At 32.5% G+C, this 72,089-nt stretch overlaps 1 protein-coding gene across 1 annotated transcript; it reads left to right on the top strand.

Moving 5' to 3' along the window:
• Positions 1-46,083: 46,083 nt before the first annotated feature.
• LOC120182996 (protein SRC2-like) lies at positions 46,084-47,102 on the top strand. The gene has a single exon (XM_039187804.1). The coding sequence runs from the start codon at positions 46,254-46,256 to the stop codon at positions 47,019-47,021; it is 768 nt and encodes a 255-aa protein (XP_039043735.1). The 5' UTR covers positions 46,084-46,253; the 3' UTR covers positions 47,022-47,102.
• The last annotated feature ends 24,987 nt before the right edge of the window (positions 47,103-72,089 follow it).

Here is a 72,089-nt window from a genome sequence, read left to right as displayed (position 1 = left end):
ATTTTTCAAAATTTTTGCCCCTTGCCCCCTTCATAAGCAACATAGGTTGTATTTCCATATTGGTAATTCTAACAAATGCATAACGATGTATATATATATATATATATATGATATGTTTGTTTTGCACGGTGTTTGACATGCATGGTTATAACCCCATTTTCAATTTACAATGATTGTAATTTTAAAATATGACCTGTGTGTCGTGCCTTTCCATATTTCAGTTGTATTTATCTTATAATCTTATTCCCTCATATGTAGAATGAGTTTTTTAAATTGTAATCCTATGAAGATATAAAACGAGTAGAAGAACGAACTAAGCTAAGGACGAGAAGATACTTAGAGAGCAGTCTTATATTTTAGGGCTTTAGTTCTCCCATTGGCTTAGGATGGGCCACTTTAGTTATATTGTTTTTGGGCTACAACCATTGCATCTTATTTATTGCTTATATTTTTCATATATGTGATACAACAAATGATATGTTAGCATATGCTAAAATAAGAATGAATGTTGATGAGATCAATAAGGGCCTAAAATTAAAACAAACAATGATGAGATATTTAAACAAACCCCTCTCTATAATCTAAGTTAACTTAACCGTCCAATATTTACCCTCGTTAAGGCTTCGGTCGATATTGTGTGGGCTTTTCCAAAGCATTAGCACATAAATCTATCTTGGTTAAACAAGAAGAATAAGCAAGTGATATTCACCAGTTAAATATTGGTAATAACTTAGATAGGTTATTCTGATAGGATTAGGAACCTAGAGGTTAATGATTTGGATGAATCATAAGATGATACGAAAAAGAGTTGTTCACCAAATGGATGAGTTACATGAGATGTAATTAGAAAAGTGTTACTTACCTAAATAATCACTATCCTAAAAGAAAAGCCAAAGCTGATTTAGAAAAATGATGAATTATGGATCCTCACTCATTAGAAAAATTTTCGTTGATTTTTTTCCAAATTAAAGACGAGAGGGTTTTTAATTTTGAATAAAATTGTGAGAGTAATTTGTAAATAAAGACCCATTTGTAAATTTTAATTTCGGTAAATTACTCACTTTAATATTTCCATTGTTGTAGATACAATGACAAAGATAATAACTTATTAGTGCAATCACTCCTTGAGAAGGAGAAACTGAATGGCATAAACTTTCTTGACTGGTTCCACAAGTTGAGAATTGTTATCATATAAGAAAGGAAAGAATATGTCATTGAAGAACTTGTTCCTAATGAACCAGTAGCTAATGCGTCTAGAGCTGACAAAGACAAATATAAGAAACATATGGATGATATATTAGACTTGGGATGTATAATGCTTGCCACCATGACTCCTGAACTTCAGAAGCAATATAAGGATATGGTTGCATATGAGATGATCCAAAACCTCAAGGAGTTATACGAGGGGAAAGCACGTTAAGAGAGGTATGAAACCTCTAAAGCTGTATTTCAATGCAACATGGAAGAGGGATATTCTATAGGAGCTCATGTCATCAAGATTATGGGCTTCATCCAAACGTTGGAAAAGTTGGAATTTTCTGTAAAAAATGAATTGGCTACTGATGTTATCTTGTAATCGTCGCCAGATAGCTTCAGTCAAATTGTCCTTAATTTTAACATGAATGAAATCAAAAAGACTTTTCCACAGTTACTATACATATTACGAACTATTGAAAGTAACATGAAAAAGTTTGGACCTAATCCTATTTTGATGGTCTGCAAGGACAAATGAAAGAGAAAGAAAAAGATAGTGGCAAAGTCTAAGGGAAATGGAAAGCCCAAGCCCAAAGGAAAGGATGCATTGAAACCCAAAGGGGGAGTTAGAAAGAAGGAAAATGTTTCTATTGCGACAAGACTAGACACTGGAAGAGGAACTGCCCACTGTACCTTGAAGAGGTCAAAAAGACAAAAGCAAATGGAACGTTTGTTTCAGGTATTTATGTTATTGATGTTAATTTGTCAACATCTGCCTCTTGGTTATTAGACACCGATTGTGGTTCTCATATTTGTACCTCTATACAGAGATTGCAAAAGAGAAGAAATCTGGCTAAAGTAGACGTGGACCTACGAGTTAGAAATAGAGCAAGAGTTGATGTATTAGCTATAAGAACCTATGTTTTATATTTTCCTAGTGAACTTGATTTACATTTAGAGGATTATTATTTTGTGCCTAGTTTAACTAAAAACATTATTTCTATTTCTTGTTTGGACAAGACTGGGTTTGAGATTATATAATATTAAGAATAATTGTTGTTCTTTTCATCTCGATAATTTTTTTTTATAGTTTGGCACAATTAGTTAATGGTCTTCATATTTTATATCAACAAAACACCATGTATAACATAAATACTAAAATATCAAAAACAAATGACTCAAATCAAACTTATCTTTGACACTCTCGTTTAGGCCATATAACTGAGAAACACATATCAAAGCTCCATAAAGATGGATTCTTAGATTCATTTGTTTTCAAACAACTGGATGTATGTGAATCTTGCTTTTTAGGAAAAATGACTAAGGCTCCTTTTAATAGTAAAGGTGAGTGAGCAAGTGATTTATTGGGATTAATGCATAGTGATGTATGTGGGCCAATGAATACACAAGCCAGAGATGGATTCCAATATTTCATTTCTTTCACTGATGACTTCATTCGGTATGGGTATATTTACTTTGAGCCATAAATTAGAAGCCATTGAAAAGTTTAAGGAATTCAAAAATAAAGTACATAATCAACTAGGCAAGAGTATTAAGGCACTTCGATCAGATTGAGGTGGAGAATACTTAAGCATAGAGTTTGATGAACTCTTAAAAGAATGTGAGATTGTCTTACATCTTACACCACCAGGCACGCCATGGTGGAATGAAGTTTCTGAGAGGAGGAATCGAACGATGCTAGATATAATTTAATCAATGATGAGTCATAGTTACCTTCCAACTTCTTAATGAGTACATACACTTGAAACATCTACTTTAACACTAAATCATGTTCCATCTAAATATGTTCAAAACACACCATATGATATGTGGATTAGGAAACATCCTAATATGTTTTTTATGAAGATTTTGATTGCGAAGGATATGTCAAGCATCAGATGTCTACAAAGCTCGAAGACAAATCTCATAAGTGTATTTTTGTTGGATATCCTAAAGAAACTAAGGGATATTATTTCTTTAACCCTAAAGAGAACAAAATGTTTGTTGCTCGAACGAGAGTTTTTCTTGAAAGAGAATTTCTTTCAAAGAAAGGGAAGGGTAGAAATATTGAACTTGGAGAAGTTCAAGAACAACATTTCACTAAACCTGAGGTTGAACATATTCTACAAATTATTGAGGAACAATCAATAGATTTAGAAACACAACCACTGCGCAGATCCGTAAAAGAACACCATGCACCTGAGAGATATGGATTTCTCGTTACCACACATGGATACATTCTTCTTATGATCAATATGAGCCTAGAACTTATGAAGAGGTAGTGTCGAGCCCAGACTCTAGAAAATGGCTTAAAGCCATGAGATCTGAGATGGATTCCATGTTAGTAAACCAAGTATGAACTTTGGTTGAACCACCTGAAGGGGTCAAAACTATAGGGTGTAAATGGATTTTCAAGAAGAAAACTGATACTAATGGTAACATACAAGGGGCGTTTAGTTACTAAAGTTTTCAACAAGTTCATGGTATAGACTATGATGAAACCTTTTCCCCTGTTACTATATTTAAATCTATCCAGATTGTGCTTGCAATAGTTGCATTCCATGATTATGAAATCTGGCAAATGGACGTCAAAACTATTTTCCTTAATGAAAACTCAAAGAGGATGTGTATATGACACAACCAGAAGGTTTTGTCGATCCAGGAAATACTGTAAAGGTTTGCAAGCTACATAGCTCTATTTATGGACTAAAGTAAGTTTCTCAAAGTTAGAATCTTCATTTTAATGATGAAATAAAAGAGTTTGGTTTTATCAGAAATGAAAATGAGCCTTGTGTTTATAAAAAGGCTAGTGGGAGCATTGTTCTTTCCTAATCTTGCATGTACATGACATACTCATCATAGGAAATGTATACCTACTTTACATTCTGTTAAGGCTTGGTTGGGTAGTTGCTTTTCTATGAAAGATTTGGGTGAGGCAGCGTATATCCTAGGAGTTAAGATCTATAAAGATAGATATATATGACTTCTAAGTCTGAGTCAAAGTACATATATAGACAATGTACTAAAAGTGTTCAGTATGGAAGAATCTAAGAAATGATTCTTTCCTATGAGAGATGGTATTTCTCTTTCGAAGGAACTGTCTCATTCAACACCATAAGAAAGAGAACGAATGAGTAATATTCCATATGCTTCGGCTATTGGTTCTATCATGTATACCATGATATATACTCGACCATATGTATCTTATGCTTAGAGAATGCGAGTCGGTATCAGGCAAATCTTGGTGAAAAAACACTAGGTTGCAGTTAAAAATATCCTTAAGTACTTAAGAAGAAATATACTTTTCTTGTCTATGGAGGCGAAGAAGAGCTTAGTGTAAAAGGTTCTATGATGCCAGCTTCCAAACTGAAAAGGATGATTCACGATCGCAATCGGGTTTTGTGTTTTATCTTAACAGAGGTACTATGAGCTAGAAAAGTTCAAAGCAAGACACAATAATTGATTCTACAACAGAGGCTGAGTATATTACAACCATTGGAGCAACAAAAGAGGTGGTTTGGATCAATAACTTCATATCCATACTAGGAGTTGTTCCTAGCATGTCAGATGTTGTGGAACTTTGATGTGATAACGATGGAGACATTGCACAAGCAAAGGAACCCATATCTCATCAACGGTCCAAACATATTCTTAGGCGCTTCCATCTCAGTCGAGAGATCATAGATCGAGGAGATGTGGAAATTTGTAAAGTACACACGATGACAACATTGTTGATCCCTTAATAAAGCCTCTGACACAGCAGAAGCATAATCGACACACTGAGTCACTCGATATTAGATATGTGAGTGATTGGTCTTAGTTCTAATGGGAGATTGTTAGAGTATGCCCAAATACCAATCATATGATGATTGTAATGATACATTTTATTTACCGATTTTATTAAATAAAAGGATTTCCACTATTATTTTAAGTTATATATATGTGTTTAACATAAACTGAAAGACAATAAAGTTCATATAATAATGTAATTATTATTATTAAAAAGATCCTTAGTCAAGTATTATTATGAGCATGGACAATAATAATACACTTAAGACTAACATGTTATTGATTGATGACAATGAGTTTTCCTTGACATAAAGATGTCATAATTGATACATGATTATATTGTTAGAGAACAATGTATTGGATTAACCCACTATGAACATATGTCTTCGATTATTATGTGACATTCACAACATTTCTCATGGTGACGACTATATGTATGATCATCACACTTGAAATCATTACTATTTCAACATATATCGTTGTATATTTTGATACAATTAAACATGTTTCGTAACTAGTTGAACTATAAAGACTGTTATTGAATATATCTCGATATATGTAGTGGAGTGTGTATGATTAAGATAGGATTTTTCCTTCCTACATAATAGGAAATATATCAAAGGACACTTGATTGAGTGAGACTATAAATCCATGGCCATGCTCGAATAAGTTGATATGAGATATCACAAATTATTCGTTAATTATAGTTTACTCTAGATATCAAGAAACAATATATGGGCTTTACAAGTGTGACAATTCCAAGACTTGTACCTATTCTAGATATAAAGGACAAGAGGATGTAATACATAAAAGAGTTAATCATGAAGATTATATGTCGAATCACAATTTCTTGTAACTTAGGTGACAATGATATATTGCTAGATGTCACTCATTGTTTGTAATTAGAATTGTTCTAATAATTACTACTAACGTTACAAGAACCTACAGGGTCACATCCTAGGGTTGAAATGAGCAAAGATGTACAATATGTTATACGTTACTAAAATATATATCTAAAGTTAATTTATGTATATTTGATATACATATGATTTTAATTATCCCAAATATAGTAAGTAAACATTAAAATAATGTAATTCTGATTATAACTCTTCTATTGGATATTTAATTTGGAATAATTAAATAAAAGTTTAAATAAACAATAAAAAGTGTTATTCAGATTACAAGTCTTTAATGGATATTTAATTTGAATTAATTAAATAAGAGTTTAATTAATTCAAAATAAAAAACCCTAATATGTTAGGATAACTCGAATATTTAAAGATAAATGAGGTCTAGCAGCCGCACTTAATCTTCATCCGTTTCATCAAAATCATTTTTGGGAAAAGTTACATTTTGCTCTCAATCGGGTGAACTGAGTATAGGCCGAGATGTTTTTCGTGGAGGCTAGGATTTGAACCGTTTGTGATCATCAATAGTCGCTGTTGTCTTTGCTGATTAACAAAGAACCCAATGTAATTAATTGCATCCCTTCCTCCCGGTTTCATATTTAACGTACTTGGATCGCAGGTGAGACCTCGTGTTTTGTTTTCGTTGTGCCGTAGGGTGTGCCGACGATCCCAACATTATTGTTGTATCGAACATTATTAAATTGATGTGTTTTGTTAAGGAATTTATGAACAATCTCTGTAAAATAAAATTTTCTTCTATCTGATGCTTGAGAACATTGGTCGACAATCTCTCAAGATACATCAATAAAAATTTATCTTTCAACTATACAACCTTGGTGAGCAGAACTTAACCTTATCTTCTATTTCGCCAGAAAAATATTTTTGAATAATATATTTTTATGTGTTTTTTTAAATTGATTGATCGACCTTTTATATAGGAAGGCAATTTAATAAGAGTTAATGAAATTTGAAAATTGATTTATTGATGACAACTATTTCTCTAAAATCAATAACATATGTCTTAATGACAACTGATTTCATATCAAGAACATTAGTGAATATTAATTTCAGAATCGTTACTATATGCAAAAATATATTCCGTTGAGAAAAAAATTACATGAACTACAATTTCAGTAGGGTTACAGAAACTCAATCGATTTGGACATTTTATGTCGTCCACATCATGTGAGTGCACTCGTAACTTCGATTGGGATCGATTCATAGAAATTTGTATTCCGGAAAAAGTTTTCCTTGCACATTTAATAATCACCAAGTTGGTTATTGTTATGTGCCAAAAAAAAGTTGGTTCTTTCTTATAATCGTCTTTCAAACTCCCATAAGTTTTCATGTGAGACGAAGGTGTCTTAAGTACTAAATTTTCCTCAACAACATTTGTAAGTAACTAAATTTAAGCATCAATTTATTATTCACCACTCAATCATTTTGAGCAAATATAAATTAATAATTTATTACTATTCAAATATTTAATTTATCAATAAAATAATATTCCTCAAAATATCTATTATTTTTCAACAATCCCATACTTGAATGAAAATTAATATTTCCAAAATTATTGACTCGATATAGCGACAAATTGTAGTTCGATATTTGTAAAGGATAGATAGGCATCATTATTTGAATCTTGGCTAATGAAAGTATGTGTATCTTACTTATTATCAAGTAAATGTTACATTCTTGAATTATTGTCATGCTCCAAAATCTAGGTTAATTAAAAAAAATTATTGGCTTTACTTTAAATTTGAGACTAGATTGAATAAATGTCAATTTTAGAGATTGTTTTTTAAAATCTTATAAATTTTAGGGACAATCTCAAAAATTCTAAAAACTTTGGAGACCTTTTATATGATTAACATGTAAATGAATTTGATATCCAATTCCATCGAATATCTATCCCATTCCCCTATTTTCCCTTTTATAATTTATTTATTTGCTTAATTTTTTGGTTGCCCTCCCATATCTCAAAGTTTCTGACTAACTAATCCAGACTGATCCGTATCTCACACCTGACTTTAGTATATGAGTATTCTAATGGAGTTTCTTTTGGATATACAAGGACTCGAACTCGAGATCTTGCTTAAGTAATATCAAATTGTTTACATCTTGAACCAATCTATTGGTATTTATTTGCTTATTTGATATATCAATTACTTTTATCTATTATATATAATAAAAAAATTAAGAAAAACCTAAATGTTCCTACTTGTATTTTCCCTGCCGCATTGGAGCCATGTTCAAGGCATTCCTTCAATTGCTTCATCAAGCCGTTCATGCCTAGCAATAAACATCTCCTACCAAAATCATTTTATTTCGTCAAATCAAAATTTTTTATTGTTCTCCTTCAAACCATAGCTCTTTGTAATTTAATCCATACACCCAGTACTATATTAGTCTTTTCATCAAATTGAAGACACGTTTTGGCAGTTGATTAAGCCAATCAAACAGTTCATCTATAACATGGTCTCAACCCTATTTTTGTTAAAAAAAATTGAATTATGCTTTCTCTTGATGTTATTCACAATCAATCAACACACTTATATACATAAATATTTTAAGCTAACCAACTAACGTCCTGTAACTAACTCTTGACTACACTAACTGAAATTGTTTTCTAGTTTTCACACTCTGTTAATGATTTTTTAACTCCCAACTTGGAAGAAAAGGATTCGTGCTACTGTGAATTTAAAGCTTTTGTCATTATATTCGCTAACTGCTCTGCTGAAGCAACATATCTCGTTTGTATAAGGCCCTTCCGAATCCTTTCTCGAACGAAGTGACAATCTATCTCTATGTGCCTAGTTCTCTCATGATACACAAGATTCAAAGTTATTTGCAAGACAACCTTGTTATCAAAAAACAGTTTCACTGCTGTTAACCCTTAATTCCAAGATCTTGTAACAGACCTGCCAACCAAACAACCTCTACAGTAACTACAGTCATGCTTCTATATTCAGCCTTAGCCGACGATCTCGCAACAATGCATTGCTTCTTTAACTACCATGCAATTAAAGAATCTCCCATTTCAACACAGAAACCTGTGACAGATCTCTGTCATAGGATAAGTGCCCAATCCGAATCATAATAGGCAGCCACCAATTGTAAATCCTTCGAAGCTTTCAACAAAATTCCCAAATCAGGTTTTTCTTCACATACCAAGTGATGCTTCCATATGAGACTTCTTAGGCTCTTGCATAAACTGGCTTAGATGTTCACAGCAAAGGTAATATCTGGTAGAGTATGAGTCAAATAGATTAATATGCCAATGAGCCTTTGAAAAACAGACCTATCTTCCAGCAAAGGATCTTTAACTTGCTACTTCATTACTTGATCTAGTTATGGTTAATTTCAGATTTTGATCAAGAGGAGTAGCTGATATCCTTGCTCCCCCTAAACCCGTATCTTGAATCAATTTCAAGGCATATTTTTTTGGTTCAGTAAAATCCTTTCTTTTGACTTTTGTACCTCAATTCCAAGAAAATATTTCAACTTTCCAAGGTCTTTCATTATGAAATTCTGATTCAAAGTCTTCTTCAATTCTTCTATCATCCCAAGATCATCTCCAATGATCAAAAGATCATCAACATAGACAAGTAAAATTACCACCTTACCATTCCGCCTTTTAACGAACAATGAATAATCGTACTTGCTTTGTTCATACCCTGCAGATAATAAGGCATGTGTCAACTTGACGTTCCATTGCCTTGAAGCTTGCTGGAGACCATACAAGGATTTGCACAGTCGACAAAACACTCTCTCCCATTAACTACAAAATCCTTTAGGAAGCTCCATGAACACCTCTTCATGCAAATCACCTTGCAAGAAAGCATTAAATACATCCATGTGATATATGGGCCAGTTAAAAACAGCGGCAAGTATAAGAACCAACCTAACAATCACCATTTTTACCACAAGAGAGAAAGTGTCGTTATAATCAATCTCATACTGTTAATTATACCCCTTAGCAACCAGACAAGCTTTATATCATTCAATAACCCCTGATGCTTCATATTTGACCTTATAAACCCACTTACAACCAATGGGAGTCTTTCCTGGAGGTAACGGAACAGGTGAACAAGTTTTATTAAGTTATAACATTTTAATTTCATCTTTCATTGCTTGAACCCAACAGGGATTAACAATAGCTTCAGAATAAGTATGAGGTTCAATAATAGGTGTGGTAGAAGAAGAAGATATTAAAGCTGGTAATGGAGAGGATTGGCAAGAGCAAACGTAATCATTGAGCCATTCAGGAGATTTAATAGAACGAGAATACCATCTCAAAGGAACGGACTCATGAACATGCAGAATTTGACTAGGAACACTGGAGACATTTGGTGGAAGTGATGAAAATGGTGAAGAAGAAGAATATGGTGATACTGTATTTGAGGACGGAAAAAAACTCGATGAACCAACTGTATTTGGTGAAACTGGAGTTAGTGGAGTAGACAAAGATAAAGGAGGGGTGCACTTGTTGAAGCTGGACTAAAAACCAAAAAATCAGAATCTAGAAAATAAGGTGTTGAAGGAAACAACCTAGTAAACTGAGAAAAAGATAAATGAAAAGGAAACACATGTTCTACAAACTTTACATCCCTACTCTTAAAGAAAGACTTACTAAGTATAAACAGGACATAACCTTTGTGGGTTTGATTGTAACCAAAAAACACTAATGGGTTAGTTTTAGTAGAAAATTTTTCTTTGTACCTAGGCTTTGTAGCATAACACAAACACCCAAAAACCCGAAGATGAGAAAAATCATGTTGTTTTTTGTAGACAACCTCAAATGGCAATTGCCCAGACAAAATATAGACACCCGTTTTTGTCTGGGTCTTTTTATTATTTATTATTATTAGTATACTATTATATTATTATTATTATTATTATTATTATTATATTAACAATTAACTTATTTTTTGTAGGCCTAATTACATTACAACTTGAAGCCCAACACTACAAGCCCCAAACCCAGTTCAGGCCCAGTACAAGCCCAACGTCCGACCAAACCCGGCCCAAGATCCAGACCCATTCTCAACCCAGACAATTAGGGTTTCAAAACCCTAAAGCTCTACAGCCATCGTAACTCTTTAACTCCCACTGGCACGTGCACCCCACCATACGGCTCCCCGCTCGCGTGTGTTGCCGTCAAACATCCCATCACCGACCACTGTCAGCAATCTGGCCAAACAGTGACAAACCTACATCAATCAACCGCTAAAATCCAAAACCCATTAAAATAATACCTAAATCGCAAAAATCCGGGATTTCACCAATCCTAAAATCAAAAAACCTTCTCCCTATTATAGATATCATCATCTCACCAAAAGAAAAGGAGAGATATACCATATAAAGGAGAAGCAACCAGAGAAAAAGGGAGGATTCAGAAAAAAAAGCATTCGAACAAAAAAAAATAACTTATCTTTAAAGGAAAGCCGATCGTCGGTAGCCTCGTCGGAGCTAGAAAACCCACCAAAGGTAAAGCTTTTACCTTTCTTTGGTCTTGAGAGTTTGGTTTCGGGTAGGATAAGCTTTTGGTTTGGGTTCTAGGGTCGGGTTTCAAAGGAAAAGAGAAAAAGGAGGGAGGGTAGTCATCTGTTCGGCTTCCAATGTCCTTTTCACCGATTTACGACGGCCGTGGCTCTCAAAAATCTCCTCACGGTGGAGGAATGAAGAGAGAAATGAAAGAGTTTTTATTTCTCTCTCTCTCTTTCGGGCTTTAACAGAAAAATAAAGGGATGGCAGTTTGATGGCTTAAGTGATAGCCATTTATACCCTCCCCGAACGACGCCATTTCAAAGGGGAGGGCAGCGTGTTTTGAGAAAAGGGTCTAATATCAGTTTAGGTCCCTATGTATTTGAAATGTTTTATCCGTAACCATTAATGAAATTTCAAAATCTTTGGATTCGAGCCTCATGTTTATTCCTTGTTACATTTTTGTCGTAACCTGTATGTTAATATTTATGATGATATTTTAAATCAAGCCCAAAATTTAAGATATTTTCGTTTAAACCCTTATTTGCTCTGTAATATATATTCAGTTTAATGTCTATTTTAGTCCATTGATTTGTGATTCATTTCGCTTAGATCATAATCTGTATATTATTGAAGTTATTAATATTTATGATTTGGTTCCTGAGTTTGTTGGGCTTTTGTTTTAGTATTTAAATAATATTTTATGATAAATATTTATTTTATGTTATGGATGTGATGTTTTAATTTGATTTCCTTTTGATCATTCTTTGGGTATTACAAATGAAATCCTAATGGTTTATGACATGTTTATGCTTGGGTATCTTATCTTTTCATGATTTAATCCTTTTATCATTTAATTTCATTTTAGTTCTATTATTTTGATTAAAATGTTTGATTAATACATCGTGTTTATTTATTTTCATATACATAATATTAAATGTTTACTATTACATTTTACGATATAGGTGTATATGTTTAATGGGCTTTCCTTAATCCTTTCATGTTTATAAATATTAATAGTTTTTATTTATTTATTTCATTTATGCTAATTTAGTTTATGAATTAATCGTGTGTCGAAATTGCGCATATCTCCTATACTTCATTAAAATTTTATCAATTCATTCGAATATTTTCAAGAACAACGATTTGTAGAATGGATGTGGAAATCATTGCTTCATCGAAGTAGTGTGATCCGATACGACATTCGAATAAAATATGAACTTGAAATAAGTCAAATTTATTTTACTAATTAATTCGTTTTAATTTTTAATTCAAATTATGCAATGTGTTTTTTATATATAGTAATTTATTTTATGCAAAATGCAAATATTCAATTTATTTTTTATTTAAGTTTTTTTGATAAATCGAGGAAATATTCTTTTCAGGGAAAAAATAGAAGAGATATCATTCCTGTTGGAGGATGAACCAATCTCTATATTTCTTTTCGAATTAAAGGATATTCCCTAACAAATAATTTTAAGCAAATTTATTAACCTTAATAAATGGATCATATTCAAACTTTGTATTCGATTTATATTTTCCACCATTTACGACAATGTGTAAGCGACTAAGTACTAATTTTGGGCGTTATGGGGGTACTAATCCTTCCCCACACGTAATCGACTCCCAGACCCATTAAATCAGATTTTTGGGAAAAACATGCCAATTTTAGTCTTTAAAAATGATTTTTCTTAAAATTGTTCTAAAAGACATTTTTTAGGTATTCGACCTACCTAACCCAAATGTCGATGGCGCCTCCCATCCAAATTAATACAAAATCACCAAATTTTCAAATAATAAAGTCATAATTACTTTTAAAATAATATTTAATTGTTTTTTTCAAAAATATTGTTATGACTGCTTAGCGACTCCACTGGGGACTTTACAGAGTTAGGCTGTAAGTCGCTTGCACATTGTCGTTGTGGTGGAAATTATGGTTTTGAGTCTATAGTTAACCTATGATCTATTTATTGAAGTTTTTCTAATTTCTTTATTTCTTTAAATTATCGTACTAATGTTTCAATTTATGTTTTCATCTTTGTCATGGTTTTTATCAAGATCTTTTTGTTTTCCTTTTGAGTCAAAGGTTTGTACGTTCCTCCTCACACACAGCATGAGCATTTGCTTGATATAAGCTCTAGACCCGAGCTCTGTTCTAAGTAAGTGGGGGTGAACGCTTGCTCTCGTAAGAATTTATTCTTCGTATGGGTTTTAGCAAATAACCCCTGGGATACATATGTCTTATACTTTCGTAGGGATTTATTCCTCGTATGGGTATAAGGAAGTGAATCTCCTCGAATTGAAATGGTTATGTTCGAAACCTGTAATGGGCGAGGATCGAGGGATTGGCAGCCCAAGGGAACACTGATATCAAGGACAATTCGAGTACCCTTTCCTCATAGAGCGAAAACCATGCATATAGTGAAACTGTAGAACGGTCACCCTAGGTATAGTCATACCGAACCTTTGTCCGTCAGTAGGTACCCAAAATAAGTGTACACAAAGGAGGAGCGTTTCTAAACCTTTACCTTTTTCTTTAAGTTCGTAGAATATATTTTCTCTTTTCGAATAAAAGTATGCAAACTAGATACTATGAGGTTAGGATCAATTTCTTGAAAACAAATCATTTGGGTAGGATTGTTATCTAATGAAAGCATGCTCGGGTAGATATCATGATTGGGTAGGTGTTATATTTATCTTTAAATAGCATCTTTTAATTTTATTTATTATCTTACTTGTATGAACTTATTTATTTTCTTTTGTTTGTGTCATTTTTCATTATTCTTTGTATTGCATTGCATCGTCATGACATAATGCAAAAGTGTTGATCCGCAAGGGGATATTCAAGAGAAAATTTTCACAAGAAGAGATAAAAGTTTTCAATCAAGCATTCACGCATACAGACATGCACTGAGGGCTTAAAGAAGTCCAAAGAGTAGAATAATGAGACTTTCTCGAAGATCGTACAACATTTGAGATTGAAATGATGATCCACTGATCCGAGGAGTAATCCAGCAGTAGAGCCTTATCTACGATCATTCCATCACTAACCACCAATGAGTGACACACTGACTTCAACATCGCAGGGGCATTAACCAAGTTAGGTTATAGAGCATTTGAGAGGCATAATCTTCAAGGATGAAGCTCTGAGATGAAACATTGACCTACTTCAGACTTAACATCTAAGCAAAAGCATGTATGTAAAATGAACTATCTTGTAATATGAAGGCTTTTATCTATGATGAAAATTGTTCTATGATATTCATCGTTGGGATCAACATTTTTTGTAACTGCATTTGCATATTTACATTATGCACTGCATTTATTTAAACATTTTCACATGCATCATTCATGAAAACATGAGGGTTAATTCATGGAGAATTCCATGGAAGTGGTCCTAATCTCGTGTTATCATATTGAGAATAGAAGCAAGATTTGAACAATTAAAGGAAGAAGCTGAAATCAGTACGATGGGAGCCTATTCAATTGGTCGTAGGGCTGAGCCTTACAAGATGATCCAATAAAAGAGTCAAATTGATCCAATTCAAGGGCATGAATGTTTGATGAATGATGGGGTATTCTGATCAGGATAGGGTTATGGTATCCATCAGGAATTTTTATTGTACTCTCATAAAAAGTATGCCACATTGTTTGAACTTGTTTTTCGTCTTCTTCCTATGTTTGAATGTTTGTAAGTCATTTTGACATTCAAACATTTTAAATAAAATACTTCCTTCTGAGGTAACTAGCAATGAGCAAATTTTAATCTTGAAATTCTTTGAATATCAACTCAATTAAAAGCTCTTTAAAAATTGAGGTTGTAAAGCTTTGACAAATGATAAGATTGGACCCTGCAAAACAAGAACCCCTAATCTTACTCTAGAATATACATAAGGATACATACCCTTCTCTTGTAGGGACCAAGCTAGTTTTCTACTCACATGTAGAGTCAATCAAGGGATTGACATTCAGGTGTAATACCCCAAAAATTTAGATAATGACCAAAATGTAAATTTTGGAAGTTTGATGGCCAAAGTATAAAATTTGGGAAAAAGTTTAGGGAATTAAGTGATAATTTTCTAAAAAGAATTTTATTCCATAAATAGATGGCTTACTCTTGAGAGTGGAGTTTTATAGAAATCATATTGTTGGATTTGGAATTTAGTAAAGAAAGAGTTAAAGCCGGTAAGAAATCGATAAATTCCAATCGAATTGGAATTTTACAAAAATTTGAAGGATGTCATAAAATGGTTGGAAATATTATTTTAATATTTTATATCAGAGAAATTTGGTCTGGAAATGTGCAATTTTTCAGATTTAACCGAAACTGTGAAATTTAGTGACTAAAACGCAAGTTTTGAAAATTCATGGGCAAAACGGTAGAGTGCAAGACTAATTGTTCATCTTTGACTATTATAAGATGATAAAACTGACATTTCTCTGTTTTGGAAGGAGATAAGAATAAGTATTTAGGTTCTTTGGTAATTATAAAGTTTCATTAAGGTTAGATTGGTATTTAACCAATTTAATGAATTTAATATTCATTAAATAATTAACTAAAGGATAAAAGAATGATATCAATCAAACATATCATGCGAAAGTGTTCTTCTCCAGCACAAGAACGTGAGAAAGCTTGAAGGTAAGAAAATATTTCATTTTCAATTTTGAGCTAATTCCTTTGGAATTGGAGTTATGTTGTGAGATAGGAAAGTGATATAAGAGAAAAACGCTATCATTTGGTACCAATATTGCATGATTATCTTGCTTGATTTCAAAATCCCTAAATCTGGAAATTTGGGTTTATACTATGGTTGTTAAATTGATGATGATTATTGATGATTTTGAGGTTGTATGAATTGATGAAGAACATAAGGATGAGGTTAAAGAAAAACAGTTTAGATTTTGGGAATTACAGTAGGTTCAAAAATTCACCAGAAAATTATATAAATATAATTTGGAGGTGAACTTTACATATTGTGTTCATATATGGATCTAGTTTTGTTTAAAACAAACGGGGATCAATTTCAAGTTGTATACAAATATATATGAATTTTTAACTGAGGAAAGGTCAGAAAAGTCGGACATCAGAATTCTGTACAAAACAGATTCTGTTGGTGAACTTTGAAAATTCACCATAAATTGTACAGAATGAATTAGAAGGCGTTCTTTATATGGATAGATTCGTATTCGAGTCTAGTTTTTAACGGAAGAAACGGAATTGAATTCCAGCATCTATATCAATACAGAATAATTATTCTTTAAGGGTAGGACGAGTTGTCTGAATTCTGGAAAATTGATGGGTTATTGTATAAGTTTTGTATAATTGATGTACTATGCTGGAATTGTTGTTTGAGAATTGAAAAGAGTGTTAAATGTGAAATTGATTATTTTGGGAAGATTGAAATGATTGGTGATTTAAGTACAACAATTGCATAGTTGGGGTACTTAAATGTATTTATGCTTTTGTAAAAGCATTTGAATGGAAATAATTTCAATGTTGGAATTATTGGTATTAAGAATTTAAGAGGTAAAATGGTGAATACCATTTTGAGTAAATGGGAAAAGTTGGTTCCAATGTTATAAGGAATTATTAAGAGTTAAATATTTTGATAGATGATGAATTTCAAATATAGTATGGAGATATGATGGAATGTATTTATGTTAGTAAAAATACTAACATATGGATTATTATGAATTGATGATTTATACAGATCATGGTTGATTTGCAATTGAAGCAAGTCAAGTATAAAAAGGGTATATTGTGGACAATAGTGAGGCACAAATATTTTGAAAGACATAAAGTGTCAAGGTGAGTGCAATACATGCATGAAATTACACATGGATGTTTTATACATCATAAGGAAGACTTGCGATAAGTCGACCTTGTTTATATCAGCATGATATTATGTCATGTTTTTAGAAATTGACATGACATTTAAATGTCACAGTATGAAATCAAAATGCATTGATTATGAAAAATGTGATATTTTACCATGAATGTTTTCGGGTATGAACTGCCCAATGTTAAATATTGATAATATACTTTGCCATGGATGAATTGAATAAAATAGACTATATGCCCAAGTAAGTCATTGAGGGACAGGGTATAGTTGGCATGCCATAGAGTATAGCAGCTGCAGGTTTATATTAGCACTATAGTGTGTAAGGACACTAAGTGCAGGTTTATGTTCGGCTTAGCACTATAGCGTAAGCTTAGTGTAGGTGGTGGGCACGACCTTATGTGTATTGTCTGGATTAGCACTATGGCGTAAGCTTAGTGCAGGTTTAGCACTACGGTGGAGGTATTTTACTCGTATACCCAGGGTCCTCAGGGTGTTATATTGGGCTATTGTCTACGGTTTATTGACTATGGATTATGTTTTATTGGTTAATAATAGTAACCATGCAAATAAGCTTATGAGCTTACGGAATAATGGCAAGTATATTGAAAAAAAATAAGCTTACGAGCTTATGGAATTTTAAATGGTAAGTATTTTGGTAAAAATAAGCTTATGAGCTTATGGGATAAAAGGTAAGAAATTTATATTATATTGATCATGGTAAAATATTGAGGATGCTATTAGCATGGTTTTATGGCATTGGATTTGAAATCTAAATTCATGCATGAATTGTATTGCACTATATATTATTTTAATTGCCTCACTAAGTTTATACTTAGCGTGTGATGATTTTCACGCGTAGGTAAAAAGCAAAGAATAAGAATAAAGAGTTCAGAACGACATCAAGCATCGAGAGGTATATTTCAATATCAGTAAGACATTCTATTATGAAATTTGATTTTAGATAGTGGCATGTAATTTGGAAATGTTTAATTTAATTATTGAGTAAATTTTTGGGAATTTTTATAGTGATGAAAGGTTAATTTTTTATGAGTTTTATATATAAATTTTCGGAAGTTACTCTAGCATGAACAATAACCCCATTTTAAACCAAAATTTCCAGTATGAAAAAGGGGTACCGATTCCCCTGCTACAGGGAATCGATTCCCCCACTGTTCACTGTTCACTATTCGGGTACTATTCACTATTTATAATTAAAAATATTTTGAATTAAATTGGTTACAACAAAACGTAATTTTTATGATATGATAATTTTATATTATCATTTACTATTTTAAGAAAATAAATTTTAAATTGCTTTCGAATCGTAAAATAGTTTTAGAAAATACGGGTGACATCCGTAATCTGTATAGGTATAAATATACGGGTTAGGTGTGTTACATTTATTGGTATCAGAGCTACAGGTTTAGCCGATACTAGGACTAAACCGAGGTTGTTTTTGAGTTAAAAAGTGTATACATGCCACTAGGATGTCAAAAGTTACTGATATTTGTATATATACTGTGATGATGTTTATTGGGAGTAAAGTTACTTTTAATAATGTATGATGATTCTGACTATGTTCAGATGTTGAAATTAAAGACAAGGGTAATAAAGTCGAAATGGTTGAAAAGAATGTCGAGATTGAAATCGACAAAAAGGGAACATATATGACTTATTTAAAAACACCTTAGAAGGGTGGATGTTATAAAGGATTTTTCTCCATTTTTGTGGAAAGAATCGATTAAAAAGTTTGAATGACTTACAAGAAAAGTCGAATCGGATGAGGATCCAGAGTAGATTTCTGAATCTAGTGATGATTCTGAGGTTCTCCAGGTAAGCTTAAATAAGTGAGAAATATTTAAGCTAGGCAATAAATTGTTAAAAGCATTGTTGATTTGAGCAAGAGGAAATACATAAGCGGTAATATGATTTCCGCTAAATGTTTAAAGAAAGTTGAATTATTAGTAAATCAAATGGTTATGAGTTGGTTTGAAAATGGATATCAAGTCCATAAAATTGGATAGAGTTACCTTGTGAAGGTAAATATGTGAAAATGGATTGTCTAACTTTCCATGCTACAATGAATTATTGTTTAGATTGAGATGGATTCTCAAGAACTTTAAAAGTGTCAAGTTCGTAATGATAAGAAAAGGAGTAAATTTGTTTACTAGTGTGATTTTAGCATTAATTGCTATGAAATTATTGCTACAAATTTATCAAGTTTTCTTATTGAATGATGTGATCAATGAAATTTTCATTTGAGATGGAAAATGTTGTAAATGTTCAAGAATAATTCCTATGAATCTGGATAAGTTATACAGATTTCCTTAATATGAAATAAGGAATTCTAAAGTAGAAATATTCGATTCTACTTGATATCGAGTGATATTATAATGGAAGACTCATAGGTCACGGTCACGGTCACGGTCACGGTCATGATACAAGGGTTAGAAGGATAAATAGTAAATGTCTGATAAAGATTCAGAAGCTTATGTTATTGATGAATCTGATGGGATTATCATTAACGAGTTTTAGACCATTTTGATCATAAGTTGGTGGTCTCTGTAATAAGGTTGGGTTAATGGTCGCAAGAAGTGAAAAAAAAAATGCAGAGAAATTAAAAATTTTAATGATTGATGAAAAAGTGAAATCATCACTAATGTGATATCAACAATGGTTACGATTAAGATGATGTAAAAAGGATGCATAGCTTTTCTAGCTAAGGTGATAGATACTCAAGTATCTGAAGTAAGATTATATGTTATTTCCATAACTTGGGAATTTCCATAAGTCTTTTTAGATTTATTATTATGGGTTACCTCCATATTGAGAGGTAGAATTCAATATTGATGGTTATCAAGACATTAATCTTGTATCTATGGGTTCATATCGAATGATTTCGATTGAGCTAAGAGAATGAAGAACTAATGCAAGAATTGATAGATGGAGGATGCATTAGACTGAATATTTTATACCTTGGGGTAAACAGGTATTGGTTATAAAAAATGGATATATGCAATTATGCATAGATTATTGAAAAGATTATTGATAGTTAAACAAAGTAACTATCAGAAACAAATATCCTATTTTGAGGATTGATGACTTGTTTTATCAGCTTAAAAGGAGCAATAATGTTTCTAAAATTGATATTCGAATGGGATATCACCGGTTAAATTTTAAAGAGGAAGATGTTCTAAAGATAGTTTTCAAGAAACGGTATAGACACTACGAGTTCGTAGTAAAGCCGTTTGGTTTGAAAAAGGCTCAGGTAGCATTCATAGACTTGATAAATCAAGTATTTCAATTTTACTTGGATTAATTTGAGGTGGTTGTATTGATGACATTCGAGTATACTCGAATACAAAGATAGAGCATGATGTTCATATTGTATTGTGCTCGAGATAATTAAGAGTGAAAAGTTTTATGCCAAAATGTCAAAGTGTGAGTTTTGGCTATCAGAAGTTGCTCTTCTTGGTTATTATCGAAGGTTTGTGAAAAACTTTTCGATGGTTGCTTCTCCTTTTATCAAGCTCTTGAGAAAGGATGTTTCATTTGCTTGGACTGAGAAATGTCAAGAGTGTTTTACAGTTTTAAAGAATATTTTAACAAAAGCACCAGTGTTGGTACAACTGGAATTGAACAAAAAGTATGTGGTGTATAGTGATACATCTCATAATGGGGAATTGAAGAAAGATATTCTTTCTGAAGCAAATTATAGTCCATTGACTATGCATTCAGGTGGGAAAAAATGTATCAGGATGTAAAAAGTCATTTTGGTGGCCAAGTATGAAATGAAACAATATTGAGTTAGTTGATATATGTTTAACATGTCAACAAGTAAAAGTTGAGCATAAAGTTCTTTCGTAATTGTTGCAACTGATTTCTATTCCAAAGTGGAAATAGTAAAGAGTCACTATGGATTTTTTTATTGGACAACCTTTGACATCAAATAAAAAGGATTCCATTTGGGTGATAGTGACCGGTTAATTAATTCGGCATATTTTATTCCGATATGAATGGACTATGCATTGGATAAATATACAGAGTTGTATATCAAGGAGATAGATCGATTACAAGGAATACAAGTATCCATGATATCCAACAGAGATCCAAAGTTCACTTTAAGACTTTGGAAATATTTGCATAAAGTGTTGGGTATTTGATTTAATTTCAGTATGATCTTTAATCCACAGACGGATGGTAAATAAAAAAAAATCTATTCAGATATTAAAAGATATGCTGAGAGCATGTGTGATTGATTCTAAGGAATCATGGGAAAAGAAAAGTAATTGTTTTTAGTAGAATTTTTCTACAATGACATTATTAAATTAAGCATCAAGATAACTCCGTGTGAAGTTTTATATGGGAGAAAATGTCGAACACCATTGAATGGGTTCAAATTAAAAGATTGAAGTTTTGTTGGCCTAGATTTATTGAAAGAGATTTATGATAAAGTACAGATAATTCAAGAAAATCTCAGGATGATATGTAATTGGCAAAAGTCTTATGCAGACTTGAAGTGATAAGAGATTGAATTTTATGAAGGTGATAAAGTAGTTCTCAAGGTATCATTTTGGAAAAAATATTGTGCGCTCAAAAAGGCAAAGAAGAACTAAGCTTAAGATTCATTGGATCTTATGAGATAAAAAAAATTAGACTGATGGATTATCAGTTAGCATTTATTATGGAGGTAATGAAGAACCAGAGTTTGACAAAGTACACAATGTTTTTCATGTGTCGATACTTAGAAAGTATTGATTGGATCTTTCACATGTTATTTCATCAAAGGAAATTAAGAGCCGACCAGATTTGATTATAAAAAAAAATCAGTTTGGATATTAGCTCGAGAAATCAAAGAACTGCGTAACAAGATGATTTCTCTAGTTAAAGTGATTCAGAAAAATCATAATGTAGAGGACGTTACTTGGGATATAGAGGATGATATGAAAATGTGTAGATATTTTTAAATCAGATTGAAGAATTTGATTAAACAAGTTCAAAATATAATAATGTGCATGATCTTTACAAAATTCTCAAAGTAAAGAAAAAAAAATTTGGAATTCAAGAAGTTGACAGAAGAGGTTTTTGTATGAGACGAGATTATGTCTTACCAGTTCGTACAACCCTAAATTAGGGTTATGAATCTACAATAGAAAGTGCAATCCTCATAAAAGAGAAGTTATAGTTTTCATAGGAAGTTTTAAAATTTGAGGACGAATTTTCTTAAGGAGAGGAGAATTGTAATACCCCAAAAATTTAGATAATGACCAAAATGTAAATTTTGGAAGTTTGATGGCCAAAGTATAAAATTTGGGAAAAAGTTTAGGGAATTAAGTGATAATTTCCTAAAAAGAATTTTATTCCATAAATAGATGGTTTACTCTTGAGAGTGGAGTTTTATAGAAATCATATTGTTGGATTTGGAATTTAGTAAAGAAAGAGTTAAAGCCGGTAAGAAATCGGTAAATTCCGATCGAATTGGAATTTTACAAAAATTTGAAGGATGTTATAAAATGGTTGGAAATATTATTTTAATATTTTATATCAAAGAAATTTGGTCTGGAAATGTGCAAAGTTTCAGATTTAACCGAAACTGTGAAATTTAGTGACTAAAACACAAGTTTTGAAAATTCATGGGCAAAACGGTAGAGTGAAAGACTAATTGTTCATCTTTGACTATTATAAGATGATAAAACTGATATTTCTCTATTTTGGAAGGAGATAAGAATAAGTATTTAGGTTCTTTGATAATTATAAAGTTTCATTAAGGTTAGATTGGTATTTAACCAATTTAATGAATTTAATATTCATTAAATAATTAACTAAAGGATAAAAGCATGATATCAATCAAACATATCATGCGAAAGTGTTCTTCTCCAGCACAAGAACGTGAGAAAGCTTGAAGGTAAGAAAATATTTCATTTTCAATTTTGAGCTAATTCCTTTGGAATTGGAGTTATGTTGTGAGATAGGAAAGTGATATAAGAGAAAAACGCTATCATTTGGTACCAATATTGCATGATTATCTTGCTTGATTTCAAAATCCCCAAATCTGGAAATTTGGGTTTATACTATGGTTGTTAAATTGATGATGATTATTGATGATTTTGAGGTTGTATGAATTGATGAAGAACATAAGGATGAGGTTAAAGAAAAACAGTTTAGATTTTGGGAATTACAGTAGGTTCAAAAATTCACCAGAAAATATATAAATATAATTTGGAGGTGAATTTTACATATTGTGTTCATATATGGATCTAGTTTTGTTTAAAACAAACGGAGATCAATTTCAAGTTGTATACAAATATATATGAATTTTTAACTGAGGAAAGGTCAGAAAAGTCGGACAGCAGAATTCTGTACAAAACAGATTCTGTTGGTGAACTTTGAAAATTCACCATAAATTGTACAAAATGAATTAGAAGGCGTTCTTTATATGGATAGATTCATATTCAAGTCTAGTTTTTAACGGATGAAACGGAATTGAATTCCAGTGTCTATATCAATACAGAATAATGATTCTTTAAGGGTAGTACTAGTTGTCTGAATTCTGGAAAATTGATGGGTTATTGTATAAGTGTTGTATAATTGATGTACTATGCTGGAATTGTTGTTTGAGAATTGAAAAGAGTGTTAAATGTGAAATTGATTATTTTGGGAAGATTGAAATGATTGGTGATTTAAGTACAACAATTGCATAGTTGGGGTACTTAAATGTAATTATGCTTTTGTAAAAGCATTTGAATGGAAATAATTTCAATGTTGGAATTATTGGTATTAAGAATTTAAGAGGTAAAATGGTGAAGACCATTTTGAGTAAATGGGAAAAGTTGGTTCCAATGTTATAAGGAATTATTAAGAGTTAAATATATTTTGATAGATGATGAATTTCAAATATAGTATGGAGATATGATGGAATGTATTTATGTTAGTAAAATACTAACATATGGATTATTATGAATTGATGATTTATACAGATCATGGTTGATTTGCAATTGAAGCAAGTCAAGTATAAAAAGGGTATATTGTGGACAATAGTGAGGCACAAATATTTTGAAAGACATAAAGTGTCAAAGTGAGTGCAATACATGCATGAAATTACACATGGATGTTTTATACATCATAAAGAAGACTTGCGATAAGTCGACCTTGTTTATATCAGCATGATATTATGTCATGTTTTTAGAAATTGACATGACATTTAAATGTCACAGTATGAAATCAAAATGCATTGATTATGAAAAATGTGATATTTTACCATGAATGTTTTCGGGTATGAACTGCCCAATGTTAAATATTGATAATATACTTTGCCATGGATGAATTGAATAAAATAGACTATATGCCCAAGTAAGTCATTGAGGGACAGGGTATAGTTGGCATGCCATAGAGTATAGCAGCTGCAGGTTTATATTAGCACTATAGTGTGTAAGGACTCTAAGTGCAGGTTTATGTCCGGCTTAGCACTATAGCGTAAGCTTAGTGTAGGTGGTGGGCACGACCTTATGTGTATTGTCCGGATTAGCACTATGGCGTAAGCTTAGTGCAGGTTTAGCACTACGGTGCAGGTATTTTACTCGTATACCCAGGGTCCTCAGGGTGTTATATTGGGCTATTGTCTACGGTTTATTGACTATGGATTATGTTTTATTGGTTAATAATAGTAACCATGCAAATAAGCTTATGAGCTTACGGAATAATGGCAAGTATATTGAAAAAAAAAGCTTACGAGCTTATGGAATTTTAAATGGTAAGTATTTTGGTAAAAATAAGCTTATGAGCTTATGGGATAAAAGGTAAAAAATTTATATTATATTGATCATGGTAAAATATTGAGGATGCTATTAGCATGGTTTTATGGCATTGGATTTGAAATCTAAATTCATCCATGAATTGTATTGCACTATATATTGTTTTAATTGCCTCACTAAGTTTATACTTAGCGTGTGATGATTTTCACGCGTAGGTAAAAAGCAAAGAATAAGAATAAAGAGTTCAGAACGACATCAAGCATCGAGAGGTATATTTCAATATCAGTAAGACATCCTATTGTGAAATTTGGATTTAGATAGTGGCATGTAATTTAGAAATGTTTAATTTAATTATTGAGTAAATTTTTGGGAATTTTTATAGTGATAAAAGGTTAATTTTTATGAGTTTTATATGTAAATTTTCGGAAGTTACTGTAGCATGAACAGTAACCCCGTTTAAACCAAAATTTCCAGTATAAAAAAGGGATACCGATTCCTCTGCTATAGGGAATCGATTCCCCACTGTTCACTGTTCACTATTCGGGTACTATTTACTATTCATAATTAAAAATATTTTGAATTAAATTGGTTACAACGAAATGTAATTTTTATGATATGATAATTTTATATTATCATTTACTATTTTAAGAAAATAAATTTTAAATTGCTTTCGAATCGTAAAATGGTTTTAGAAAATACGGTGACATCCGTAATCTGTATAGGTATAAATATACGGGTTACGGGTGTTACACAGGTATGTATTAGGAACGAATAAAATGGGGCATCTGACATATGAGATTGCAAAGCTAATTGGTTTCTACTTCTGTTAATGTTGTTCAATGATGAACATGATCTTCATAGAAGGAATAGTCAAGTAAGTGAATCTAGTTTAGATTAGTTGCTTGTGAATTGAGCTCTAACGATAAGATTTCTTGACCTTCAACAACACCTGGACTATAACAGGTTCTCCTTGGCGAGCTTAAGAAATGTAATCCATATACCCATAATATATATATATGAATACAATAAAACTAAGTTATTCCACTAAAGCAATTGGTTATAGAGGAAACTCGAAAGCTCTGGCTTTATGAATAGAATACATTCAAACCATGTCATTGATCGGGGTACTTGGTAATTCGGTGTTTACTCCAATGTGGTTGCCAAATCGAAGACTTTGTGACGACATGAATCCTTCAACTAGCCAAAAAAAGGCAATTATAAAATATATATGTACAATAAAGCTGAATTCAGCTAGCCAAATCATGATAAATTAAATCAAATTTACTAAATAAGGAGTTTCGGTGAATATGGACTAAGGGAGTTGAGGAACACCTGTTATAGTCAATTTCACATGAGCACTCAGGAATCTCATTTTTAGATTGATATTTCCGCACTACCTTGGCTAAAGGAGTCTACAAAGCTTGAACAAATGAAAGATTTCAGAGAACTGAAATAGAGGTGTTCTAAAAAGTTTAGCAATTGACTATGCTAGCTGCGTCATTTTGTCCGTCTCCGATTAAAATGTCAAACCACGAAAGAGGGGCATGACATTTTCACAATGACCGAGAAAAGAAAAAGGATGAATCAATGGAATAAACCTCAAATGTAGGTAGAAAACCTCAAAACCAACATGTCGTTCTTGATATTTGTCAAAGATTTAAAGCTATGAAATATTAAAAGACCAGTTGATTCTTTTGATATCCAATGAACTCTTGTTTTATGATTTGTATCAATTGTGAAACTTAGAATGAAGCAATTTTTTTCAAAATTCCTTTTGATAATTTTCAAAATTTTGAAAATAAAAAAAAGAAAAACATTTTCAAACAAGATAATCTCTATAGAAGCATATCTTGGAATTCAGCAAATATCTCTCCGAAGCTCATGATTGAAGCTGGGGCAAGGGAAACCGAATTTTTGGGGGTAAAAATTGATGGGCAAGGAAAACGTTATCACAGATCGAAGTTTACAAGCGTACACCCTGGTGGAAAATGAAGACAATTAAATCAGTGATATAATGAAGACCACTCACACAACCATTCCCCTTACAGATCGAGAAACATACATAAACATATACATACATGTTACATGAGTTTGCATCATACATTCATCATCACGCGTAATAAAGACTTCAATTTTCACTCTCATGAGGATACTTTTAAAATTTTCACTTGAAATATTTTCTCTATTAAAGACATTTTTCCTCTCTCATTAGGACAAATTCAAATATTCATCAAATCAAACATGTAAAATAAACTTCATCTTGGAATCCATCATAACATCCAAGATAGTCATCATTTATTGATCTTTCAGGAAATAGAAGTTCAGAAATGATCAGATGTCTATAACCTGAAGAAACAATGCCATTTATAGATTCAACATCCTGAAGTGAACGATCAGATCTTCTGAAGGCATTTGCTCAACATGCATGAACAAATTTTGCCTCACTTGAGACAATTTCTCTTAAAATAAATTTCGTCTCGCTTAAGACATTTTTCCTTTAAGATGCAAATTTTGAATTTAAACAAAGTTGATCTCACTTGAGATTGTTTTTCTCAAAACAAACTTTGTCTCACTTGAGATAGTCTTCCTTAAGACACAAACATTTGATATTGTTTTACTCAAAACAAATTTCGTCTCACTTGAGACAGTTTTCCTCGGAACATAAATTTCAAAGTTGTTTTACTGAAAACAAAATTAATATCAATTGAGATTGTTTCTTTCAAAACAGATTCGTCTCGCTTGAGACATGTTTCCTCAAAATACAAAATTTGGAAATTGTTTCACCTAAAACAAAATTGATGAACTTTGAGATTGTTTCTCTTGAAACAAGTTTTGTCTCTCTTGAGACGGTTTCTCTTGAAACATAAAAACATTGATATTGTTTCCCTTGAAACATATTCTGTCTCTCTTGAGATAGTTTCTATTGTTTCTTAAAAAAACTTTGAGATTGTTTCTCTAGAAACAAGTTTTGCCTCTCTTGAGACAATTTCTCTTGAAACATAAAAATCTTTGAGATTATTTCCCTTGAAACAAATTTTATCTCTCTTGAGACAGTTTCTCTTAAGACATAAAACCCTTCGAGATTGTTTCCCTTGAAACAAAGTTTTGTATCTCTTGAGACAATTTCTCTTTAAACAAAAAAAATCTTTTAGATTGTTTCCCTTGAAACAAATTTTATCTCTCTTCAGATAGTTTCTCTTGAAACAAATCATCCCTAAAGATGGCCAACCATCCTCATCACGTAGGAACCGTGTCATCCACCCGACCAGATCTCCTCATCACGTAGGAGCCGCGTCAACCTTAGATAACCAGTCGTCCTCATCATGTAGGAACAGTGTTATCACCATTTATCCCTAAAGATGGCCAACCGTCCTCATCACATAGGAATCGTGTCATCCACTAACAGATCTTCTCATCACGTATGAGCCGTATCAACCTTAGATAACCAATCGTCCTCATCACGTAGGAATCGTGTTATCACCATTTATCCCTAAAGATGGCCAGTCGTCCTCATCACGTAGGAACTGTTTCATCCACCGACCTGATCTCCTCATTATGTAGGAGTCACGTCACCCTTAGATAGTCTGACTTCTTCATCACGTAGGAACGATCTCCACATTTACCTAAAAACGACCATAACTCTTCATCGTGGATGAGCAGCGTCGTCCTCAACTATCAAATTCCAAAACCAAAGGGTGAACCGAACAAAAACTTGTTGTCTTGTTATCTTTGCCTTATTTTTGTTAACACAAGAATGGGCAAAGAGGGGCAGCTATAGACACTCATTTTTGTCTGGGTCTTTTTATTATTTTTTATTATTATTACTAGTATTATTATTATTATTATATTAATAATTAACTTATTTTTTGTATGCCAAATTACATTAAATCCTGAAGCCCAACAGTATAAGCCATAAACCCGGTTCAGGCCTAGTACCAGGCTCAAGGTCCGACCCAAACCCACCCCAAGATCCAAACTCGTTCTTAACCCAGATAATTAGGGTTTCAAAACCCTAAGGCTATACAAGCATCACAACTCTTCAACTCCCACCGACACGTGCACCCCACCGTACGACTCCCCATTCGCCTGTGCTACCACCGAATATCCCATCACTGACCATCATCAGTAATCTGGCCAAACAATAATGAACCTACATCAATCAACTACCAAAATCTAAAACCCATTAAAATAATACCTAAATCCCAAAAATTTAGGATTTTACCAATTCTAAAATCAGAAAACCATCTCCCTATTATAGATATCATCATCTCACCAAAAGAAAAGAAGAGATATACCATAAAAAGCAAGAAGAAACCAGAGAAACAGTGAGATACCGAAAAAAAGCATTCGAATGAAAAAAACAAAACAAGAAAAAAAACTCATCTTTGGTCTTGAGGGTTTGGTTTCGGGTAGGATAAGCATCGGGTTTGGGTTTTAGGGATCGAGTTTCAAAGAAAAAGAGAGAAAGGAGGGAGGCCAATCGTCATCGATTCAGCTTCCCGTGTCCCCGCCATCAATTTACGGCAACTGTGGCTCTCAAAATCTCCTCACGGTGGAGGAGTGAAGAGAGAAATAAGAGTTTTTATTTCTCTCTCTCTCTCTTTCTCGGGTTTATCAGAAAAATGAAGGGAGGGTTGTTTGATGGATTAAGTGATAGCCATTTATACCCTCCCCGAACGACGCCATTTTAAAGGGGAGGGGCTGCGTGTTTTGAGGAAAGGATCTAATATCAATTTAGGTCCCTTTAAATAATATCTTATGATAAATATTTATTTTGTGTTATGGCTATGATGTTTTAATTTGATTTCCTTTTGACCATTGTTTGGGTATTACAAATGAAATCCTAATGGTTTATGACATGTTTATGCTTGGGTATCTTATCTTTTCATAATTTAATCCTTTTATCATTTAATTTCATTTTAGTTCTATTATTTTGATTAAAATGTTTGATTAATACATCGTGTTTATTTATTTTCATATACATAATATTAAATGTTTACTATTACATTTTACGAAATAGGTGTATATGTTTAATGGGTTTTCCTTAATCCTTGCCTGTTTATAAATATTAATAGTTTTTTTATTTATTTCATTTATGCTAATTTAGTTTATGAATTAATCGTGTGTCGAAATTGTGCATATCTCCTATACTTGATTAAAATTTTATCAATTCATTCGAATATTTTCAAGAATAACAATTTGTAGAATGGGCATGGAAAGTATTGCTTGATCGAAGTAGTACGATACGATACGACATTCGAACAAAATGTGAACTTGAAATAAGTCGAACATATTTTACTAATTAAGTTATTTTTATTTTTAATTCAAATTATTCAATGCGTTTTTTATATATATAGTAATTTATTTTATGGAAAATGCAAATATTCAATTTATTTTTTATTTACGTTTTTTGATAAATCGAGGAGGGAATATTTTTTTTAGGCAAGAAATAGAAGAGATAGCATTCCCGTTGGAGGATGAACCAATCTCTATACTTCTTTTCGAATTAAAGGATATTCCCTAACAAATAATTCGAAGCAAATTTATTAACCTTAATAAATGGATCATATTCTAACTTTATATTCGATTTATATTTTCCACCATTTACGAAGATGTGTAAGCGACTAAGTACAAATTTTGGGCTTTGTGAGGGTGCTAATCCTTCCCCACACATAATCGACTCCCGAACCCATTAAATCATATTTTTTTGTAAACACATACAAATTTTTGTCTTAAAAAATGATTTTTCCTTAAAATTGTTTTAAAAGATGTTTTAGGTATTCGACCTACCTAACCCAAAGGTCAATGGCGCCTCCCATCCAAATTAATACAAAATCACCAAATTTTCAAATAATAAAGCCATAATTGTTTTTAAAATAATATTTAATGATGTTTTTTAAATGGTTATGACAAAACATAAAAAGGTAATCGATTAATTATATAACAAGCAGTTAATACACACTCTCCTGAAAATTTAACAAGAACCTTAGACTGGAACTGAAGTGTCCTAGCAACCTCTAACAAATGCCTATACTTACGTTCTACAACTCCATTTTATTGTAGATTATTTTAATAGAGGCAAAAAATGATTCTGAATTAAAGCAAACAATTTCTTCAAACAAAGAATGACATCAGATTTAAGTTTCAACAAGTGCACCCAAGTCATCCTAGAATGAATCATCCACAATAGTGAGGAAAAAACGATGGCACTATGCGTTGACACACGATACGGTCCCCATAAGTCAAGATGAAGCAAGTAAAAATGAGTATTAAATCGAGAAGAACTCACAAGAAATGTCAATCTAGATTGTCTAGCAAGAGGACACACAAGACACGAAATGTCAACCTAAGTATTAACAGAACCTTCACGCATAAAAGGTAAACGATTCAGATTAGCAATAGGCACATGCCCCAACTGTGCATGCCAAAGATGGATTTTATTATTATGAACAGTAAGACATTGAGATGATCCAACAGACAACAGAATTTAAAAAAGAACAAATAAAATTGGAAGCACGAGAAAATGAACTGACTGCACGTGATGAAGGCTCAAACAGGTACAACCCTTTAAACTCCTTACCAATCCCTCTCATCTTGCTAGTGGAGAGATCCTGCAGAATGCATAAATCAGGGTAAAAAAGCACGACACAATGTAAGTCACGGTTTAACTTGGAAACCGATAGAGGGTTATGTGTAAAATTTGGAAAAAGAGAACATTGGGTAAAGAAATGCCAGGCTGCAATTGAAAGGAACCAGTATGTGTAACAGCCTAACAGGTGCATACTTACCATCTGGTAATCGAAAAAAATGAGGGGAAGAAGCACAAGCAACGGGATTAACCCCATTAGCATTCGATAAAAATGATCAGTCACCCCGATATCCAAAATCCAGTTAACAGAACTATTTGAAGAAGTAGATAAGGATTCTATACCTTCGAGATGAGCAGCAGAATCAGCAGCTTGTGGCTTGGCCAAGAAACTCAAAAGCTGATTATATTGCTCCATGGTAAACATGAGAGCAGAACCAATAACTACAGTACTAGTGGTCAGAGATACAACAGACTTGTCTTCCCCAACAGTGGTGAGATCCGCTTGTGATGCCTTCTTCAAGTTGAATTTAAAATATGATGGAAACCATGTGAGACGGTAACAATTTTCTTTCTTATGACCTTTTACCTTATACTGATCAGAAGTCCCATTAAATCGACGACAAAGAGCAGAAGCCATCGTATCCATAACAGAAGAATCAGGTATAGGAGTGATACTATAGACATGAACTCGATGTGACTTTTCCTAAAAAAAACATGGAGTATGCTTTATTGACTTAAGGTAAATGATGAAACAACAAAATCTAACTATGAATCGCAGCATAGGTTTAATTTAACCCCATAAGAAATTGAAACAATCGTTGCTGATCTTGATGACTAACACCACGCTGTGAATTCTCACAACCACACAAAGACAATGGAACCAAGGTAGTATATTCATCCCACAACATCTTGATCTTAGTAAAATACTCAGAGATAGATGAATCACCTTGGTTGAGTAGAGCAATCTCTCGATGAAGGAAAAAGATCTGCAAACCATTTATCGTATGAAACCTCTCCTTAAGATCGAGCCAAACAATCGCATCATTAGACGCAAAAACTATCCCAGCCGATAGCTCCGTGCTAACGATGTTCAAAATCCACAAAAGAACCTTAACATTACAGCGCTCCACTAAGGATGAAGGGAAGAATCACAACTTTCCTTTCTGCAATCACCATCAATGAATCCCAATTTGTGTTTCGCCAATAACACGATTCTCATCGCCCGACTCTAAATATTGTAATTGTCAGAACCAGTTAACTGATGAGCAATCAACAATGTTCCTGACATGTCCTATGGATGAAGAAACAATGTATGATCGAAGGTCATCAGTCCAATGAGCAGAGATTCCATGACGAGGAAAACAAAAACTAAGAGGGAAAAGAAGAAAACGAAAAAAATTAGGACACATAAGAAAGAACAATCTCAATCAAGGGCGAGAAAGCAAGAAGGGTAACAAATGGGCTTTGAAAAAATTACCCAAAAACGAATAAAAAAAGACCTAGTCTCCTGATACCATGTAAAAAGAAATTGAAATTGTTTTCTACTTTTCATAATTTTTGATGGAGAAAAGGATATTGATCAACGAATTTAACAATACATATTTAGAGGGTGGTGTCTTACTATGCTATAATTGTTTTAATTCCGTTTAATTATTTTTCTATTGAATATGAATTAATTAAATTTTGATTGATGTCGCGGTGATAAATATGAATCTTTATCTCTTTATTTGTGTTATTGCTATTTGTATTCTGAACAACATAACTTATTGGTTAGTTATCAAACTTGTTTTTGAATTATTTGTGAGATCTCTGAACAATATGTTTCTTAATTACATGTAAGATGTACGAATCACATGTTTCTAATTTACCTATAAGATGTTTGAACAACGTGTATCATTAATTATGATTGTCTAAACAAAATACTTCATGAACTGTGACTGTCCAAACAATATGTTTCGTGAACTATGACTGTCTGAACAATATATTTCCTGAACTATGACTGTCCGAACAATATATTTTCTGAATCACAACTGTTTGAACAATATATTTCATAAATTGTGATTGTCCATAGTTGTGCATGTAACAGCCTCAATGCCGGGTTAGTGACTAAATTGTAAAACTTTAGAATTTGGTAATTAAAGTAGAATAATTGAATAGTATTGTAATTTGGTATAGGGTTAAATTGCAATGAAGATGGAATTGAAGGATAGAATAGTCATTTGCATGGAAAAGAATTAAAGAAGAGATATTTATATATTAACTCCACTTGGAAGAGAAGAAAGAAAAACAAGGTTCCAGAGTTCTCTTCTTCTTTTCTTTCTCCACACCTGAAGAAGGCAAAACAAATGTGAGATTTTTTAAAAGCTAATGGTTTGCTGAAATTTAAGTCTGGTTTTTTTCCTTAGATGTTAATTAAGCTTATGGAAAGCTTAATTTGTTTTAAAGTAACAAGATGAAGAAGTTATAAGAGATTAAAGAAAATGAGTTTTTAAATGAATTTATGGAAAAGAGTTAATAAGTTGAATTTGAAGATAAATTTAACTTGTCATCATGCTAATTAAGGAATATGAAGTGTTAGAATTGTATTTAGAACATACTGAAATTTGAGTATGATTCTTGAATCACATATGAGGGATAGAATTTTGAGGTTAAAGATGTTTTTCATGGATATAAGTTGGTTTAAGTAATGATGGTTGGGTTTAATGACATGATAGGGGTTTAAATAGAAGAATTGATGATTTTTGGGCTTAAAATACAAATTCTGGGTTATGTGCATCGATGCACATTCAATGTGTATCGATGTACTATCAAATAATTGAACATCGAATGCAATTAGTGCATCGATGCATGAGGAGTGCATCGATGCCTGAGGAGTGCATCGATGCACCTACTTAAAATACAAACTTCGAATGGGATTTATGCATCGATACATAGATAGTGCATCGATGCACCCATCAAGGGATGCATCGATACATGGTGTAGTGCATCGATGCATTCATTAAAAGATAAAAATAGCTTTCTTTTTATCCAAAGGAGTGATAGTTTAGAATATATCAATTAGTATACTGATATGTATCAATGTATTACTATGTAGATTTAGAACGTATCTCATTCCGGAATAATCGAGAGATTAGAATTGAGTCAAAGCAAGGCTAAGGTGAGTGCCCATACTAGATAGAATTGTATGGAGACAAGACTTGCGATAAGTCTATCTCTTATAGTTGAATTCCTGATTTCATATTCATGTACATGCATCCACATATATATATTGGATACAGTGATTTCATGTATAGTTCATTTATGCTTTACTATGATATTATATGAAAGAATGAAATTGTCAGAGGATCAATCAAGGTATGTGAAATAATGAAAGTTATCACATGTGTGTATATGAAGTGAAATACATGTTTAAATGAAAAGTGATGAGAAGATATGAAAATGATAAATGTATTCATATTTAAGCCCATGTGAGTTAAAATGAGAGCTGTAGGTATAATTGGCATACCAAGAGTCGAGGGTTCTACGTGGTCTTTCGGGACATATATGTAATTCTGTGGAACATATGTGTGGTACTTTGGTACACTTATTTGGTCCATTGCATTATGTATATGGTTCTTAAGGAGTGGTCCTTCGGGACATATACAGTGGTCCTTCGGGATATAGTGGTTCTTCGAACAATCAGTGGTCATTCGAGACATAGTAGTCTTTCGGGACAAATATTCAGTGCCCTTGAGGGAATTATACGAGCTGTGGTGACAGCATAGTGCACAATCTCTATGTACTCACATACCTTTGTTCTCAATAATGTACATGGGCAATCCAAAGATAAATTAAAGCGAAATCAGCATAAAAATATATGTCGTATATGTGCATACTATCATCATATATGTTATAGTATAATAAATATATGCAATTTAAGATGTCATGATCAATGGTAAGGATGCATGTTCATAAATTCATTGTTATACATGCGTATACATATATTTATGTTATGCCTCACTAAGTCTATGACTTAGCGTGTAAGTGATTTACACGTAGGTACCAAGAATCGAGCAGAATCAAAATAGGAGTGGCAATAACAATAGCACTGCCAGAAGATCAGATCAGAAGTAACTGATAAAGTATGTATTTTGTCGTGTATAGTATGTTGGCATGTAAGTAAAGTGTCAGTTATGAATACTCTGATCAATTTTGGTTGTTTTAGTCATGTCATGTAAGTAAACCGCTTTTATGTTAACGAAAGTTTTAAATTTCCTTGATTTTTCGTCAAGAGTCAAAGGTTGAAAAGTCAATGTGACACCTCATACTCGTATCTAGGTCGGGTACGGGTTGAGGGTGTTACATTTAATGGTATCAGAGCCATGATTTAGTCAATTCTCGGCATAAACCAAAGTCTAGAGTGTCATATAAAGTATACATGCTAACAAAATAGTGAAAACTTCTGATCTGATACAATAATAAGTATGTTGTTTTGCTGATAGAATGATATGGGTATGTTTTTATAGTTGTCCGGACATGGTAGCTCTAGAAGTGAAGCGGGAGACGATAGGCCCGATGAAAGTAGTAATTCACCTGCCCTGGCCAGACAGAGTGAAGATCAGGCACCCTCTGGAGTTCCTGTAAGTGATCAAGATGTGTTCTTAAGTTATCAAGATGTGTTCTTCAGAACACTGGACGCGGTATTGACGCTTTTTCAACATTCTGTTACTTTAACTCCGAGAATGAATGTTGCAAAGGAGTTGAAGGGTTTAGGAGCACCATAGTTTAGAGGTGAAGTCGAAGAAGGTCCTGTTGCTACGGACCTTTGGCTTAATGATGTAAAATCATGCTTGAGGGACTTCATTGTTCGATCCAGAGAAGCTGGATGGAATAGTCTCATTGCTCCGAGGGCAAGCAAGGATTTAGTGGACCAACGTTACCTTGAGAATGCCCGGTGATCAAGTAACTTGGTCTTTGTTTTAAGAAGAATTCAAGCATAAATACATCGGAGATCAGTTCATTCGAAAATGAAGCAAGAGTTCATGAACCTAAAGCAATGGAACCGTACAGTGTATGAGTACGAATGTGAATTCAACAAGTTGAGCTGCTTCGCTGCGGAATTAATTCCTACAGAGAAGGATTTTGCGATTGGTTTGTTGAGGGATTGCGTCCTCGCTTGAAAGATATGTTTATTGTGTTAAATTTATCTTCGTTTCAAGAAGTGGTAAACCGTGCTAAAGCTCTGAAAATAGCTCAAAATGAGAGATTCGGGGATTCTTGGTTCATATTTTGAAAAGATTGGGTGCATCATCGAGTGTTGCACCGTCAAAAAGGGGCAAAGATGTGAGTTCTCGATCCCAAGCGAGATGAGAGTCGATTGCATCTTCTGCGAGGGGATCAAATCAGATGAGGGACAGTCAGTAGGATCTGGAGTTGGGAGATCTAACCTGAGCCAAGTCAGACAATGTCCACATTGTGGAAATAATCACTCGGGGATATGCAGGATAATTTATTGAGCCTGTTTTAAATGTGGGGACACAAGACATTTTGTTCGGGATTGTCCCATGTTCCCTGGTGAATCTGCTCAGCCACAGAGGTTTGCCTCGGCTACCCAGAGAGGAAGAGGTAGAGGCAGAGGAAGAAGTCAATCAGAGTCGTCAACTCCGCAAGAAATATGTTCTACAGCTCGTGTGTATAATCTCAGGATTAACGAGGATAGAGATGACCCAGAGATAATAGCAGGTATCTTCCAATTGTTTGACAAGAATGTGTTTGTATTGATTGATTCGAGGTCTACATATTCTTATATTTACAGCAAGTTAGTGAAAGAATTGAATATTTCGTTAAAATCTACTAGCAGTGAGGTAATAGTGACTAATCCATTAGGACACAGTGCTCGAGTCAATATGGTGTGTCGAAGGTGTCCCATACGGATTCAGGGAATTGAATTCCCTACTAATCTTATGGAATTACCTTTTGATGAATTTGAGGTGATAATGGGAATAGACTGGTTTATCATTACTATGCCAATGTTGACTGTAGACTGAAAAGAGTAACGTTGAGAAGTTTAGAAGGTATAGAAGTTATTGTATTTAGTGAATGATGGAACCCATTAGCTAATGTAATATCAGTGATGTCGGCAAAGAAGTTATTGCTACAATGATGTCAAGGATTTATTGCAAGTGTGCTGGATGTGAGAGAAAAAGAGAGGGGAATTGAAGAAATTCTTATAGTCAGGGAGTTTTCTGACATTTTTCCTGCAGAGTTATTGGGTTTGCCTCTAGATAGAGAAGTCGAATTTCAGATTGAAGTCATACTGGGAACTGTACCTATTGCCATGTCACCATACAGAATGGTCCCAAAAAAATTACAATAATTAAAGATTCAATTATAAGAATTATTGGACAAAGGGTTTATCAGATCGAGTGTTTCATCATGGGGAGCTCCAATTTTGTTCGTCAAAAAGAAGGATGGAACCATGCGTCTTTGCATTGATTATAGGCAACTAAATAAAGTGACCATCAAGAACAAGTATCCACTTCCCCGAATTGACAATTTATTTGATCAGTTAAAGGGAGCTTCAGTGTTTTCAAAAATTATTTACATTCTGGTTATCATCAATTGAAGATTCAATATAAAGATATTCAAAAGACGACATTCAGAATTAGATATGGTCACTATGAGTTTATCGTAATGCCGTTTGGAGTTACGAATACACCAGCTGCTTTCATGGATTTGATGAACCGAATATTCCAACCCTATTTGGATTGATTCGTTATGGTATTCATTGACGATATTTTAGTGTATTCGAAGTCGGAAGAAGACATAGTTCGCATTTAAAGATTGTTCTATAGACTTTGAGAGAAAAGAAGCTTTATGCCAAACTTTCTAAATGTGAATTTTGGTTGAAGGAAGTGACGTTCCTAGGACATGTGATTTCTGCGGAAGGAATTTGAGCGGATCCTCAAAAGATCAAAGCCATTTTAGAATGGGAAGTTCCAAAGAATGTATCAGAAGTCCAGAGTTTTCTAGGGTTAGCTGGTTATTACCGAAGGTTCGTTAAAAACTTTTTGATAATAGCATTACCCTAACCAAGTTATTGAGGAAAGAGGTAAAATTTGCTTGGACTCCAGAGTGCCATGAGAGTTTTGAAAAGCTAAAGAGGATTTTAACAGAAGCTCCAGTATTGATTCAACCCAAATCTGGAAAAAATTATGTAGTGTACAGTGATGCGTCTCATAACGGGTTGGGATGCGTGTTAATGCAAAAGGCAAAGTGGTGGCCTATGCTTCGAGGCAACTAAAACCGCAAGAGAAGATTTATCCAACGCATGATCTGGAGATGGTTGCGGTAGTTTTCGCTCTTAAGATTTGGTGTCACTACTTGTATGGTGAACGATGCTATTTATATACAGACCATAAGAGTTTGAAATACTTCATGACTCAGAAGGAGTTAAACTTAAGACAGAAAAGATGGGTGGAATTCCTTAAGGATTATGATGTAGTGATTGATTTCCATCTGGGGAAAGCGAACGTGGTAGCGGATGCCTTAAGTCGAAAGACATTTGCAGCCTTACGAGCTTTGGATACCAGACTATCGTTAAGAGGAGATGGTGCCATCTGTGCAGAATTGACTCTCAAGCCATCATGGCTAGATCAAATTAAAGAATTGCAAGATGGAGATGAAAAGTGTTTAAAGAAGTTACAGCAGATAAGAAATGAAGAGGCCACGAATTATGTAATGAAATCTGATGGGAAATTATATTATCAAGGGAGGTTGGTGATTTCAGATGATGATGAGTTAAAGAAAGACTTTTTAACGGAAGCTCATTGTAGTCCATTGACTATGCATCCAGGATGAAATAAAATGTATATGGATCTCAAGAGTCGATATTGGTGGCCTGGAATAAAGAGGGACATTACGAAATTTGTATCCAAATGTTTGACGTGCTTGCAAGTCAAAGCTGAACATCAGGTTTTGTCAGGATTATTGCAACCAATGTCTATTCCTCAGTGGAAATGGGAGAATGTGACAATGGATTTTCTAACGGGGTTACCTTTGACTCCGAATAAAAGAGATTCTATCTAGGTGATTGTAGATAGATTGATAAGTCAGCTCATTTTATTCCAGTACGAGTTGATTTTACCATGGACAAGTATGCAGAGTTGTACATCAGGGAGATTATACGTCTACATGGAGTACATGTTTCTATTTTTTCGGATCGAGATCCTATATTTACTTCACGATTTTGGAAATCATTACATAATGCGTTAGGGACCTGGTTGAATTTCACTACAGCGTTTCATCCTCAAACCGATGGGCAATCGGAGAGAACAATCCAAATTTTAGAAGATATGTTGAGAGCTTGTGTTATCGAGTTTAAAGGATCATGGGAAAGGTACTTGCCTCTTGCTGAATTCGCGTACAACAATAGTTATCAATCAAGCATCAAAATGGCTCCTTATAAAGATCTTTATGGAAGAAAATGTCGTACGCCTTTAAATTGGTTCGAGCTTAAAGACAAAGAAATTCTGGTCCGGAGTTGATCCAGGAAGTGGAAGAAAAAGTTCAAGTAATTAAAAGTAATCTCAAAGCAGCAGCTGATAGACAGAAATCATACGCAGTTTTAAAGAGAAAAGAGATAGAATATCAAGTTGGAGATAAAGTGTTTCTCAAAGTATCTCCATGGAAGAAAGTTTTAAGGTTTGGACGTAAGGGAAAACTTAGTCCTAGATTCATAGGACCGTATAAGATCATAAAGAGAGTTGGATCAGTGGCATATCAGCTGGCGTTGCCACCTGAAATGGAGAAAATTCACAATGTCTTTCATGTCTCAATGCTTAGGAAGTATTGATCTGATCCCTCCCACATCGTGACACCAGAAGAGGTTGAGGTTCAACCGGATTTGACTTATGAGGAGGAACCGGTTAAAATCTTAGCTTACGAGGTTAAGAAACTAAGAAACAAGACCATTCCATTAGTTAAAGTATTATGGCGAAATCATAAGATAAAGGAAGCAACATGGGAACGTGAAGAGGACATGAGGATTCAGTACCCCCATCTCTTTGCATAATGAAAATTCGAGGACGAATTTTCTTAAAGGGGGATATTTGTAACAGCCTCAATGTCGGGTTAGTGACTAAATTGTAAAACTTCAGAATTTGGTAATTAAAGCAGAATAATTGAATAATATTGTAATTTGGTATATGGTTAAATTGCAAGGAAGATGGAATTCAAGGATAGAATAGTCATTTGTATGGAAAAAAATTAAAGAAGAGATATTTATATATTAACTTCATGTGGAAGAGAATAAAGAAAAACAAGGTTCCAGATTTCTCTTCTTCTCTTCTTTCTCCATACGTGAAGAAGGAAAAATAAAGGTGAGATTTTTTTAAAAGCTAATGGTTTGTTGAAATTTAAGTCTGGTTTTGATCCTTAGATGCTAATTAAGCTTATGGAAAGCTTAATTTGTTTTAAAGTAACAAGATGAAGAAGTTATAAGAGATTAAAGAAAATGGGTTTTTAAATTAATTTATGGAAAAGAGTTGATAAGTTGAATTTAAAGATAAATTTGACTTGTCATCATGCTAATTAAGGAATATGAAGTGTTAGAATTGTATTTAGAACATATTGAAATTTGAGTATGATTCTTGAATCACATATGAGGGATAGAATTTTGAGGTTAAAGATGATTTTTATGGATATAAATTGGTTTAAGTAATGATGGTTGGGTTTAATGACATGATAGGGGTTTAATTGAAGAATTGAGTGAAGAATTGATGATTTTTGGGCTTAAAATACAAATTCTGGGTTGTGTGCATCGATGCACATTCAATGTGTATCGATGCACTATCAAATAATTGAACATCGAATGCAATTAGTGCATCGATGCATGAGGAGTGCATCGACGCACCTTCTTAAAATACAAACTTGGAATGGGATTTATGCACAGATGCATAGATAGTGCATCGATGCACCTGTCAAGGGATGCATCGATACATGGTGTAGTGCATCGATGCATACCTTCATTAAAAGATAAAAATAACTTTCTTTTTATCCTAAGGAGTGATAGTTTAGAATATATCAATTAGTATACTGATATGTATCAATGTATTACTGTGTAGATTTAGAACGTAATCTCGTTCCGGAACAACCGAGAGATTAGAATTGAGTCAAAGCAAGGCTAAGGTGAGTGCACATACTGGATATAATTGTATGGAGATAAGACTTGCGATAAGTCTATCTCTTATAGTTGAATTCCTGATTTCATATTCATGTATGCATCCACATATATATATTGGATACAGTGATTTCATGTATAGTTCATTTATGCTTTACTATGATATTATATGAAAGAATGAAATTGTCAAATGATCAATCCAGGTATGTGAAATAATGAAAGTGATCACATGTGTGTATATGAAGTGAAATACATGTTTATATGAAAAGTGATGAGAAGATATGAAAATGAGAAATGCATTCATATTTAAGCCCATGTGAGTTAATATGAGAGCTGTAGGTATAATTGGCATACCAAGAGTCGAGGGTTCTACGTGGTCCTTCGGGACATATATATAATTCTGTGGAACATATATGTGGTACTTTGGTACACTTATTTGGTCCATTGTATTATGTATATGGTTCTTAAGGAGTGGTCCTTCGGGACATATACAGTGGTCCTTCGGGACATAGTGGTTCTTCGGAACAATCAGTGGTCCTTCGGGACATAGTGGTCCTTCGGGACACAGTGGTCCTTTGGGACATAATGGTCCATTCGAGACAAATATTCAGTGCCCCTTGAGGGAATTATACAAGTTGTGGTGACAGCATAGTGCACAACCTCTATGTAGTCACATACCTTTGTTCTCAATAATGTACATGGGCAATCCAAAGATAAATTAAAGCGAAATCAACATAAAAATATATGGCGTATATGTGCATACTATCATCATATATGTTATAGTTAATAAATATATGCAAGTTAAGATGTCATGATCAATGGTAAGGATGCATGTTCATAAATTCATTGTTATACATGCATATACATATATTTATGTTATGCCTCACTAAGTCTATGACTTAGCGTGTAAGTGATTTATACGTAGGTACCAAGAATCGAGCAGAACCGAAATAGGAGTGACAATAACAGCAGCACTGCCAGAAGATCAGATCAGAAGTAACTGATAAAGTATGTATTTTGTCTTGTATAGTATGTTGGCATATAAGTAAAGTGTCAATTATGAATGCTCTGATCAATTTTGGTTGTTTTAGCCATGTCATGTAAGTAAACCGCTTTTATGTTAACGAAAGTTTTAAATTTCTTGATTTTTCGACAAGAGTCAAAGGTTGAAAAGTCAATGTGACACCTCAGACTCGTATCTGGGTCGGGTACGGGTTGAGGGTGTTATAGTGCATGCTCCTGAAACTATTTTGATTTATGTATCACATGTCTTACGTTGCCTTATAATTTGTATAAGCATGCCACGTTTGTTTCTTGGGTTGGAATGTGAATGAAGTTTAATGGTTCATTGTTCATATTTTAGCAATTTATTTTTACTAGTGGTGTATCCATGACACGATTCCCACAATTTTCTTTTTAATTTCACCGATCACCTCTCCTATTTATGCAATTTATCGCATTCTTTTTGGCGTTCGATTCATTAAGATTCTGAGAAACTCGTCCTATGAAGTTTAGCAGATGGTTAGGTAGTTAGGAGCTTACTAGCTTGCGTTTTTATTTTAGTTTGTTTGTGTTTCTGAAATTGTTGTGTATGATTGTACGACCTAATGTTTCTGCTTGTATTTTCCATGCCATCTTGGAAACATGTTCAAGGTATTCGTTCAATTGCTTCTTCAAGTCGTTCATGCCTAGTAAGAAACCTCTCACACCGAAATCATTTTATTTCGTTAGATCCAAACTTTGTATTATTCTCCTTCAAGTCCTCGCTCTTTGTAATTTCATTAATCCCTACACCCAATATTATATTTGTTTTTTCATCAAATTGAAGTCATGTTTTGGCTATTGATTTAGCCAATTGAACAGTGTGTTCATCACATGGTCTGAGCTCTATTTTTGATCGAGAAAAGATCTTGATCTATGAATTTAACACTACATATTCATAGGTGTGTATCTTACCGTGCTATAACTATTTTTATTTTGTTTAATAATTTTCTTTTGAATCTATAATTAATTAAATATTGATCAATGTTGTGATAATGTATCTGAATCTCCATGTCTTTGTTTGTGTGACTGTGATTTGTATTTTGAGCTGCATAAATTATTGATAAGTTATCAAACATGTTTTTGAATTATCTGTGAGATGTCCGAACAATATGTTTCTAAATTACTTGTGAGATGTATAAATCATATGTTTCTAAATTACCTTTAAGATGTTTGAACTATGACTGTTTGAACAAAATGTTTCTTGAACTGTGACTGTCTGAACAAACATGCTTCTAGAACTGTGATTGTCTGAATAATATGTTTTCCTGAACTGTGACTGTCGGTACAATATATTTTCGAAAATACGACTGTCTGGACAATATATTTTTTGAACTATTATTGTATGAACAATATGTTTAAAGAACTGTGACTGTCAATATTTGAGCATGCTCCTGAAACTACTTTGATTTTTGTATGACATGTCTTACACTATCTTGTAATTTGTATAAGCATGTCACATTTGTCTAGTTTCAAGGGTTGTGATGTTAAGGAGGAAGTTAGTGGTCAACCGCTCTTGTTTTAGTAATTTATTACTCTTCGTGGTGTATACGTGACATGGTTCCCACAAACTATTTTTTCTAAATTTTAGTAGTCACCACTCTTGTTTATATGATTTGTCACTTCCTGTCTAGCGTTTGGTTGATCATAGGTGATGGGGAACTCGTCCTGTGAAACTTAACAGATGGTTGGATAGTTATTAGGAGCTTACTAGCTAGTGTCTGCATTCTAGTGTGTCTGTATTTCTGAAATTGTTGTGTATCATTGTATGACATTCTAAATACTTTATTTATCAACACATTTTGACTACACTGAGCTCTATAGCTCACCCACTTTATTTATCCATTTTAAATATTTTAGAACATTAGGATCAAATCCATACCTTATAGATCAGAGTCTCAGTTTTAAATTATATTTTATTATATTATAAAGGACAATAACTGAATAAACTATTTGAAAATATAATTTTATGTCTGCTCAAAATTTTGAATTAAATTACGGATTACTTTAGTGATCAATGTGGCTTTCAAGATTCGATTGTAACGCTTAGACCGAATCTAGGGGTTACAATTGTGTATCATTTGTGTAAGTAATGACATAACTCACAAATACCTTTATGATAAGGCTTTAGTTCTCATGATTATGCTCGTGTAGTCGTGAATATCTCATGGTTCTACAAAAACTTAAAGAACTGGCTCATCAGACTTATTGAAGTGGTCTTGTTTCACTCTTACATAGATAACTTATGTTGTTTAACTCACTGAAGTGCACAATGGTTATTTAAAATATCATTTAACCTTTTATATTGCTTTAATCATTGTTTTTCATCATAGGAATGTATTTGGGATAAAACTTTCACATTAACTCCACAAGGTTGTTCTATTGAACCTAGATCTTGAGATCTTCAAATCAATTAAGTTGGGTTATCCTTTACATAACTTCATAAATATTCATGGGTTTTAGTCTCATTCCTCTCAATATTTTATTAAATTGACATCGATTCAACCTTTTGATTAGTAAATTCGTAATATTATCATTTGATTTTACAAAATCAATAAAATAACTTCAGTTGAAATCAATTGTCTAATAATATTATGTTGACAACGCGTGTGCCTCGACTTAACATTATATATCATATTTTGTGTCTATAAATTGTTGCTTGGTTATTAGAATATATACATATTGCGGGCACAAACTTTGAAGATTCTAATATATTCCAATTAATTTTGCATTCATTCAGCCTCTTCTCCAGTGTTGTCTAGGGCAATAAGTTCATATTCGTTTGTGGATTAGGTTATAGCTGTTTGCAAAAAAATTATAACATAAGATAAAATATTATGAACATTCTTGATTATTCAACCAATTAATAGATATAAAAAAAATCTTGCTAACATAATATAAATCATTTATAACTTCATATATGTTTAACTAAAAATAATTGCATAGTTATATACTTATAAAATAAAATTGTCCAAAATATTTTAATATTAATATTATATTTGAACTAATATTGGTAAAAAATAAAATAAATTTTTTAGATAAATAATTTAATTAATATAAATACTTTTTTAAAGTAATTATTACTTAGTTAGAATAGATTGAAGTAATTTTTAGTTAAAAGATTATAATATGAATTATTGTTATTGGAAGTTAAAAAATTATGTTTAAAACTTGTTTGTATTGTTGGGATTTTTCGTCCAAATTTACTATTCCAATCACAACAAAATCCAAAGCAGTTAGTTTTTCGCATTTGCCTCGACCTTGCAAGTATATAAACGCTCTTCTTCATTGCCTTTATGACCCTTTCCTTTCAATCCTTCTCTTCCGTCCGCATTATTCTCACCACCGGCATACCTTTCCCGTCGAAATGCTCCTTTAACGAAAGGATTTCCTTTTGTTTTCCGTTCTTGGTCGAATTTCAAAACAAACAGGAAACAAGAACGGAAAAGGAGGAGGGAAAAAGACAGAGAGAGAGGTAAGGCCTAGGGTGAGATGGATAACCATTACATTTTGGAGATAACTTTAATATCCGCCCAAGGGCTCAAGAAAACATCTAAATTCCGTCGCATGAAGACGTACGCCCTCGCCTGGATCGATTCCGCCGACAAGATTTCCACATGCATCGACCGTGTCGGCGGTGAAAACCCAACTTGGAACGAAAAGTTCCTCTTCAGAGTTTCACGCGAGTTTCTTTACAGCGAAACGTCCGGCATTTCGATCGAAATCTTCGCCGATGGTATCTTCCGTGATACCCTGGTGGGAACCGTCCGGTTGCTCGTCGATAACCTTCTTTGTAACGGGTCGCCGTATATCCCGGTGAGGGTTCCTTCTCTGAACGCGGTTCAGGTCCGTCGACCCTCCGGTCGGTTCCAGGGGGTTCTAAACGTTGGCGCTTCGGTTCGTTTGGGTTCGGATGTCCCGGCAATGTACGTCTTCTCGGCCATCAACTACCGTGATCTGATCAAAGAGGACCCCAAATCAAAGATCATGAAGAGATCATATTCTACGCTGGGTATACCCCATAAGAATCCATACCTTCACTATAATGGTCAACCGTACAGCCGTGATCCGATAAAGGAGCGGCATAGGATGATTAGGGAAGTGGAAAAAACAAAACATGCAAGGTCATCATCAGATGGTGCCATAGCCGGATGGGGTTCCGGCCCTGGGTTTTCGTCTAAAAATGCTACTCGTTCCGGTCCTCACGACAAGTTTAGTTACCAGAAACCGGTGAGTGTCCGGTCAAGTCTGGCTCCATAAGATTGAGTGAAAATCTACGAATTAGTAATAGATTTGTGGGTTGTGATTTTCGGGTTGCATGTTGCTTTAAACATTTAAATTCAACTGATATCCTGGCCTATGTACATTTGTAATTTGGTTCAGGCTAAAAGTAATATATATATATACCGAAATTTATGTATTCATTTTGTTTTAAGTATCTAAATTATTTTTTGTCAAATTAAACCCTTAAACTATTAAATTTAAAAATAAATTACTATTTAAACTATCAATTTTATTTAAATTTAATATCTAAGCTTTTAATTTTTTTCAAAATTATTCATGACATTTAATTTTAGTTTCATTTTAATTACTTGTCGTTAAAAACTTAACTACAAAGTTGACGTGGTGATAGTTTTTTTTAGTATTTTTAAAATTTTCACGGCAACAATCAAATAATCTTTTTATTATTTTTAACCCTATGAAATATAAAACCAACAAATTTGTGTATAGCCTGGGAATTGAACCCGTACCCTCCAGGAAACTAGTACACTACAACGCATATTTAATTAACCCTATTACCACCACAAAACAAGAATTTTTTAATTAAAACCAAGACTCAAATTTAGGACTTCTCCCTAAGAAAATTTGTGTCCAATTATTAAGCTAGTATATGAAATTGGTCATATATCATCAACTTTATATTTAATTTATATAATTGTTCAATTAAAGAACAAACAATTATCTAAAAATATAAAAAAATATTATAAACCAAATTAATTAATTAAAAGTTAAATTATTTTAACTTTATTTTGAAATAAAAATAATTAAATATATGTTTTTAAAAATCAATACTAAATTATTTTAAAAATTAAATTTAAAATATTTATTTATTTATGATAATATAATATAAATATGAAATTAAATGAATATTAAGAATTATTTTTATCATAAATAATTTAAAATTTATATATTTATTTAGTTAAGATTAAATTAATAGAGAAATTATGAAGTTAAAAAATAGTGTTTATTTTAATGATTTAATATTTTATATAGTGTATACTAAAAAAGGGTTTATATTTTTAAATAATTAATTCTTTAATTAAATAATTATATAAATTAAATATAAAATTTATCTTAAATAACTAATTTTATAGACTAGCTTAATGGTTCGTATACTAATTTTTCTTGGAGAGAAGCTCTAAATTTGAGTCCTAATTTTAATTAAAATATCTTATTTTGTGATGGTAATGGAGTATACATTAAATTTATTTTATGGTGAATATGTAACAATTATCTTGGTTATCCCAGTGGCCAAGGTTTTCCCTTTTCTGTAGAGGATTGGGATGAATTCCCATACTAAACACAATTCAATAAAAATAATAAGAAATATTATTTTATTGTTGACGTTGAAGTTTAAAAAATATCATGTCATGTGTTGTTGTTAAGTTTTTAATGGTGGGGGTACTAAAATGAAACAAAAATTAAGCTTTAGATATGAATTTAAAAAATTTGAAAGTTTAGGTACTAAGATGAATCAAAATTAATAATTTAAGTATTAAATGCATATTATACCCTAAATTTAACCATTTTAAATTCTATCATTTTTTAGTTAGAAAAATGCTTTTCGACGAATAACATATTTACATATTATATAAAATCAGATATTTATTTTGACTAAAAAATAGTTTAGGGACTTAAAGCAATATATATATATATATATATATATATATAGTTTAAAGATTTATTTTGATAAAAGGTAATTTAAATACTTAAAGTAGTTACATATAATAGTTTAAAAATTTGATAAAAAATAATTTCGATACTTAAAATAAAGAAATCACATAGCTTGAGTATATTTTTAGTTAAGCCTTTGATATATGACTACAAATTTGGTTAATTTATTACTTCTGTTGTTCTATTATACTGTATAAAATGTTTCTCAAGCCTAGTCATGCTCCGACAAAAGCCGTAAGCATTCCAATGCTATTCCTCTTATTTCTAATGCCACCTTCGCTGGGCTGGGCTGGGCTGAGGCTGCTCGCCGGTGGAAGCTGGAATTATCAAAAACCGGTCATAAAATTCAATCAACCTTTTAACAATAAATTTGTGAGTTACATAAATATATTTTAGTATTTATTGTTTTTATATTCATGATTCAGTTAATTTCTCATAGATGTTTACGGTGCGTAACTTGATTGATGTCATTTAAATAATTAAATAATTTAACTGACAATTGAAAGGTCAATGACCAAATTGATTTTTTTTCCCCATATTTAAGTGATTATGGGTATAGTTTATCTGATCTTAAATTATGAAAAATAAATAAAACATAATTGTAAATTTAAGAATATATTTGTTTATTTTTTTAAAATAACATTATTCGATTAACTAGCTTCTTTTTATTGATTTGGATTAAGTTATTGTAATAATAAAAGAAAGACAATAAAATCTTATCAAATTAATGTGTAAAGAAAAAAAATATGAAAATCAGTATGGGAGAACGATGAAAACTTATAAATTGATTAGGGTCTATGAAATAATTCTGTCTGAAATATTATTGTATAAATTTACTTCATCACATCCTTTATTAATAAAAATACTCCTTTATTTTATTTTTTATATCATTATTTTTTTAAAGATGATTTTCTTTCATGAAAATATAAAGTGAATATATACTTAAAAAATTAACTTTTTAATAGATTGACTATATTTAAAAATAATAAAATAATTAATTTTTACTGATTGATAGTATATATAATAAAGAGAGTCGGGAAGAAGGAACTCTTCTAATGGCAATCTGGGCCATTGGCAACGGCTTCAGAAATATGTAAATGGGCTTTGACGACAACTTCTAATGACTAACGAGGCCGAAGACGGTGACCGTTTCACATGATAACATAAATCAAAATTATTTATAATTATGTATTTAATCACCTAATTATTTTTATAATTTATAATTTAATTATTTTTTATAATTATATCTAATTTTATATTTTGATTTTATTTTTTATAATTATGTAATATTGACTTGTCACATAAAATAATATTCTGTTATCATTGAAAAAATAAAAATTAGTGTATCAATAATTCTATTAATAATTAAAATATAATAAAAAATAATTAGGTGATCAAATAAAAATTTAATTGGAATAATTGGATGAGTAAGTAGGTAGTTTAACCTTATTAATACTGTGGAGTTGAAGCTATATTGAGCGGCCTAGGCGGGGATTAGCCCTAATTCTGGCATCTGGTCTGACACATTGTATAGGAAAGGGGTTGTCCTCAGTCAACAGTTTTTGAAGCACTAACAACAAGGGTAGAAATAAAGCAGTAATGAAATTGTGGCGGGCGGCAAGTAAATGAATTAAGACACCATAAACCATGTAGGTATAGCCAAACCAGCACGCAACTTCATGTAGGCTTTCCGATTTGAGTCTGTGTTAATTTATATAGCTGTCAAGGGTGTTGTTTTGTGTGATCCATGGTGGGACTGAGGGGGAACTATCGCAAAAGCAAAGCCACTGTTTTCCTTTACAAATCTCCAGATTTTACGCCCATCCCTACTGTTTCGTATCTGTGCTGCTTCAGATGTTATATGAGATGGTAATGATGTTGCACCAGGATAAACCAACTCTAGAATTCTATAATTCCATCAACACAGTCATTATATCAACATTATGTCCTAACCATTTTTTCGTATTTGACAATTCGAGTCGAAACAAATTTAAAGTAATCAAATTTATGAGTTTATTTTGTCATTCAAACTTTATTTTTAAAAAACTCAAGTCAAGTTTATGAAATTCGGATTAAAATGTAATTGTCTATAATATCATGGTACTAATTGGTTCTAGTTTAAATAATTCTAATAAACGTATACTATATATATATATATATTGTGTAAATTAGATTTATAATATTTAATAAATCAAATATCATATAAAATTATGTAATATATTTATAATATTATTTTTTAATGAATAGATTTTAAGAAAAAATATTGATGTGACTATAAAGAAGTCAATAAACTTTTGAAAATAAAGATTTTGCAAAGAGTTGCAATTAGGGCACTAATATTTTATAATTGTAGAAGATCATGTGGTTTAAACTTGATCAAAATGAATTAAAAACAAAAGATAGATTGAAGAAATATGCAAACAAGTAAGTTTAGAGACTAAATGAAAAAAAAAGAGAAATTTATTTTCAAAGAGAGGGATTGAACCAATATATGTACTAAAGTGGTTAAATAGTATTTAGTTTAAATTTGATTAAAAGTATAATTAAAACAAGAATGAAATTTAAAATAAGCAATTAGATGTTAAATCATAAAATAATCAAATTACTTGAGTAAAGACAAAAATGATGTCATTTTATTTTATTTTTGTTATTCTAACTTTGAACAAAAAAATATAAGTTGACTTAAATAACTCAAAATAAAAAATTGTTTCTTATCTTCCTTGTTGAATGTGGAGTGACAAAGTCCTCGCACGCACGCGCACCACCGCCACTATCGTTAGTGATGTGATCCTGTCTAGCTCCAATTTTCTCCATGACTTGATCACACCATGGATGTTATTCAAATCTGGTTCTAAGAGAGTTCTACCTTACTTTATTTTATATTTACTTATTTATACACTATATATTATTATGAGCATACATTTGTAGATTAGACTATACTTGATTTATCATAACATGTACATTCATTCATTATATGATTTGCATCATTGATTCATATTCAAGCATATAATCTATAGTTATAATAATAATATTCATCCATTAACATAAGATGTATGAGTTATTATTATAACCTATAGTCCACATCATTATATTATAAGTTATTTAATTTAAATATTTAGCTTATATTATGCTTTATTTTGTAGGTGCATATTCGGCCACATGATGGGAGTTGACTTAAAGCTAGCATCCAAGAGCTATGGAAACTTGACTAGGACAACTCCAGGACAACTCAAGAACATTTTAGACAAAGTTTCCAGCTGACCCCCGAGCTCATAGCTGACTTGAGATGGACTTTTGAGCTAGCTAGAGGTCTCATTTCAACTGGAGAGTTGCACCATCATTACCACCACACAAAGCACTACAAATATAGTCTAGGTCAATTTTTGTGGATTCGTACCTTTTTGTGAAGAGTTGCCATCCCAAGAGGTGTCTTTTCACAAGGAGCTGACCAAAGATTATCTTCATGTAATTCATCTATGGCCAGCTCATCTTCAGCTCAAACACATGGAAAGTAGCTCAAATGATGAAAGTTACCTACTACGCATGTGACCTTTCATGACAAGTTGCTGCCCATTGAAGACCATGACACCTAGATGCACGTTGGAAGCTAAGTCACGCCTAGTTGCTGCCTATCTTCATTCCATGGACTTCAAGACATCATCCTATGGTTGCAACCTCACCAAATCCTTGCAAGAAGACCCATGTACGTTCAAGTAGGCTGCCATGTGCATTATTCAAGCATGTGCACTCCATGTGACATCAAATTAGCGCCAAAACACCAAGGGATGCTTCCTATTCAGCCAAAGACTCTTTCCTCTTCATTTTGGCGCCCAAAAACTTCCAAATTCATGCAAAACATCCTTAGCGCCGAACCAACACATAACCATTCGGTCAAGAGCATTTATCTTCATTAAAATTATGTATTTTCATTAAAAATCATGTGTTTTCAAAGGGGTTTCAACCTTAGCCGAACCCTCATGTGTCTATTCGGCCTAAACCCTTTGAAAACTATAAATAGGCTATTGTATTTCCATTGTAAACTGAACCCTTTTGATAAATTAAAAAACTCTTGTGAGGTTATTCTCTCTTCAAGTTCTTTTTAGAACTATATCGATTAAGCAAGCTTATTTCTTAAGTTTGTGGTGTAATTCCTTCCTTGATATTTCTGGTGCCTAGTTCATATAACTAGTGGGCCAAAGTCCTTGCTACCATCCCTTATAAGACTTATAAGAAACGGGTCTTTGTTCTTTATAACATTGGTTCTTTCTTAGTTTTATAAGATACTATTTCCATCACCATCTTTCCATCACCATTCACGCCCATATCATCATCCTTCCATTACCATCTCTTCATCATTAAATCATCCTTCATTCATCAACAAGGTATACTTCATTACCACCATTGGAGGCCAAAGTCAACATCACTTGAAGGAGATTTATTCAACATTTTCGCATCCTACTTTGATATCATTTCTTGCCATTTCCTTCCTTATCATTTCCTTTCTTCTTCCATATTTCCATTTTAATCATTTTTCTTTTAATTTTTGCAGAATACTTATCAATTCAAAGTGTAACATTTGGTGTCTCTCCTAGATCGGGAAATAACAATCTCCATTATTGAAGAAGCCTGGTTAGCCTTACATCAAGCGGTAATCAGAGCTTTGGTGGATTGACAATCAAGTGCTGCAACAAAAGCAACTAAAAGAGAAAAAGAAATAAGAAAAACAGAAAGAAAAGAGAAAGACTCCTACATCAAATTTGGAGTGCAAAAGAAAGAAAAGAAAAGAAGAAAATTCAAAGCAAAAGAAAAAGGTGAAGCAAAGTTGCAAAGTACACTCAAAGAGAAACATATTACAACCTGCCCAACATCAAACTTGAAGGAGGTATCCTTGTTGTTTCTTGTGAAGGAAGATAGTAAGTGTTGCAACTTGTGTTGTAAGTTATCTTCACTTTCTTACTATTTCATTTCCTTTTCTTTCATCTTTTCTTATTCCATTACCTTATCATTTTCTTAAACCTTTTTCTATCCTACCCCATATCATAACCATTTCTATCCCTATCTATTTCTAAACTGACGCACAAACTAAAGAAACTTGCTCAATCTTGAGTTAGTTCTTTAAAAGGACCCACAAGAGACAATCGAGTGGTAAAAGGCAAACGAGAGGGTAAGATCAGAAGGGGAATAAAAAAAGCCAAGACATATATACCCGAGTGCAAACACGAGTGTGAGTGGAGTGCAATCTGAACTTTGTTTGGAGTGATTAAGTGAGGTTTTGTGAGTGTGCTGGTAAGGTCCCTTTACACATTTCCATTCTTTATTTCACTGATACTTTTTCATCTTTTCAATGAAGTATGAACAGCAAAGAATGAATGCATTTCACACTCGTTTCCATGTAGATGGTAAAGTCTGTCTTGTAGCTATTGATGGAGGAAGTTGTGCAAATCTTGCAAGCACATACATGGTCACGAAGTTGGAACTTACAACATTCAAACATCCCAGTCCATATGTTTTGCAAGGATTAAATAAAGATGAAGAGTTTGAAGTCACAAAGAAAGTTGTCATCCCGTTTCAATTGGCAAATATCAAGATGAAGTTCTTTGTGATGTTGTACCAATGGATGCTGGACATATACTTTTGGGAAGACCGTGGCAATTCGACAGACGAGCAATCATTATGAGTTTACAAACAGATTTTCCATAACCATAATGGCAAGAAATTCACTTTGACGCCACTTTCTTCTAGTCAAGTGAATGAAGACCAGCACCATTTGAAGAAAGGAATGAAATCATTCAAAAACGTTGAAAATAATGAGAATCAAAGAGTAGATGAAGAAAACGTTGGAGTTGAAAATGAGAAAGATGAATTTGGAGAAAAAGAGGAGAGTGAAGAACAAATTTTATCTAACCTTTCTTCTCCTATCCTTCCTTATGTTTTGCAGGGCAATTTCAGAGACGTCTCTTTTCAAGGTGATGATTCAAGAGTCATGGCTTTTGGAGGACTAAAAGATGTAACTTTTGAAGAACAAATAGTTGTTACTTCTGGTGATCAACGAAACATATCTCTTGATGTTTCAAAGAAAATGTTGTATGAAGTTCCAAGAGAAACGTCACTTGAAGTGCCAAGAGTTGTGTCCGTTGACATTCCAAGTACATTGCCAATTATGAAAAGAATTCAGCAACCAACTCCCATTAAACATCCACCCTAGTTTGATATATCCATTCATCTTGTCAATAGTTTTTCATTTACTTATTTTGATTCATTTTGCAGCAATTCATGTCTGTGGCATTATCTTATCAATTTGTGATGACAAGGATGATTCAAAAGACATATTTTTTCAAGGGAAAGAGCCAAGAGATGTGAATCATAAAGGCTTAATGGACGTGACCCTTCAACAGCATAAAATCATGAATTTTCATGATCCAATGGACATGACTTTTGGGATGCCAAGGGACATGATCATTGAAAGCAACATGTCTTCAACAACATAATTTTTAACCAACCATCAAACACCAACATGAAGTACAATTTTCCTTTATTTGTATTCAATCATGTCTTTACTTATGAGAGTTATCTTTCTTTTCAGGTCATGTACATTCAAAGCACCTATTCAAAGGACATTACATATGAAAAGAATCTTTTATTCCCTGTTGCATCTATCAGATAGGAGGACACTAAGGAGAAGTCACCTTTCGATTTGAGGACAAATCACCCAAAAGAAGGGGAGGATGATGTGATCCTGTCTAGTTTCCAATTTTCTCCATGACTTGATCACACCATGGATGTTATTCAAATCTGTTATAAGGGAGTTATACCTTACTTTATTTTATATTTAGTTATTTATACACTATATATTATTATAAGCATACATTTGTAGATTAGACTATACTTGAATTATCATAACATGTACATTCATTCATTATATGGTTTGCATCATTGATTGATATTCAAGCATATAATCTATAGTTATAATAATAATATTCATTCATTAACATATGATGTATGAGTTATTATTATAACCTATAATCCACATCTTTATATTATAAGTTATTTAATTTAAATATTTAGCTTATATTCTTTCTTTTGTAGGTACATATTCGGCCACATGATGAGAGCTTACTTAAAGCTAGCATTAGAGTCCAAGAGCTATGGAAACTTGACTAGGACAACTCCAAGATAGCTCAAGAACATTTTGGGACAAAGTTTCCAGCTGACCACCCTCATAGCTGACTTGAGTTGGACTTTTGAGCTAGCTAGAGGTCTCATTTTAGCTGGAGAGTTGCATCATCCTTACCACCACACAAAGCACTACAAATATGGTGTAGGTCAATTTTTGTGGATTCATACCTTTTCATGAAGAGTTGCCATCCCAAGAGGTGTCTTTTTATAAGGAGTTGACCAAAGACTTATCTTCATGTAATTCATCTATGGCCAGCTTATCTTCAGCTCAAACACATGGAAAGTAGCTCAAATGATGAAAGGTTACCTTCTACGCATGTGACCTTTCATGACAAGTTGCTGCCCATTGAAGACTATGATACCTAGATGCACGTTGGAAGCTAAGTCACGCCTAGTTGTTGCCTATCTTCATTCCATGGACTTCAAGCATCATTCTATGGTTTCAAGCTCACCAAAGCCTTGCAAGAAGACCCATGTGCGTTCAAGTAGGCTTCCATGTGCATCATTCAAGCATGTGCACTCCATGTTACATCAAATTAGCGCCAAAACACCAAGGGATGCTTCCTATTCGGCCAAAGACTCTTTCCTCTTCATTTTGGCGCCCAAATAACTTCCAAATGCATTCAAAACATCCTTAGGGCCGAACCAACACATAACCATTCGGCCAAGAGCATTTATCTTCATTAAAATTATGTATTTTTATTAAAAAATCATGTGTTTTCAAAGGGTTTCAACCTTAGCTGAACCATCATGTGTCTTTTCGGCCTAAACCCTTTGAAAACTATAAATAGGCTATTGTATTTCCATTGTAAACTGAACCCTTTTGATAAATTAAAAAACTCTTGTGAGATGATTCTCTCTTCAAGTTCTTTTTAGAACTATATCGATTAAGCAAGCTTATTTCTTAAGTTTGTGGCGTCATTCCTTCCTTGATATTTCTGGTTCCTAGTTCATATAACTAGTGGGTCAAAGTCCTTGTTACCATCCCTTATAAGACTTATAAGAAACAGGTCTTTGTTCTTTATAACATTGGTTCCTTATTAGTTTTATAAGATACTATTTCCATCACCATCTTTTAATCACCATCCTCCATCACCATTCATGCCCATATCATCATCCTTCCATTACCATCTCTTCATCATTAAATCATCCTTCATTCATCAAAAAGGCATACTTCATTACCACCATTGGAGGCCGAAGTCAACATCACTTGAAGGAGATTTATTCAACATTTCCACAACCTACTTTGATATCATTTCTTGTCATTTCCTTCCTTATCATTTCCTTTCTTCTTCCATATTTCCATTTTAATCATTTCTTTCTTTTAATTTTTGCAGAATACTTTTCAATTCAAAGTGTATCATTTGTCTCTCCTAGATCGGGAAACAACAAGGTTGCCAACTTCTCCATTATTGAAGAAGCCTGGTTAGCCTTACATCAGTTAGTCCGATTGGCTCTGTTCAATTCAATTTGATTTGACTCATGTTAATGTTCGTATTAATGTAATTACGTGTTTTGGACATGTATCACATGCATATTATCTTTTTGCTTTTTATATTGTCTTTTTTTCCTTGAATCTTTTTAATTTTGAATAAGAAACTCTAGTCTTGTGACATCTTTTTCTTTGCTCTTGAGGCACACATTTTCTCTGCTATTGTGGCACGATCCTTTTGATTTTTGGTAAGTTTTTCGCATATTATTGTGGTCATTTTGGTACTCGCAAAAAACATCACAGTATTTATTTTCTGATTGGTTTGTTGGTGGTCACAAAAACCATCACAAAGAGTTTTGAAGCTCTAAAGAAGATTTTAACGGAAGCACCAATGCTGATACAACCGAAATCTAGAAAATTATATGTGGTGTATAGTGATGTATCTCATAATGGTTTAGGTTGTGTACCTATGCAAAAGGTAAAGTTTAGCTTACGTTTCCCAACAACTAAAGACGTACGAGAGAAATTATCCCACTCATGATCTTGAGTTGGCAGAAGTAGTATTTGTTCTAAAGATTTGGCGTCATTATTTGTATGGTGAGCAGTACATCTACACGGATCATAAGAGTCTAAAGTACTTGTTGACTCAAAAAGAGTTAAACTTGAGACAGAGAATATGGATAGAACTCTTAAAGGACTATGATTTGATCATTGATTATCATCCAGGGAAGGCAAATGTTTTAGCAAATGCACTTAGTTAGAAAACTTTTGCTGCTTTGTGAGCTATGGATGCACGACTATTTTAAAAGAAAACGGTGCATTGTTGGTTGAATTAAGGATAAAGTCGATGCTTCTAAATTGGATAAAAGAACTACAAAAAAAAAGTTGATATGTGCTTGGAAAAGATTGCACGAGTGGAAAAATATGAGATTAAAGACTTTGAAGTCAAGTCTGATGGATGTTTGTATTGCTAAGGAAGAATATGCATTCTACATGATGATGAGTTAAAGAAATATATTTTGTTTGAGGCACATTATAGTCCGCTGACTATGCATCCAGACGGAAAAAAGATGTATTAGGATGTAAAGGGTCGGTATTGGTGGTCGGGTTTGAAAATAGCCATCACTGAGTTTGTTTCTACATGTTTGACATGTCAAAATGTAAAAGATGAACATCAAGTGCCTTCAGGATTGTTGCAACCGATTTCTATTCTATAGTGGAAGTGGGAAAGATCCACTATGGATTTTGTTAGAGGGCTACCTTTTACACCAAATAAAAAGAATTCCATTTGGGTGATAGTTGACCGGTTAACTAAGTCATCACATTTCATTCCAGTGCAAATGTACTATTCATTAGATAAGTATGCAAAGTTTTATATAAAAGAGATAGTTCAACTGAATGGAATGCCATTATTGATCATATCAAACAGGGATCCAAGGTTCACATCAAGATTTTAGAATTCTTTGCATAAAGATTTGGGTACTCGATTGAATTTCAATACGGCCTTTAATCCGCAAACAGATGGTCAGTCAGAGCAGACATTCAGATGTTAGAAGATATGATGAGGGCATGTGTGATTGAGTTCAAGGGATCATGGGAGAAGTATTTACCTTTAGCATAATTTTCCTACAACAACAGTTATCAATCGAGCATCAAGATGGCTCCGTACGAAGCTTTATATGGGAGAAAATATCCAACACCATAAAATTTGTTCCAGCTAAAAGATCATAATCTTGTTGGCCCTGATTTATTGAAAGAGTTTAAGGATAAAGTGGGGATAGTTCAAGATAATATCAAGATGATGTCTGATCGTCAGAAGTCCTATACAGACTTGAAGCGAAAAGAGATTGAATTTCATGAAGGTGATAATTTTTTCTTAAAGTATCACCTTGGAAAAATGTATTGCATTTTGGGCACAAAGGAAAATTATGTCCCAGATTCATTGGACCTTATGAGATATTAAAGAGAGTCGGATCGGTAGCCTACCAGTTAGCATTACCTCCAACATTTGACAAAGTTCAAAATGTTTTTCATGTGTCGATGCTTAGAAAGTATCGATAGGATCCTTCACATGTCATTGCACCAGAGGAAATTGAGATCCAACCAGGTTTGACTTATGAAGAAGAACCAATATAGATTTTGGATCGATAGATCAAAGAACTACGTAGCAAGACGATTCTTCTAGTCAAAGTGCTTTGGAAAAAATCATAAAGTTGAGGACGCTACTTGGGAAAAAGATGAGGATATGAGGAAGTAATATCCACACCTCTTCACATCAGGTACGTTTTAAAATTTTGAGGATGAATTTTATTTAAGGGGGGAGAGTTTTAATACCCTTAATTTTGGATAATGATCAAAATGAAAATTTTTAAAGTTAAATGACCAAAGTATAAACTTTGGAAAATTTATGGAATAAAATGGTATTTTTAAAAAGTTTCAATCCGAACCCGTAAATAAATAGTTTACCTCAAGAATGACATTTCTATGGGAATCATAATTTTCGTACAAATTTTGTATTAAAAGTTATAAAGTGATAAAGTTTAAGAAAAATTTCAGTAAATCGGATTGAATAGAAATTTCAAAAAAATTGAAGGATGATAAATTATACCTAAAAATATTATTTCCACATATTAAAATGTTGGAAAATAATATAAACCATTGGATTTGAGGATTTAATTCCATGTTAAATCTAGACCATTGGAATAAAATGACAAGATTGTAAATTTGGGAAAAGTTCAAGGGAAAATCGCTAAAGTGTGAATTTGTTTGTTCATATTTGACTTTTGGAAGATGATAAGGTTGAGGTGTCTTGGTTTGATAGTAAATATGAAGTTTCATTAAGGGTAAATTGGTCTTTTCCCAATAAATGAATTTAATATTCATTAAAGCTTAAATTAAAGGCAAATTAGCATGAAATTAATCTAAAATTTCATGCCAACTTATTCATCTTTTTCTCCATTTCCATGAACCCCTTTAAAGGTAAGAAAAAATTATTTTCCAATTTTGAGCAGTTTCCTTTGGATTTCGGGTTTGCCGTGAAATAGAAAATTGTTCTACGCGAGAAACGTTATCTTTTGGTACTATTTATGCTGGCTAATCATGCTTGATTTCAAAGATCCCAAATTCTAGGGTTTGTGTTCACATAAGGTTCATGAAATTGATGATGAATCTTGATGTTTTTTTAGGTTGTAGATTCATTTTCAAGCTTGTTTGATTATTTAAACATGTTCAATCTTCCTAGAAATGCTTTTATGATTTTCAGTCAAATGATGGAGTTGTAGAACTTTTGTTTTGATGAAATTTAATTAAGGCAATGATTTTAGAGATGTTGTAAGGTTGGATGGAAGTAGATTTCATGCTTGAATGGAATCAAATTGAGCAAAATCATGAAAACCCTAGTTTTAGAGTTTTAAAGCATTCAACCATGGCTTGTTTGGATGAGAAAAATTATAGAAAATTATGTAAGGGTTGGAATGATATAGGAAGTATTCTACAAGCCTTAGAAAAAATTAGGGACCAAATTGACAATTTTGGAAAAGTTGTGAATTGTTGTGTAATTGTTTAATAGTTGATGTACTATGCTAGAAATTTTTGTTTGGGAATTGAAATGAGTGTTAAGATCTAAAATTTGACCATTATGGAAGTTTGGAAAGTTTGGTGATTTAAATGCAATATTCGTATAGTTGGGGTGCTTAAATGTAATTGCACATTTATAAAAGTACTTGGTTGGTAATAATTTCAATGCTAGAATTTTGGTATTTAAAATTTAAGTGAACAAATGGTGAAGGACCATTTTGTGTAAATAGGAAACGTTAGTGCTAATATTAAAAGAATTAATAAGTATTGATGTATTTTAGTAGAGAATAAGTTTCAAGTATAATTATGAATTTTGTTTTGGAAATGTATTTATGTTAGTACAATACTAACATATGTATCGATATCAATTTGTGATTTTGTACAGATTGTGATTGATTTTTGATCGAAGCAAAACGAATATAAAAGGATTAAGAGTGGAGAACAGTAAGGATTAAGAGTGGAGAACAGTAAGGCACATATTTTGATATATAAAGTGTCATGGTGAGTGCAATACATGCATCACATTGTACATAGATGTTTTATACATCATCAGGAAGACTTGCGATGAGTCTACCTTGTTCATATCTGCATGATATTATCTCATTATTCATAATATCGACATGACCTTGATATGTCAAAGTGTGAAATCATAATGCATTGATCATTGATAAATATAATATTTTTCCATGAATGTTATTTTAGGTATGAACTACCCTAATATTAAATACATGAGTATACGTTGCCATGGATGATTAACTTCATGACTAGATGCCCAAATATGTTATTGAGGTTCAGTGGTATTAATGGCATACCATAGAGTCTAGCAACAACTAATTTAAGTAGTACTAGAGTGTCTAATGAAGACACGTAATACAAGTTAGGTGGGCAAAGCCCGATCTCAGCACTACGGTGCATTATTAGGTGAGCAAGGCTCGACCTCAGTACTATTGTGCAATATTTGACTCCTATACCAGGTTCCTCATGGATTAATAATTTTGGGTTATAGTTATTGGTAAAAATGATTATATTTATATTATGTCATTCTGATTATGGTAAAATATTGGACATGCAGGTAAGGTGATCTTATGTTATTGGAAAATGACATTAAATTTCATGCATGAGTTGTATTACATTGTTTATTGTTTTTAATTGCCTCACTAAGTATATACTTAGCGTGTGATGATTTTCACGCTTAGGTAAAGATAAGGAGTATGAGTAAGGAGTACTGAGCAACATCAAACTTCGAGAATATATTACAATATCAGTAAGACACCCTTTAATGCAATTTTGACTTAGTTAGTGGCATGTACTTATGAATGTCCTAGTTGCTCTGTTGAACTATTTTGGAACTGGTTTGTAATGGCCAAACTAAAATGTTTTAAGCTATATTAAAATGGATAATTTGAATCAATATTATTATTATAAATAGACGTATTTGATTATGACATATATATATATATTAAATGTCATGTGATAGTTTTAAGTGATTTAATATTTTTATATTATCAGTTACCATTTGAAGAAAATAAATTTTTAAAGCACTTTTGAGTTGGGCAATGTTTTAAGAAATTCATGTGACATCTATAACATGTATTGGTATAATTGTAGGTGTTACTCTATATTGGAGTATCGATACTATAGGGCTTCCTCAAAACATCGAATACATTTTGGGTACCGATACTCAAGGTAGTATTGATACCGTAAGATATTGGTACTGATACTATATGGGTAAATATCAGTATCATCATGAATAAAACTGGACTATAGTCTATTTATCCTTGAGATTAGGTTCATGAAAGGGTTTTAAGGGTCGATAACCTTAATAATAAAATCTTACAAGTGAGAAACCCTAATATTTATATGATAAACATAAGAACGTTATAAGAAAATATTTCATAAGACTTATGCCATTTTTTACACTCTGAAATGACATAGAGACCAGAGCTACTTTAATGTACGATAATCATCTAAAGTATATGAATATAAAATATCCAAACATATCTTCAGAAATGCTAAGGCACTTTAGTATCAGTGCTAATGCATTTCCATATCGGCGCTTAGGCACTTTAGTACCAGTGCTAAGGCACTTTAGTTATGTGATGGCATTGCCACTATGCTATGAAATTTATAATAGCATGTATTGGTTTTTTGTGATCTATGCTTGATGCATTTCATTGCTTCATGACTATACTTGATTGCATACTAATTTAGTGGATAGATATAGTATAGTAGATTTTTTTATGTTGTACTAAGCTCACAGCTCAACGTTCAGAATCGATTATATTTGTAGGTTCTTATGTGTCAGTTTGAATAACTTATAGACAGGTTGTGGATTCTAGACTCATCTGGGCTTTAGAGTATGTTTCGGTTATTTTAGAAGGCAAGTATTTCATAGACCTTATGTATAATTGAGTCGTAACTCTTTTTGTTAAACTTAAATACTTAAAATTGTTATTTTGGGAGCTCCCCGTTTTGTAGAACTTGAATGTTCATATTTTAAATTATGGATTATTTAATAGGAATATGATAAATGATTTTATAAAAAAATGGTTAGTTACTCTAGTAGTTTCATGTAATATTCAAATCCTCTAGATTTCGGGTCAGATTAGATTTGGGTATTACATGAGTTGTCCTAATTACTCTAATCAGTCATAAATGCCTTCTTCATTATAATGAGATACTCATACATGACAAGTCCCAATGTTTTGCATTCAAAGCAAATTGGAGGACACACTTTATATTCATGCCTTAATTTGTAAGTCATAAATATTTTGAAGAGTTTGGTCATCTCTTTTTATTCATCCACCTCTTCACTGGAGTCTACATTACTTTCATTGGTCGACTTGAAATCAATGCCTTCCTCCTTCTTTTTTCATCATCCTCTTATTCTTTCCATTGGAGTCTCATCACATGAGTGAGAAATGATCCAATAAGTTCATGAAGAGTGAGAACTTCCAAATCCTCAGCTTTTTCGATGGTGGTTCTCTTTTCTTTTTCATGACATTGGCAAGGAATAAAACATCTTTCTCACTAATTCTTCATTGGTATAACCCTTACCAAAACTCTTGATCTTATTGAAGATGAAAGTGAATCAATCATACATCATATTTATGTCTTCATCGGGCTTCATCTTGAAGTTCTTATAGTTGAAAGTGAAAATGTCAACTTTGGTCTTCTTCAATTGTCTTATCTCTTCATGAGTCACCTCTAACTTATCTAAAATATCCTTAGCATTAGAGCATGAAGACAATTTACTATACTCGTCGAGGCCAAGAGCATAAAAGAGGATGTGCATAGCCTTGGAATTGAGTTAGCCTAGCTTCCTATCTTCACTTGTCAAATTCTAACCTATTCCTTTGAGAGGTTGGAGAATCATTTATGGCATCCCAAATTGAAACATCGGTAGCTTGAATGAACAACATCATCCTATTTTTCGATTAGGATTAGTTGGTGTTATTGAAAATGGAAGGCCTTGTGATGGAATGAGAATCCTCAAGGTAGTACAAGCTGGAAGTTGAGGTTATCTTCTCGATTAAACTGGAAATTGATAGAGATCTTTTAGGATCTTCACAAGTTTGTTAAACCTTCGATTGTGACCTACTCTATTAACAATTGTTTGTATTATTAAGACTTGATGGTCAACCGAAAATATACCAAGAAATGGTGAATTGACCTTTTGAAAATTTTAAGGGAGTATTGTACTCCAACTTGAGTATCAATATCGATACTTGAACAATCGGTACCAAAATCCGCTACTAAAATTTGCATTTGCCAAAAACTTAAGGGGAGTATCGGTGCTCCTATTTGGAGTATCGAAATTACTAAGTATTTTTAGGCTAATAGTATTGATACATGTGTAGGTACCACAAGAACAATATCGGTGTTGTTCTTGCAGTATTGGCATTGTAGGGTTAAAAATTGATTTTTGACTCGATTAAAATCCAAAACCCTTTGTAAAAAAGTTTGAAAAAATTTTCAATATCCGACTCAAAATTTTCAAAAAGGTAAGGAGTAAAATGGAGTTTTTGACCTTAAAAAGAATTTTTATATATGAAAGTCTAGATCGAATATAATCTCAAATTTTATTTAAAAATATTAATTAATTTTTAGTATATCAAAATATCAAAGCATGTTTGAAGATATCTCCATTTTTTATATAAAAATATACTTCGAAAATTTTAAGATTTTTTTGAAAATTTTTTCGCCCTTACTTTATTTCTCCAATTTTTGTTAAATCAAAAAGTGAGAAACTAAACAAGATTAAGATAGAGATATAATATGTAAATATCAATAGCCAAATGAGGTTAGTCAACATAGATAAATATTCTCAAAAAAATGGTAAGTATGGTCATAATAAAGAATAAGAATGTCTTCAATAACCAAAATGCATATAATAGCAAATGTCCCAATAATATCATTCAAATTTTGTAATTATCCTAAAAAAATAAAACTAAATCCATGCTATATCAAAGTATGTGAAAACAAATATCCAAAAAAACATAAAATCATCCAAATATCCAAATAACCAAATAACCAAAAGAAAAGATTATTAAGACTTGATGGTCAACCGAAAATATGCCAAGAAATGGTGAATTGACCTTTTGAAAATTTTAAGGGAGTATTGTACTCCAACTTGAGTATCAATATCGATACTTGAACAATCGGTACCAAAATCCGCTACTAAAATTTGCATTTGCCAAAAACTTAAGGGGAGTATCGGTGCTCCTATTTGGAGTATCGAAATTACTAAGTATTTTAGGCTAATAGTATTGATACATGTGTAGGTACCACAAGAACAATATCGGTGTTCTTGCAGTATTAGCATTGTAGGGTTAAAAATTGATTTTTGACTCGATTAAAATCCAAAACCCTTTGTAAAAAAGTTTGAAAAATGTTTTCAATATCCGACTCAAAATTTTCAAAAAGTTAAGGAGTAAAATGGAGTTTTTGACCTTAAAAAGAATTTTTATATATGAAAGTCTAGATCGAATATAATCTCAAATTTTATTTAAAAATATTAATTAATTTTTAGTATATCAAAATATCAAAGCATGTTTGAAGATCTCTCCATTTTTTATATAAAAATATACTTCGAAAATTTTAAGATTTTTTTTGAAAATTTTTTCGCCCTTACTTTATTTCTCCAATTTTTGTTAAATCAAAAAGTGAGAAACTAAACAAGATTAAGATAGAGATATAATATGTAAATATCAATAGCCAAATGAGGTTAGTCAACATAGATAAATATTCTCAAAAAAATGGTAAGTATGGTCATAATAAAGAATAAGAATGTCTTCAATAACCAAAATGCATATAATAGCAAATGTCCCAATAATATCATTCAAATTTTGTAATTATCCTAAAAAAATAAAACTAAATCCATGCTATATCAAAGTATGTAAAACAAATATCCAAAAAAACATAAAATCATCCAAATAACCAAATAACCAAAAGAAAAGTCATAAGTCTATCAAAATGGAACGAACAACACACTAGCATTAAATCATCCGAAGGTAGAGGAGGTGGAGCGGCATCCGAAAATGAGGTACAGAAAGACGAGAAGTCACAAGCAAAAGCCTCAACTCTACTCGACATCGAGTCGATTTTCTCTTCCAATGTGTCGAACCTAGTGTGATAGTTGTTCCTCGAATCTATATACATCATTTGCAAGGTGAGCTACAGAGATGACATCTCTGAAACTTGAGTCCCCAAGGCAGAGAAATGAGACTCCAATGAGGCAAACAACATGTCCATCATCTCCATGAACGACCAAAAGTTGGGAGGCATCGTACTCTAATTCTCACTGCCAAAGGAGGAGGATCGTCAGGGATGTGATTCACCGATCATCGATATCGTCTATAATGTCGTCATCCTGAGGCTGAGCTACTTCTGAGGAAGAACCAACAACTTGCTTTCCTTTTCATTGCCACTTGTTTTCGGCTTGTTCCCATCCTAATTTTTGAAGATATTTTAGGTTAATTGAGGAGGTCAAGGTTATCGTAGGGTTAAGGGAAACATCGATATTATTTGAAAAATAGATGGCTCAAAAGGCAACCATTGACTAATGACTCGACTCGTTTGGAAGGAATGTTATTGACACTGTCAATAAGCTTACCAATCACTATCTGAGAAAAGTTTATCCTCTAATTGTTTTGGAAGAAATGAAGCCACCAAATGTCGATATTACGAAGGATGGAATATTTACCTCTGACTAGTCAAAACCACCAAGGTTATCGTAAGGTGGAATATTATGAATATGGCTTGGTCACCCTTAAACCACTTAGAACATGTCATAATACATATGTATCATACTTCATAACATCATTTAACATAACATACAAATATTTGGCATCCAAATTCAAAATTTTCATAGAAAATGAACTTAACACAAGATAATTAACCATTTTTGTGCATTATTGGTTGTTTCATGCATTATAAGGGACTAACATCTTATGTTCACTTAATGTCATTTGTCTAAATGGTCAAAGAACTTATTTAAGGCATATAACAACATTTCATCACTTAAGGAATACTTGAACATATTGCATAACATGTATTTCAACATTAATAATCATTATTTTATGACTTACTCGAGAATCGAATTACAACATAGGTCATTATAGGTCACTTATGCACTAGCAAGAGTCACAAGAACAAATCAACTTAAAGCTCAATTAAGGATCCCATATTTCCTAAAAATAAAACCAATGTTTAAAATAAATTTATAAAATCTCCCTTGCTTTGATCACCATCGAACTCCTTGCCCCTCAAGCTCTCGAATCAAAAAGTAGATATGTGAAAAATATTAAATAGAGAGTGTGAGCTATAAAACTAAGTGAATGACTAAACATTCAAATATGATGTACATGCCAAGGCTAAAAAAAGCTACCTAAATGCCATAAAACCTTACATGTTTTTACCTCAATCATAATACCATAATGTCATGCTTCAATGTTCACTTAATACTCCATAAATGCACACAAAATCCAATTATAAATATGTTTTACATCTTCATATAACTTGCAGTAAATCACATGCACACATGCACAATTACTTTTTCGGCAAAGTCACAAACAACACATACATTGTTTCCATTTAAGATCAACGACGTTCTTTTCATAACATAACTCTTTTATTGGATAAACGGACTCCATGCAACTCCTTTTTATTTATGGACTCACTTAGGTTCAAAACCAACCTTACCTCGTAATCTTCTAGGAGCATAGCTCAATGAACCAACCTTACCCGTATAACCCTTTATTCACATACGTATAGAAAACCATAGAGTACTCTTTCCTATGCATGCCTTTCATATCCAATGGTCCCATTAATAATAAAAAATAACCAATTAATCTAAGTTCATCAAGAGTGGTTATCAAATGATGTATAACTTATACACATAATCACTTTCAAAATACGCTTTGAAACACTTATCGGAAATGGTTCTTATGATCAACCTTAAATGGACAATGAGACGCTTACTCATCCATGTACACTTTCACTTATATATACACTTTTGAAACCACTATGCATCAATTGCAACATATACACGATTCAATTAACATATCCACATTTTATATCACTTTTCACATCACTTGCACATTTCTGATTCATATTCTGTAAACCACATTCTTCCGTGCACCATAATTCATTATTATCGTTTCATGTCATATATATAGACTAACATTGATCACATACTTTCATTACATCATAACTCATATCCAACATGCTTTAATACTCATGCCTGTAAATATCACTTATTTCTAATGCATTACAAATCATAATTAACACATCGCAATTCACAGGATTATCTGAATCATATTCTTTCAATATGTTCTTAGCTCATAATCAACATACTTTTATACACATGCTCCTAATGATAATTCACTTCTAATGTTCCATAAATCATGTCATAACATATATGCTCAATTTGATCACACACTTTTATATATGTTGGATATATGAACTGCAAAACTACACCGTTAGCACTGACTGGAAATATAAACAGTAATTAAAAATGAACAAATTCGTAAACCGTGTCGTGGCAAAAACCACTGCCTTAGAAACGAATTCGCCCGATGTGTGTAATCGCTGCAGTAGGTGGACCGTCCCCCGAGGTTAACACGGTCACTCTGAATTCCGTACACCCGAAACCAGAGTGGACTGCTGGTGGTATTGCCCTTCTGATTGGAAAGCACTCAGAGAGAACTCAGAGAGAGAACTGTAGAAAACACTTTTGTAAGTGAATTGTGAATGTTTGAGAGTGAGTTGAGAAGCTGAATATAGCTCTCTATTTATAGGCTAGAAATATGGTTAATATCGTCCATAAAATTTCAGGATTAAATCTCTTCTTTTGTAACAGCTGAAACGTCTAGATGAACCTGACTCAAAAATAGTCCAGGTTCATTGCATCATTATTCAACTTTTATAACTCCTGAAATTATATCATATAACCCCTGGAATTAAATCAAATAACTCCTGTAACTCCTGATATTAACAGCTTTTCTCCTCTGTACAAAGCTGGAAATCAGTCTAGATACATCTTAACGTTTTTGATTTAATTTAGAAAAAAGCTGTTTAATTTCTGATAACTCTCATAAATCAGCTGTTATCATTTGAAACTAAATAGTCCTCAGCAGCCTATAAATATCAGTTGAAATCTTTCACATTTTTCCATTTGTTTCTTTCAAAGAGAAATTCCTCAAGAATTTTCTCTAAAAATATATAGTATCCGCACGGACGTGTCGAAGACAAGTATGACCACGACCACGACCACGAGCCGAGCCGAGCAGAGCCGAGCCGAGATGGGACGGACGACGGCGGCGGTGCGTGAGAGTCCCCCTTGTTCTCTATCATTCAACAAGGAAGTGGGAAAACCAATCCTTAAATACCATTCCCAATAGTATTTCCAATACTATGTGGGATTGAGCATTACCAACAATATACACATCATGAATCCATATTATCAATTACCAACAACAAGTATACCTACTTCAGAACCTAAGATTCAGATTTCGCATATAACTAAACCTTCATTCAACATTAAACACATTCACCACAAGTGAATGAACAACCACTCACCTTGGTGGTGCAACCACGCCATTCAACCCAAAAAGACTAACTAAACAATTATAAAAAAAAATATGCACCATTTTTCCTCAACCATACACACATTATGCACCTTATAAAAAAATACGCATCATAATCCCATCCAAAACAAAGAAGAATTTCTTATTCCAAAACAGAGCGAAAAGACCAATATTATCGGAAATCTTACCGAAACGTCTCTGCAAGCCCCTAATCCAATCAGCACTAATTATTCTCAATAATAAAGGATGAATAAATATTAATATTAACAACAAATATCATCTAGAAAACTTAAAATTGACATCAATTAACTCTAATTCCTGGATTTTCGAAAAATACCAAAATCAAGTTTGTTTTAAAGAATTTCTTATCAAAATAAAATGCAATTGAAATATTATTTTAATATGTTAATATTATCACCATAAAAACCTTAATCAACACAATAAAAACTTGAAAAGTGATCAAGAAAAATAGAACATTAAATACCTCCAAAAATCAAGTTTAATTCACAAACATACCTTTAAAGAATTGATTAATTACAATCAGCAAATAATTGAATCATTAGTCTTTGAAGAACAAAAAGGAACAAAGGAAAACAGAAATACCTTGCTGGAAAAGAAGATGAAAAGATGAAGAGATCACCAATAGCAACTCCAAGGAACAAAGGAGAAAATGGCAATAAGAAAGTAAATTGGATCAACCTTCATTAAAGAGAGAAAATCAAGATGAAAGGAATAAGAATCAATCAGAAAATGAATAGGAATTGAAGAAGAAGAATTTTGGCCATGAGAGATTTTGGGAGAATTCAGGAGAGAATTACAAAAGTGCTTGGGTGAGAGAATGAAGAGAACGATTAATGAAAATTAGGAATGAAAATGATAAAGAATTAAGAGAATGAATCTAGCTAGGAAATTGGGAAAATGAGATGAAATATACCATTAAGTTTGGAGGGAAAAACCATCCACACAAGCCTTGGTAAAACTAGCTTCATATATTTTGATTTATGATCCTTTTACATTTTAGTTACTAAAATCCACATTTTCAATTTATTTAATTTAGTCACTTACCAAACATTTATTTTATTATTATAAAGATAATAATAAACATTTCAAAATATCATTTAAAACTTAATATCAATATTTATAATTTTAAAAACTAAAATATTATTTTTATCAGAAACTCTAGAAAATCACCCGACTATCAACTCGAACTATTGACCCAAAATTTGGAACTTTACATATCATTAACAACTATGCATACATTTGAGGAAATAATATAATCTAAATGCACCATGTAAATGTTTCATATTCTATGTCTAACAAGCATAATCATGTTAGAAGCAATATCATAATTTTGCAACCATTATACTAAAAAATAACATTATAACTTTTATCACACAATTGACTAATGCGTAGATTATATTTTAATCCATTGAAATATAACACATTTTTAATTAAATTGGAAGAACTATTACCAATTGAATTGATTCCTTCAATGTGGCCTTTGGAGTTGTCACCAAAAGTTACTACTATCCCACTTTTAGATTTGAGCTTTTTGAAATAGTTCTTGTAACCGGTCATAAGTATTGAGAATCCACTATCAAGGTACCAAGAATTTACGTTTATGTTTAGTGCCTTATAGCAATGCTCCTCCACCTACAAATATAGATTAATTTTTAATGTTTGGTACCCAAATTCTTTTGGGTCCATATGCATTAGTTCCCAATAATATAGTCCAATTAGGTATTCATTTTTATAAGATATCATTGTCCTTAGTAGAAATGAGTCTTGTAGGGACTCACATGCTTCTAACAGTTTTCCCATTAGACGTTCTTTGGGGACCTCTATGTTTTTATTTTCTAAAGTTATTTTTAACATAGTTGGATTTAGAAGTTTAACCTTTTTGAAATCGGTTTGATCCAACCTTGTTAAAAGATGCTTTGAGATCATCAAGCTCCTTTTGATGATCATCATGAACCTTTGAAAGTAGGTTGTGCAAGTCTTGATTTTTCTTTTCAAAATCCTCAAGTTTGACTTGCATATCCTTGACCTTACTATCAAGTTCATTGTTGGTTTTGGATAAGAGATCATTTTCGTTTTTTA

The sequence above is a fragment of the Hibiscus syriacus genome, unplaced genomic scaffold (assembly GCF_006381635.1).
Source record: "Hibiscus syriacus cultivar Baekdansim isolate YM2019G1 unplaced genomic scaffold, ASM638163v2 tig00112738_pilon, whole genome shotgun sequence".
NCBI classification, from domain to species: Eukaryota; Viridiplantae; Streptophyta; class Magnoliopsida; order Malvales; family Malvaceae; genus Hibiscus; species Hibiscus syriacus.
The sequence above is the reverse complement of the archived record's forward strand: the minus strand, read 5'-3'. Positions and strand labels throughout refer to the sequence as shown.

What these genes read in the sequence shown, in the direction of transcription:
- LOC120182996 (XM_039187804.1), top strand. Translation starts at nt 46,254, where the DNA reads ATGGATAACCATTACATTTTGGAGATAACTTTAATATCCGCCCAAGGG.